Here is a 72,089-nt window from a genome sequence, read left to right as displayed (position 1 = left end):
CTCCATTGCTCAAATCTCTATTCAACTGCTGTAGCTTCTCCATGGCCAATCTGTGACTGGTGAGAAGTTGTGTCCCTATAGCCAGACACATACGTGAGTACCACAGCAGATCTTTCTGGGTGATATCATTGGTCTGCATCTGGCTGTGTCCTACAGGATCATGGGACTCTGCTTATCATATGTATATTACTATGTGCATTATCTTATCTACTTGCTGCATACAGTACATACTAGGAAACAAAAGATGGTGAGGTTTACTTATTAAGCATTATGAATTAAGTACCAATGGCATTTGCTCACACCTTCTCAGTCGGCACACCATACCCTCAGATTTTGCATCCATGGATTGAAGACACACATACACATATAGAACTCCAGAAAGCAAGTGTTGATTTTGTCATTTTATATAATAATTCGCTATACATTGTATGTAATCGAATGTCAACATCCATGGATTTTGGTTTAGCAGTTACGAAGGTCTCCTTATACACAGATAAATGACAGAAAGAGAGAAAAGAGAGAAATTAAGACAGAAATGTTAATTAGAGGGGCTCTTCACAGATAAAGTGAAACAAAAGGTTTTTTTCATTCTTATGTATTTAGGGAGAAAGGATGAGGAATCTAGCATCTAGCTTTTAGTTAAAGCAGTGTGGACTGGACAGGAAGCCCTGGAGTCACAATGATTGGAAGGAAAGGAGGCACTTAGCCAAGGAAATTCATAAATCCCATCCCAAAATACTCTTTGCAAGTTGCAGCAACAAATCATATTGGAAACTGTGGCAAGCGCCAGCTCTACTAACTGAGCTGTAGATTTGCACAGAGCACTAGCCCTTTTTCTTGCCTGAAGAGGGACTACAAGAGAATTAGCAGCCTTGTCTGATCCCAGTGGAGACATAACCTATGAAAGCTGGAGACTAGGGATCAGATATTGAGATCTGGGAATCCCAGTGATAGCTGTTGCTGTAAAGCCATGAATTCTATCAAGCTCCTGTTAAGAATTATACATGTCAGACAGACTTTATTTGGCTGGTTTAGTCACAGGTTATTCTGCAATATTAAAACACTATTCCCTTTGATAAAAAGTACAACTATGGAGAGAATACATGAGTAGTGACTACACAACCGACAGTGGATTTTAAAAATGCATCACCTGTCATCTCAATCTATCAAGGCCAAAATCACAGCCACTTAACATGCAGGAAGCAAAATAATTGCATGTTGCTTAAGCCTTTAAAGTGTTTGTTAGTAACTGACATTTTGCCTCAGCCCAATTCTCCGGGTGAAATATCACATCTAGCAACAAAACTGTTTGAAATTCAAGTATCATCTGAGACTGAATAAAAGCATATTTGCACAAACATAAGCCAGGACTGCATTCCTTTTTGACTGCTGAGGTTGGTCACCACCCCAGAACAATAGCATACGAATTATAAACAAGGTTGAGAAAAATTGGTTTTACAGTTTTATGTGACTTTGGGACAAGTGGAAAACAAACAAATAAAAACACTTTTATCTTGAGAGAACATCTCTCTAGGAATTTCTAGATCTCCAGTGTGACTCCATGGTTGATGTTCACTTGATGTTGACTGTAGAATTAATGTGCTGGATCTACAAATGCCCAAAGCAGTGTTCTCTGTAGGAAGGAATCTCTAGGTTCTCCAGCACAACTCTGTGCTGGAAGTTGACCATGCACTGGAGGATTTAGAGATTCCTAGAGAGAGCAAATTAAGTCTACAATACTACACATTTAAAAAGAAAAGGGAAATGGGCCAGGAAAGTGCAAAGAACAGGTCTGTCTACTTCACACAATTGACAATAGTGAAATTGTTCCTGTGACTTTGCAATTTCAGAGTGTTCATGTGGAATCACCATCTGAGATGGTCTTGTACCACTTCATCTATGGGGCTAGATACAAATGAATACCATGTGCCACAATCAGGGTGATTTAAATTTAAATGAGTTTTGAAATTTCACAGCAACAACATACAGTAGAGTCTCGCTTATCCAACCATTGCTCACCCAACATTCTGTATTGTCCAATGCAGTCTGCCTCCTGCACAGATCCACAGCTGTTTTTCTAGGCAGCAACATACAGCAGGCTTCTCTGCATGCCAGGTGCCTGTCAGGAAGAGCAAGACGCCGACAGTGCAGATTTTCCCCATTGGGCACAGCATCTGGCCTGCACTGACTGCATCTCGTCCCTCCCGGTGGGCACCCGGAAAAACAGACATGGGTCAGAGATTTTTAAAAAATCTTCACAGGACTGAACTTTTTATGAATTTAATTTCCAACAATGTTGTTACTGTAAATTCATTTTATGCAAGTCTATCTTTATTTGTAGTCAATTATTTAGTAATCAATGCTTTTGTAGTCAATATTTTCAATACATTATGATGTTTTGATGCTAAATTTGTGAATACAGGAAATCTCGAGATGTATCTGATCGAACACGGGCTAGAGCCTCTCTTAAGGCATACTCCGTGGCCATACGGGCGGCCAGGAAGTCATTCACGACCGCTCGTATAGCATCTGCAGCAAATAGATCATCGGAGCTGTTTCGGGTCGTGGGAGAACTCCTCCACCCACCTGCGGTGGAGGAGGTCCCTGACGACCCCGCAGCTCGGTGTCGCGATTTCGCACACCATTTTGCAGATAAAGTCGCCCAGATACGCATCGAGCTCGACTCCAATTCCATCGCAGTGCCTGAAGAGGTGACGGAGGCACCTGCTTGTCCAATTTTGTGGGATTCTTTTAGGCTTGTTCTTCCTGAAACCGTAGAGGAGGTTCTTGGGGCTGTGAGGGCGACCACCTCACCTCTAGACCCATGCCCATCTTGGCTCATTAAATCAGCCAGGGAGGGGTTGGTTGACTGGTTTGTATTGATTATCAATGCATCGTTGGAGCAAGGGATTTTTCCATCTGGTTTGAAACAGGCAGTGGTTCGTCCACTCCTCAAAAAAGCTTCCCTTGACTCCACGGTGCTGAATAACTACAGACCAGTCTCCAACCTCCCTTTCTTGGGTAAGGTGCTGGAGCGGGTGGTCGCCTCGCAGCTCCAGGGCTTCCTAGACGATACCAACTACCTAGATCAGGCACAGTCTGGTTTCAGGCCTGGCCATGGCACCGAGACAGCCTTGGTCGCCTTGGTGGATGACCTCCGCAGAGAGCTGGACAGGGGGAGTGTGACCCTGTCGGTTCTCCTGGACATCTCAGCGGCTTTCGATACCATCGATCATGGTATCCTTCTGGGTCGTCTCTCTGGGATGGGCCTTGGGGGCACGGTTCTGTCGCGGCTCCGGTCCTTCCTGGAGGGACGCACCCAGATGGTGAAGCTGGGAGACGCCTGCTCGGACCCCTGGCCTTTGACCTGTGGGGTCCCGCAAGGATCTATCTTGTCGCCCATGCTCTTCAACATCTACATGAAACCGCTGGGAGAGGTCATCCGGAGTTTTGGAGTTGGGTGCCATCTCTATGCGGATGACACACAACTCTACTACTCCTTTCCACCTAATTCCAAGGAGGCTTCTCGGGTGCTGGACGAGTGCCTGGCCGCTGTGTCGATCTGGATGAGGAAGAACAAGCTGAAGATCAATCCCGACAAGACAGAGGTCCTCCTGGTCGATCGTAAACCGGATCGGGGTATAGGGTGGCAACCTGTGTTAGACGGGGTTACACTCCCCCTGAAGCCACAGGTCCGCAGTTTGGGTGTCCTCTTGGATTCTTCGCTTACACTTGAGGCTCAGGTGTCGGCGGTATCCGGGAGGGCCTTTGCACAACTGAGACTTGTGCGCCAGCTGCGACCGTACCTTGTGAAGGCGGATCTGGCCGGGGTGGTCCACGCCTTGGTCACCTCTAGAATGGATTACTGCAATGCGCTCTACGTGGGGCTGCCCTTGAAGACGGCTCGGAAACTACAATTGGTCCAGCGGGCAGCAGCCAGGATACTAACTGGAGCTCATTATCAAGAGAGGTCAACCCTCTTGTTCAAGGAGCTCCACTGGCTGCCATTTATTTTCCGAGCCCAATTCAAGGTGCAGGTGCTCACCTACAAAGCCCTGAACGGTTTGGGACCACCCTACCTGCGTGACCGCATTTCCATCTACGAACCCACACGCTCGCTCCGGTCATCTGGGGAGGCCCTGCTCGTTATCCCACCTACGTCGCAAGCGCGCTTGGTGGGGACGCGGGACAGGGCCTTGTCTGTGGCGGCCCCCCGACTTTGGAATGCCCTTCCAAAAGAGCTTCGTCAGGCCCCTACTCTGGCAGTTTTCAGAAGGAACCTAAAAACTTGGCTGTTCCGATGTGCCTTCGCAGATTAGGAATCCCCATCCTAAGTCCTAGATGCACTTTAGCACAACTAATGTTGCTGCACACCGCACTTTAATCCTACGTTCCTCCTGCCATCTCAGCACTTTTAACCCTGTACCCCATTGCGCTGGCCGAACCAGTTTTAATAGTGTCTTGATGTATTGTCATTGTGGTTATTTTGCTTAATTGTTTGATTTGCTTTGTTTATTGCTGTGTTATGTTTTCTATTGTATTGTGTTTTGTGGCTTCGGCCCGTGTAAGCCGCATCGAGTCCTTCAGGAGATGCTAGCGGGGTACAAATAAAGTTAATAATAATAATAATAAATTTGTGAATACAGGAATTACTACATAATGTTACCGTTCATTAAACTGCTTTTTCTCTCAGTTTGTCGTAAAACATGATTTTGGTGTTTAATTTGTAAAATCATAATGTAATTTGACGTTTAATGGGCATTTGCTCCTTATTATCCAAAATTTTTGCTTATCCAACGTTCTGCCGGCCCATTTATGTTGGATAAGCTATACTCTACTGTACCATAGTCTCCCAAAGTTCCATGTGCCTCACAAAGCAAAAGGGCAGAACCTGCTTGCAGAGATTGTATTCCTCAAAAATTATTATGGACAACCTCAAATCCCTAATCCAAAGTGCCGAGAGCCCAGTTATTATTCCTGCCAAATAGAGCTTTCTGCTGAACTGTGGCATGAAATTGTAGGAAAGAATTTATAGACAGATAGGAGTAAAGAGTACTTTTTAAAAAAAAAATTATATTGTGCATTTTCTAAGATATTACAGAAGAATGACATAGCATTTGTGAGTTATTAAATGTTTATAAGTATTCTTTTCATTTACATGTTAGTTGTATAACATATGTAAATTAATTTAAAATACGTTGGAAGCTGCCTTGAAATTATTTGTCATTGAAAGGGGAGGCAGTATTTCTCTTGATGAATAAATAGAGTGCAGAAGAACTTAACACAATACATTTATCATATTTATACTTTCTGTTGTCTCTCTGTAGCTAGAATTTATGTTCAGGGAAAGCTACATAACAGTTCCTGGAAAAATATTGATGTTTTATGGTGACCGCAACATGTTCTGTAGATTAAAAAGCATCCTGCTTGCAATGGCTGTGTAGCTTTGCCTCAGAGGCCCTTGGCTTTCAAGCCATTAAAACTTCATTTATTCTACAATGCTAAAAGGTTTTTTTCCCTCTTCATTTTCATAAGAGTCTATCATTTTTCCTGATGTCAAAGCAATTGGGTAAAATACTGGAAGACAAATTTCAGAAGCACGGCTAGGAAGCTTACACAGGTGCATGAGTTATGCAAATGGGTCAAATGAGATTGTTTGCCCAGCATTAGAAATAACTTTCAAAGGAACCAAGGCTGTTTGCAGTCATTTATCTAGGATCAGTAATATAAATTGCTCTTTGAGGAGTAGAGATTCAAATTTCTTCTTGGGTAATTTAAGATGACTGATCAGTAGCAAAGCATATACAAGTCTGTCCAAATTTTAAGATATTTCGGGAGAGCTTCTCTCACTATCACAGAGAGGTCTGGTGAGGAGGTGAAAGAAAGCTTTGGTTGCCCTCAAGACACGGATCTCACTTTTGAAGATGGTTCAGTTGGCCTCTTCTCTTTTTTGGCAACAGGCAAAGGCCTTCCAATTTAAACAAACTTTCAGATTTTAATTAGTTGTGGGGTTGTACAACAGGTGCACTGGATCTTAATCTGTAATGGGTCTTAATGTGTTTTTAATTGTACTCAATTAAAGTTTTAACTGCATTTTTGCTTAATGCTTTTTATATTTTTGTATGACAGAATGTTTGAACTATTTTGTTTTAATGTACAGTGTATAAGCTATTTTGTGCCCCATATCAAATATGAGCAGGATATAAAGTCAATAAATAAGAAAACAAATACATTTTTAAATTATTCATCAAAGAAGCCCTTCTACCAGGAGGTAGATTTGGGCTAGGTGGGTGTTGTGTTGTACTCCTCTTCTTCTGAGGAGGAGGTTGAACAGATATACTGCCTTGAGTCACCGATTGGCTGAGAAAGGCGGTATACAAATACAGTAAGTAAATAAATAAACAGGAGGCTGAAGGTGTAGGAGCTGGAGATTTCAGGCCAAGTGTTGAGGAGGAAGACGAGTGCAAGGAAAACATGCTGCTGGTTCCTATGTTTCAGGAATGCCAAAGGGTGAAATAAAAAAGAAGGTCAGCTAGAATTGCTGCAAGGACACTGAGCAATCAGACCTCACCCTAGGAACACATGTGCTGGGAGTTGAGGGCTATAAATGAGCAGTAAAGCAAGTGGGCAATGCTGGCAGCAACCATTCTACTTAATGCTTCAGTGCTCCGATCTCCTTGCTTGCAGCTCCAGTGTCTGCGAAGTCCTCACAAAGACTTTTTGCCAAAGACTCTTCTTTTATGTCTGATGTAAGACTTTTGTTTTGCTTTTGGGATTTACCTACTGTTCCTTTACTGCCGTTTGTTACATTATTGTCATTTTGCTGAAGTAAAGCTTTTTTAGTTGCTTTAACCCTTGTTGCAAGGTTGTTTTGGGGGTAAAGCAAGACAGTGGATAAATAACATGCTAAAAGAAGCTCCTTGAATCATTGGCATTAGTGCTTGAAAGGACTGAGGAGCAATTATTATATAGTGTGTTTCAGCCGAACTGCTGAACTGTTCTGATGTAAGTATTCCAAGTAACAGTGGCTTTTCAGTGTCTTCTTGTTATCTGGTGTTTTTGGACATCCAGTTAAGCTTTCCCATGTTCTTTAAATATCAGGGGTGGGGGAATAATGGCTGGGCACTAGTCAATAAAGTGCAAGAGTGGTTAAAAGGTGTTCTCTTCTTTCTGTGAGTTAAGCAAGGTCCATCTTAGAACCACACCCTCAATAATTCACAGATGAAAGCAAGGACATGTGTAGGTAAGCAGCATCAGTGTGGACAAGGTGAAAGAAAATATTAATGAGGAAGAAGAGGAAATTTGGTTTCTGTCTGAGTTTGAAGCATTGGGTTAGGACGTCGGTGATCAAGATTCTCTTTAACCATGTCCTGATCCATATTAAGTGGCTGTCTAGAAGTAGCCAATGAGTTATGTTTAAATGTTAGAGGAAACATACAATTCTATCTTTTTAAGGTTGCTTTTGTTGTCCAGCGGGATATGAAAATCAATATTTCATTTATTTTTATCTGTAAAACCCTCAACACATCAGCATAAACGAATCCTAGTGTAATTCAGAAGCTGATCCCATGGGTTTTAAACCAACACATCTGCTCTCTGACATTTTGACATGTAATACTGCCTACAAAAAGTGCAAATCTCATTTTATTGATTTTGTCACAGGTTGTTAAAAATAATATATAAGCTATGAAAAGTGGATTTTTACTGTTCTTTCAGCTTTAATAATTCAAAGCCAATAATGATAGTATTAATGTAGCTTCTATTGGGTTAGTCCCCTGGACTTTTGCCCTTTGAGGATTATTGTATTCACAGAATTGTTAGACCCAATCAAGGCTGGCTTAACCATAGTGCAATTGACAAGAATACTCCAGAGAAATTAATGCGTAGGAGCTTGATGTGGCTACTGACACCATACATATACACATGCTACTTTACTACACAGGGCTGATAAAGTGCAATAATGTCAGGGAACATGAGGTTGATTCTCAACACAATTGAGCACTACAATAGACACATACAAAAGGAAGTAGGTCTCCTCTTCCTAGATGCAGAAAAAGCATTCGATAGGGTCAATTGGGGTTTTATAACGGAATTGCTGAAAGAAATGGACGCGGGCTTCCATTTCATAAATGGGATTAAGTCAATCTACTCCCAACAATCAGCATGCATTATTGTGAATGGGCAGACATCAAAGCCTATTAATATAAACAGAGGAACTAGACAGGGCTGCCCCCTGTCCCACCTAATTTACATCTTAACCCTAGAAGTAATGCTTGACAGTATCAGAAATAACAAGGAAATCAAAGGTCTAACAGTGAAATCCCATAATTACAAGGTGGCAGCTTTTGCCGATGATGTGTTGTGTATTATGGAGGAACCTCTGACCCAATGGGACAAATGGTGGGCAGAAATTGCCGACTTTGGAGAAGTAGCAGGATTAAAGATAAACATAGATAAGACCAAATTCTTGATTAAGAACATGTCCAGAGAGAGAAAGGAGGAGTTAAGGGTAAAATCAGGGGTAGAAATCGCGGCGAAGGTAAAATATTTGGGGATACAGCTAACCACCAGCAATGCCCAACTAATAAAAAATAACTACGACAACAAATGGAAGGCCATAAAAGAAAAAATGAGACACTGGTCAAGGTTAGACCTATCTCTCTTAGGCAGGATCGCCGTCGCTAAAATGAACATCTTGGCAGAAGTCCTATACCTTTTCCGCATGATCCCAGTGACGAGATCAACAAAAATAATAACCAGCTGGCAAAAGGATCTTAACAGATTTATATGGCAAAATAAGCGGGCCAGAATTAAATTCAGAAATCTGAGTGATGATCCAAGGAGAGGGGGCCTGGGATTGCCAGATCTTCTACTCTATTACGAAGCTGCGGCACTGTCATGGACCCGAGAGTGGGCAACGTTGAAAAACGAGAGACTACTTACACTCGAAGGGGAAGACCTGCCCAAAGGTTGGCACGCTTACCTTTGGAAAAGGAAAAATACAGCAGAAAGGAATTTCAACAACCACCCGCTCAGAGCATCCCTGCTAAAAACCTGGAAGAAGTACAAGGAGAGATGGTACACAAGAACACCATTGTGGATAGCCCCAAACGAGGCAGACCAGAGGTGGAATGCGCCGAACGAAAAGTGGCTGACATACAAGCAGTTATTAAAGATTGACAACCAAGAAATAAAATTAAAACCATTAGAAGAGATAAGACAAGCATATCCAAACTTCTCATGGTTCCAATACTGGCAGGTCAACGAAAACTATAAAGAAGACAAAAGAACAGGGTTTGAAACGAAAGAGAAAACATGGGACAAGATACTAAGATCTGAGAAAAAGACGATCAAAGGGCTATATCAACAACTACTAGTCTGGACGACGGAGGAAGAACAAGTGAAGGAGGTGATGATCAAATGGGCCAGGATGATCGGGCGAACAGTTACTATGCCAGAGTGGGAGGAAATGTGGAGAATTAAACTAAAATATGCATACGCCACCGAAATTAAAGAGAATTGGTTCAAAATGTTTTACCAATGGTATCAGACACCGGAAAAAATTGCGAAGTATAGCAAAGGAAAATCCGATAAGAACTGTTGGAGATGCCAAATGAAAAAGGGAACATTCAGACACATGTGGTGGGACTGCAAGGAGGTCAAGAAATTCTGGAAAATAATACACCAGAAAATTAAGGACATACTAGAAATCGAAATAGAATTCAGACCGGAACAATTTCTACTAGGAATGAACAATTCCGACCTGAAGAGAAACGACGACAAAATCCTCTTTTACCTAACCACCGCGGCTAGGATCTGTATAGCCAGAGTATGGAAAAGTAGGGAAACAGCATCATTTAATTCATGGATTATCAAGGTCATCGATATTATGAACATGGATTACTTAACTCAAATGCTGAGAAAAGAAGAAACAACAAACAACAAGACAGACTGGAGCAAACTCACAACCTTCTTAAAGAAAAACAACATAAAGTACTGGTAAACTAATAATAGCCCCTGTAGGGCATAAAAAGCTTGACAGCAATAACCTCCAGGAATCAGCAGGTTCAACAAGACAATAACTAGATATCCAGAATGAAAATACGTGTCAGCAGAAGACCCTGGAAGTCAACTTGGAAATGGATGTGGTACATGTTGGTATGTTTATGTATGTCTATGGTGGGATCTCAAGGGAGGGGGGAGGGGGGGGAGATCCAGGGAGGCCGACAATGTAGAAATGTACATATTAGCCTAAAGAATACCGACCGCAAAGTCTGCCAAGCGCGACCTCCCTTAGCTGGGTTTTTTATGTAGGGTTTGTAGTCCTTGTTGTCGTTCAATGCTTTGACTGTGTGTGATATGTTCGCCTTGTTTTAAATCAAATTGGAAAATTAATAAAGACTATTTAAAAAAAAAAAAAAGGCTGGCTTAACCATAGTGCAATTGACAAGAATACTCCAGAGAAATTAATGCGTAGGAGCTTGATGTGGCTACTGACACCATACATATACACATGCTACTTTACTACACAGGGCTGATAAAGTGCAATAATGTCAGGGAAAAGCACATTGGTTGGGACACATCACATGATGATGTGTCCTGACTGTATTTGATTGGAATTTCTCTGTTCAATGATGGGAAAACTCCTTAAATTAATTAAACATCATGGGGATTTTTGCCACAATTTCTTGTTTGATAGTTTCCTTACATTGCAGTCCCAGTTTTTCAAAGCAAGTGAAAATCTCATGTGAACACCAAAACTGAGTGACTACAGAGTTACAGAGAAATATAAATAACACAATATGGATGCTCTGGCTATGATGAACATGGATAGGACATGAGATTGTGTGGAAGGGCAATTGTGGGAATTTGCATCACCAAAGCACCAATATAGAAAAATGTGAGTGGGGTGTGAAAGAGATTATTCCAATAATAATATGTTTCCATTTGCTTAAACTATGTGATTCCTGCAAGACAAGATGAGCCAGGCCAGTGGCAGATGGATGGAGAATGTTTGTGTGAACTAATTGAAAGAAACATGAACAAATTCCTAACCATACTGTGGTGCAAAGAAAGGAGGCAAGAAAAAGAGGAAGAAAAGAAGGAGGGAAAGAAAGAAAGGGGGAAAGAAAATGGGGGGAGGCCAGAAAGCACACCGAGTTGTGACCCTATTGGATCCTGCCAGCACCGAAGTTCTGGGGTCTCAGTTTTGCCACCCAGCTGGGTCACAGGTTCATTCTCTGCTGCTGGAAGGCCATGTTGGTGATTGCATGGCATTGAAGGGGTGGGCGATGAAGGCATAGAGCTGGAGCCAGAGTCGCTTCTCCCTCTCCTCCTTCTGAAGCTGCTTCTGCTTCTCCCGGCCATCGCTCCAGAGGCTGAGAGTGGCCAGCCACACTGCTCCCAATGCTGCCACCTCTGTCACCATTGGACTTTCCTCACTGGGAGATGGGTTTAGCACAGTATCCAGCACCTTAGAGGCCTCATAGCCCCTGCTGCCAGCAGTGCCTTGCAGACCATGGAGCCTCCACAAAGCTCATGCCTGTTCTTTGAGGAACCCTAAGGGCTCCACAGAGCACAGTTTGAGAACCACCGAGTTAGATTAAAACCCACTTTTTCTATTCACATTTCATTCAATTATTTATTACTGCTGCATCTTGACAAGAAAACCATTTCCAGAACAACTGCTATTTTTTTAAAAAAAAACTCTAGCTATAGAGCAAGAAGGAAAATTTAGTCTGTGGGGCATAACAAGATTTTATTAAAAATGCTTCATTTTCAGAGATTTTGTTAACTGGGGTATGCACACAGTAAAAGTGTGTGTGTGTGTGTGTGTGTGTGTGTGGGTGGGTGGGTGGGTGTGTGTAGCCAGAGGTATAGAGGCTCAGGGGCCAGGAGCATGTATTCCAATTGCACCATGAGTAATCTTTCTCTGGAAGGTTGCATAATTCCTATTCTTACTTTAAAGAAATAGCTGGTCTAAACTGTGGAATCAAGGAAGGATATGGTTTGCTTTTCATTTCTACAACTTTTCATCAACACATGCTCATATAGCTTGTTTATACATATCTCCTTTGAGAAACTAAAAAGAAGGAAGCTATTTGTATATGCAATTTAGTGAATGGCTAATAAGCATTCCTATGATATTGAACAAAATGTACCAATTTATGGTGACAAAGTAGAGCTGACCAAAAGATCTAACACCACAAATGGAAACACACATCAGTACAAAATCAATCAACCAGGGGAAAATGAGTAATTATGTTCAGGGTGAATAACTTCAGTCTCAATATCAAGCAGGTGATGCTAGTGAGTGCAATTAGACTTTCAGTTTTCCTAAGCTGGTTGCTTCCCAGGGAACGGGCGCCACCTAATGATCAGATCAGTAGTTGTGGTTGTGCTTTACATTGTAATTTTCAAATTACATGAAAATAAAGAGAAAATCTGATAATTTGAAAAGTGAGAGATAACATATTTCACAGAATTATAAATAAAGCTAATTTCTTTGAGATGGGTAAACATGTGTTTCTAGCCAGGATGAGAAATGACAAGGAAGATTTGCTATTTACTCCCTTTACTATCATGGTGTTTTGGTAAAATATGTTGCTATTTGGCTTGAAAGAGAAACCCACAGCAGTGCCCATGGGAGCAATCCTCTCAAACCAATTAGCAATTGGAAATACATTCTTACTGAGACTAAAGCAGGGGGTGTGGGGGATCATTCTGAAACTCATCTTATTTTCCATTGCGATCCTTCCCTATTGATCTTTCTTTCTATTAGAAGTTAAAGACCCAACAAGGAACCTGAATCATTGGAGAATGATAGGTAGCCAGATAGGTCAAGGTATTTCAAACTTTCAAACCTTTCTAAGAAATTATTTGTGTGTGTGTGTGTACACACATTGTACACACTGTGAATTCCTATGGGAAGAAAGGTGTAGTATAAATAAATATAACAACAACAACAACAATAAATAACAACAATCCTACCCCACAAAAGATTGCTGCAGCAGAAAATTGATTAAAATTTGACAAAGTAGCCTTCGATTGATTCCCATATGTCCGCATCTCTATGGAGGAGACCCCATGTGTGACTGCCTCTCAAAAAAAATTCCTTCCTTCTGAGAGGCAATCACACATGGGGTCTCCTCCATAAAGATTACTGACATATGGGAATCCATATAAGGCTACTTTGTCAAATTTTAATCAATTTTCTGCTGCAGCAATCTTTTGTGGGGTGGGATTGTTGTTGTTGTTGTTGTTGTTGTTGTTGTTGTTGTTGTGTTATATTTATTTATACCACACCTTTCTTCCCATAGGAATTCACAGTGGCTCGCAATTATATGACATAACTGAAGAATTTAAAACACAGCAAATACAAAAATAACAAAAAATAAATATATGGATGGATATAAATTTAATAATGTTTGGATATTTGGCCTACATGAATAGGAGTATAGTGTCTAGATCCAGGGAAGTCATGCTATCTCTCTATTCTGTCTTGGTCAGACCACACCTGGAATACTATGTCCAATTCTGGGCACCGCAATTGAAGGGAGATGTTGACAAGCTGGGATGTGTCCAGAGGAGGGTGACTGAAATGATTAATGGTCTGGAGAAAGCATGATGAGGAAGCATGATGGCCAGGTATAAATATATGAGAGGAAGTCATAGGGAGAAGGGAGCAAGCTTGTTTTCTATTGCTTTGGAAATTAGGACATGGAACAATGGCTTCAGACCACAGGAAAGGAGATTCCACCTGAACATTAGGAAGAACTTCCTAACAGTGAGAGCTGTTCAGCAGTGGAATTCTCTGTGCCAGAGTGTGGTGGAGGGTCCTTCTTTGGAGGCTTTAAACTGAGGCTGGATGGCTCTCTGTTGGGGGTGCATTGAATGTGATTTTTCTGCTTCTCGGCAAGGGGTTGGACTGGATGGCTTACAAGGTCTCTTCCAACTCATTACATGATTCCAAATTATATGATTTAAATTTAATTGCAAGCACAAACTGCCATTACTGTCATTCAGCCAAAAGCTCGTCACTGTCCTATTGTCCTAGTTTAGTATAGTATATTTCTCCTCACATTAAGTCCAGTCGTGTCCAACTCTGGGGTGTGGTGTTCATCTCTATTTCTAAGCTGAAGAGCTGGCATTGTCCGTAGACACCTCCAAGGTCATGTGGCCAGCATGACTGCATGGGTTGCTGTTACCTTCCCGCTGGAGCAGTGCCTATTGATCTACTCAATTTGCATGTTTTTGAACTGCTAGGTGGGCAGAAATTGGGGCTGACAGCGGAAGCTCACGCCGCTACCCGGATTCGAACCTGCAACCTTTTGGTCAACAAGCTCAGCAGCTCAGTGCTTTAACCTACTGTGCCACCAGGGGCTACTAATAGTCAACTAATATTTCCATCTTGCTGTTTGTACTTACAAAAACAATAAAGCAACTTCAAGTGATGTGGTTAGTACCAAATATACAGCTTCCCACATTAGCTGGAGCAGTGGTACTCCCCTCCATGAAAATGAAAAAAACATGAATTAAGAAATTGCTGTCTGGGAATTCCTAGGTTTTCCGGCTTGACTCTATGGTCTGCTTCTATTGGAAGCCAACGAAAGAATAGCATTGGAGGACCTTGAGATTCCTAGAGTAATTTTTTAAATCATATCCATACATAATTAAATCCACAAATATGGAGGGATGACTTGTAGTTTTGCCCTTGAAGTGTTTCCAAAACAACAGACTAGTATGTGGGGTGTCTTGTACATGCCTACAAGGGGCATATACATGGTGGCATAGTGGTTAGAATGGTGGTTGGGATTTGGGAGATCCATGCTCACATCCTCATTCAGATGTTGAAACTCATTGCCCAATTACTCTTCTCTAACCTATCCTATAGCAGTGATGGCTTCTATAACACAGGGAGGGTAAACGTGTTCTGGGCTTCAATCCAAAAATGCTACTTGAGGTCCTGAGCCTATTTGAGAGATAGATTTCAGCACCATGGAGATCTCCTTTCAAGTATTCAACTACAACACAGAACAGATTCACTATTCCACTATGAGTCACTTCTGCTAATCAATGTCATAGCAGTTGTTGTCAGAATAGCGGTGAGCAAGAAAACGTGCATATTGAAGGAGAGATGAAATGTAAATGTAACTCTTTAAAAACGGTAACACTTTTTGATTCATTTTGGCTTTGTTAGAGTGACAATAAAAGATTGTCTCCACAAATTTAGGTTAGGTCAAGGGCACTGAAAATAGATTTGTGAATGAAGAACTGGTTCTACTCTGGAAAACACATTTTTGGCTAAGTAAGTCTAAGGACTTCCTGGCCTTTAATGAGATGTAAGCTCAACAAAACCCATTCATATTGTACTTTAATGAGATGTATACAGGTTTTGTTTAGCACATATTTTCATATCCAGCTCCAGTTCACAGATTTCAAACCACTATACTGCACTGACTACCACAGCATATATTATTTTATATAATTACACATCCATAGGAGTTGTAAAAGAAAACGATTACATAGAGGCTGCAAGTGGTTAAGCTTGAATCTAACTGTGAGTCCTAAATAAAGAGAACCCAGTGTATCAATGGAATTTACAAATTGTATAAAGGCATTTTGTATATATGTTGTAGCTCCTGGTGGTGCAGTGGGTTAACCTGCTGAGCTGCTGAACTTGTTGACCGAAAGGTCACAGGTTCGAATCCGGAGAGTGCTGTGAGCTCTCGCTGTTAGCTCTAGCTTCTGCCAACCTCGTAGTTCAAAAACATGCAAATGTGAGTAGATCAATAGGTACAGCTCCAGCAGGAAAGTAACGGCTTTCCATGGAGTCATGCCGACCACAAGATCTTGGAGATGTCTATGGACAACAGGTTAGAAATGAAGATGAGCACCAACCCCCAGAGCTGGACATGACTGGACTTAATGTTAGGGCAAAACCTTTACCTTTCACAATTCTTTTTTGGGGAAATTATGTAAGAAAAGAGAAAGAAAACTCCCACAAAGTGATAAAACTCCCATGAAAGTGCATAAGAATATGTTTGTTTATTTGTTTAAATAACTCAAGTGCTAAGGAGGGGGGAGATATTCATGAAACATAATGAGACTTTAGCTGTTTGCAGCCTTTTTCATAATGCATTTACTGTCTGCCTATTGTTGGCTCCTCCTTGCATCTGGATATTGTCTTTTGTGGTTTGTTTGTATTGAATGTTCATCTTTGAACCCATGAGTTCCTGGTTGTTCTCAAACAAAAGTGCAAAACAAAACAATTCCCATGAAGCTTTAAATAACAATAAGAAGAACTGGGAGTTGTTCGGTGGTGAAACTACTTGTTCTTCACCCACCCCCACCTCTGCCGTCTTTTTGTTGCCAAGGGAGGAGAAAAAAAGATTTCTATGTTGTTGACATCCATTTCTCCAAGGCTCAATTACTCTGGAGGCATCTATCAACACACTTCCTGTGTTTGAGTGGGAATGCATTGCTTTTCATTACTGGGATAGATTTTAATTTTAAATGTTTACATCCAATGGGATTTGGAATCTTTCATGTATGAAAGCTCGGCTGCTACAAAAACATGGGGGGGGGGGGAGGGGGGAAGAGGTCTGCAACATCTGAGCCAATCTTCCTTGATTTATTACATGGGGGAACTTTTATTACATTGGGGAACTTAAGGCTTCAAGAAACGTCAACTGTTATTCAACATTGCTAATTCAAAAACTTTGCATGGGTAATGCCTATAAACACGGGATTTTCTACTCCAAGGTGATAGAAAACTTTGCATTGTGATTTTAAGAGTCAAATCCATCACTTCCTGAAAATACTTCCTTGGGAATGAGAACTTGGTAACTACTTCCCAACGGTAAATTGTACTTGCCCAGTTTTTTCCTATTTATTTTTTAAGAGACTTGTCTAAGCAGAAGGATCATGTCATTTTAAGAGAGAGTACAAAAGGCAAGATGACTAAAATTATTCATCTGAGGTTTTTTAGTTTAAGGGAATGAAGAATAAATTCAAATCTATACACATCTATGCACATAATAAAAGTGAAAGTGTGTGTGTATGAGGTGTCTTACACACCATACACAGACAAGCTCCTACCTCCACAAACAGCTATATCTTCCACTACTTAGGAGACACCAATGGCCCTCCCTCCAATGACATTGCAGGTTACAGTGAGCACCATGAACATGTACAAGAGCGCTGCCAATGTCCTCCACAAACACCATACTACTTATAGGAGTTGTAGTTCACCTAGATCCAGAGTGCACTATGAACCCAATGATGGATCTGTACCAAACTTGATATGCACACCCAATATGCCCAAATTTGAATACTGTTAGGGTTTGAGGTGAATTGGCCTGGACATTTTGGAATTGTAGGTACTGGGATTTATAGTTCACCTGCAATCACCTGAACTGCATCAAAGATGGAATTGGACCAAACTTTGTACAAGAAGTCTCCATGACCAGCAAAAAATAATGGAGGTCTTTGAGGAAAATTCACCATGATTTGGGGGAGTTGTAGTTCACCTACAGCCAGAGAGCACTGTGAACCCAGCTACCAATGGATCTGGACCAAACTTGGCACACATACCTGATATGCCGAAATTTGATTACTGGAGGGGTTTAGAGAGAACTGACGTTCCCTTCTGGGAGTTGTAGTTCACCCACAACCAGAGAAACGGTGACCACCAATCAAGGACTTCAACCAAACTTGGCAGAACCCCTAGTACTCATCCTACTGGAGGGGTTTGAGAGGACTGACTCACCATAGTGGGAGTTTTAATTTAGCCTCCAGCCAGAGAGCACACTGAACCTCACTAGAGCATCTAGAGCAAACTTGCCCAGCATAACAAACTTTAAATTAAAAATTAAAAATGATTCTTTCAAATAACCTGGGCAACGCCGAGTACCCAAGCTAGTAAGGGATAAATGAAAGCTAAGTTCAACCCATTTTAGCATAAGATGGTACACAACTTGAACATGTTGATACACCATATGTCAACAAGTGACTCAAAAACCTATTCATATGCACACTACTTTAGTTGTATGCGTTTTATCTTATGAAATGCAGGACTTTACTTGTTCAGAACTGACATTTAGCCTGTGGAGGTTAAAGGGAAGCCGGAAGAACCAAATGGAAGGAGGAGACAAGGGACACATCTACACTGTTGAATTAATGCAATTTGACATGACTTTAACTGCTATGGCTCAGTGCTATAAAATTATTGGAGTTGTAGTTTTATAGCTTCTTCAGCCTTTTTTTGCCAAAGAGTGCCAGGGCCTCAGCATATTACAACTCCCATGATTCCACTTAGAGATGCATTCAGAGACTGGAGTGGACAAAGAGAATAGATAGAAGTGTAAATCGGGGGGGGGGGGGAGGGTGAGAGAGGGGGAGACTAGGATCTTATCACATTAGGTATTGGATTCACCAAGCATCGGAGTGAATCCATGGGGTCCTGGCAGGGGATATGGGGAACTCGACACCCCATGACCCACAGTTCCCGACTCACTTCTGGCCCCATCTCATGGGGGGAAGTGTCCACCACTCAGCTTTGTTTTTATGTTGAATGTTTTTATATTGTGTAAATGCTATTTTAGATTGTAAGTCTCTCGGAGCACCTTGGTGGAGAGCGACTAATTAAGAAATGAAGTGAAGTGAAGCTTTTCCCCCACTGTAGCAAAAGGCAATATGGGAAGCCTCCTGTGTCACCGCCGCCATGCCGTGCACCACTTCCTCCTCTCTTTCACCATGGAGTCCAACCAGAAATAGGTGTGCATTGTGTAATGGGCTCCATGGTGAAAGGGGCAAGCAAGCAGTGAACATTGGCCAAATTTATTTATTTATTTAGAACATTTATTTAGATCATTCTCGACCTTCGAAGAGGGACCAGGACAGCTACCAACAGGCAACAATTTGATGCCAACACAATATAAACACATAATAAAACACAACTAAATATCTAAAAACAATATAAATATATCACCAGCTTAAAAACATCATCCAAATCAGTCCAAATTGCTGTCAAATAAATCTCATTTTCACCAGTAAAATCAGTCTAATCTGCAAACACTTGCTCCCATAACCAGTATTTAAGTTTCTTCTGGAAGGTCAGGGGAGAGGAGCAGATTTAACTTCCGTACGGAGAGAGTTCCACAGCCAAGGAGCCACCACGGAGAAGGCCCTGTCTCTCATCCCCACCAAACACGACTGTGATGGCAAATCAGCCCACCTTAAAAGGTTGAGGGATTCTGCACCCCTGTGTGGGAGAGCCAGGGATTAGAACTAATAGTTAAGTATTTTGAATGATTCTGCTGTTCTGGGAACATTGTAGGCTGGAAGTCCCAGAGTACAACATATTCTCTCCTATTGTGTTTGTGTGTGTTTACTAGGCATGGATAGAGCCATATCGGATTACTCGTTACTCGTAATAATTTCATTAAAGTTACCTTTTTGAAGTGATTTCGAAGAATTTTAAAAACCTGGAAGTCCCTTTGCCCTTCCGAAACTTTCTCTGCCATTTTTGTTACAACTCAGGAAGTGAGAAAGAAATGATTCAGCATATTTTCAGCCCTCTAACCTGCTGGGAGGCTCCTTGCCTCCCCTCCCAGCCAATCAGGGGAGAAGTTTTGGGGAGGGGAGGGGTTTCGGCACTGGCCGCCATTTCTGTATATAAAGAGGAGCACAGAGGCTCATTCGGAGCCGAGAAGGGAAGGGGGAAGGGGAAAGGGGAAAGAGAAAAGAGAAAGGAGAAAGACTAAGACTAAGACTAAGACTAAGGGAAGGGAGGTTGGAAGAAGAGCACGGCAGGCAAGCAAGCAAGCAAGCTGCTTGGCTCCCTGCCTGTTTCTTTTTTTCTTTGTTTGTTTGCTGTGAGTTGCCTAAGAAGACACTAGAAATCCCATAGTTTCCTGCCTAGTGCCTATACTTCCCTAACTGCTGAAATCTGCTCCAAAGGACCATAAAGCTCTCAGGGCTGTTTCTTTTTTACTTTGTTTGTTTGCTTGCTGTGAGTTGCCTAAAAAGACACTAGAAATCACATAGTTTCCTGCCTAGTGCCTATACTTCCCTAAATGCTGAAATCTGTTTTTTGCTGCTTTTCGCGTATTGCACAATTGTGTCCGCCATTCACGAAGCGATTCGGAAATTTCAGAAAGTTTGGAAAATTCCAAATTTATTTATTTATTGGGAAAAATTTGGAATTCAATTCTTATTTGAACCACTAGCATCCCCTACATACGAAATGAGTTTTGAAACATTTTTCTTTTTGATCAACCAAGCCTAGTGTTTACTCCAGCATATACTGTGTACATTGTTCCTTCCTGCCATACCCATCATGCTATATCCTTGCCATTTTGGTATTTTAGTTGCAAGTTTGATTTTGAGAATATAATGATAATAGATTTTTTTTCTCTCATTCACTGTATTAAATGTCATATCTGTAACTGGTAAATTGCTCACTTCCTGGAACATAATAACATGGTTATTCCCTTTAGGCATATATTTTAGAAACATCGGCATTTTGTAAGAGATCTTCCAGGATACAGACAATTACCAGATACAGGATAATGCAGAACTTTCAAAATGAAAAAAAAAAATGCATTCAGAAATAATTCACAACAGAATTGCTGTATGCCGTTCTGGTTTAAGGTGGTCCTGATGCGACCCATCATGAGACAAATTTTGTTCAGAGGGTGCCTTTACCTCTGAGGCTGAGAGAGCGTGTTCTTGCTAAGATTCCCCCAATATCCATAGCTGAACAGGGAGTCGAATCCTGGTCTCCTGAGTCATAGTCCAATGCTCAAAGTACTACATCAGGCTACCTCTGAATTAGAACTCCTTATTATAAATTAGGATTTCTTATTGCATATAGAATCATAGAATCAAAGAGTTGGAAGAGACCTCATGGGCCATCCAGTCCAACCCCCTGCCAAGAAGCAGGAATATTGCATTCAAATCACCCCTGACAGATGGCCATCCAGCCTCTGTTTAAAAGCTTCCAAAGAAGGAGCCTCCACCACACTCTGGGGCAGAGAGTTCCACTGCTGAACGGCTCTCACAGTCAGGAAGTTCTTCGTCGTGTTCAGATGGAATCTCCTCTCTTGTAGTTTGAAGCCATTGTTCTGCGTCCTAGTCTCCAGGGAAGCAGAAAACAAGCTTGCTCCCTCCTCCCTGTGGCTTCATCTCACATATTTATACATGGCTATCATATCCCCTCTCAGCCTTCTCTTCTTCAGGCTAAACATGCCCAGCTCCTTAAGCCACTCCTCATAGGGCTTGTTCTCCAGACCTTTTATCATTTTAGTCGCTCTCCTCTGGACACATTCCAGCTTGTCAATATCTCTCTTGAATTGTGGTGCCCAGAATTGGACACAATATTCCAGATGTGGTCTAACCAAAACAGAATAGAGGGGTAGCATTACTTCCCTAAATCTAGACACTATGCTCCTATTGATTCAGGCCAAAATCCCATTGGCTTTTTTTGCCGCCACATCACATTGTTGGCTCATGTTTAACTTGTTGTCCACGAGGACTCCAAGATCTTTTTCACACGTACTGCTCTCGAGCCAGGCGTCCCCCATTCTGTATCTTTGCATTTCGTTTTTCCTGCCAAAGTGGAGTATCTTGCATTTGTCACTGTTGAACTTCATTTTGTTAGTTTTTGGCCCATCTCTCTAATTTGTCAAGATCGTTTTGTATCCTGCTCCTGTCCTCTGGAGTATTGGCTATCCCTCCCAATTTGGTGTCATCTGCAAACTTGATGATCCTGCCTTCTAGCCCTTCATCTAAGTCATTAATAAAGATGTTGAACAGGACCGGGCCCAGGACGGAACCCTGCGGCACTCATCACTATATGGCCTTCTAAAATGTGGAAAGTGTTTTGTTGTGCGTAGCCTCTGCTTCTGAAATAGTTTGTTGTTGTTGCTGCTGCTGTTGTTGTTATTCTGTTTTTTTCCTCTAAAGGAGACTTTTAAAAAGGTTAGTTTGGCCTTTGAAAAGATTTACCAGTCCAACACTCTCATTTGTATGCAATTCATATCTGTTTTCTTTGCTATACATAGGAAGATTATTACCAGTACAAATATAAACAAAGCAAACCTCCATTTAATTATGTAATGATATCCCAAGATGGTGTATAACTTTGAAAAAAACACTGAAACATATGAAAATACAAGCATTTAATGCACAAACATTAAATAATCAAAACATGTACTATCAGAAAGGAGACAATTAAAAAAATGTGAGCTACCATGAAGAACACCTAGTTCCCGTCTACTGCTAGACTGGTAAAATATAATGTAAAATGGTGTTTTCATAAGGCTTGTTTTCCAGCAATTAAGCAAACCCAAGTCTTTGGCCATGATGTTTTTGTGGGCAGCCACATGCATTCTTGGAGGAAATGGATTATTTCAGTCAAAGTGTCAAGTCATGGTTTAGGATGGAGGTATGATAGTCCTTAATGATCCTGCAATTGCCTTTTTATACCATCGGTCATGTCATTAAATTACATTGATCCTTTGGGAGATAGTGTTATCCATGTATCCATTCAGCCATGGATACTCATTGGGTGACCTTAAGTGAGTCACACACTTTCAGTCCCAGGATATTCCATTAGTCGGAAATGATTTGAAGGTGCACAACAACAACAATTGACAACTTTATACCATATGGTAACCACAGCCATTGGACAAATGTTTGAAAAGTATATTTTTAAACCCTGTTAACCTGATGGGTGCCCCTGGTGGCACAGTGGGCTAAACCACTGAAATGCTGAACTCACTGACCAAAAAGCTGGTGGTTCAAATCCAGGGAGCATGGTGAGCTCCTGCTGTTAGCCCCAGCTTCTGCCAACCTGTCACTTTGAAAACATGTCAATGTGAGTAGATCAATAGGTACCACTCCAGTGGGAAGGTAACAGCACTCTGTGCAGTCATGCCGGCCACATGACCTAGGAGGCGTCTACGAAAAACAGTGGCTCTTCGGTTTAGAAATGGAGATGAGCACCACCCCCCAGGGTTGAACACGACTAGACTTAATGTCAAGGGGAAACCTTCACCATTAAAATATTAAACTGATAGGGTAACAGTGTTCGTCTATCAGACTGGTGAGGAAGATTCTATTCATGTAATAGTATCCAAATTTTCAATTGTTCTCAATTTTTTAAAAGAACTAGTTAAATGGATTTCCTTTGTAAATCAAACAGATCCATAATCTCAGATCTGGAAAGTATGGCTAATTAAAAGAACTACAATATTCATTTTCTTTCTTTTCTTTCTTTTTAAATAAGTAAACAGAATTAATAGTGAGATTGTGTTTGGACACTTTAAATTTACCTTGTAAGAAGACCAATTCACCACTAGAGGGAGATCCTGCACTTTGGTAAATACTTTAGGGGCAATGCACAATTGATGGTGGCTCAACTTGAATAGCTTGCTTACAATTATCATCAAGAGATGTAACCATGGTCTTTAGCCAAGGGGTTGTAGGAAGCAGAGGGGGAGTCGTTTCCATTTGTTAAAATGTACTTATACATAACATAAAATATAGAATGTAAAGCGGAAGTGTTTGTAGTAGACATAAGACTATTGGGGCCAATCAGAATTTGCCATCAAGTCAATTTCTACTCTTGACAAACCTATGAATAAGAGTCTTCCAAGGGATGCCAACTGCCCAGCTTGGGTCTGATACATTCAGGGCTATAAATTCCTTGATTGAAACTGGTGCTGTTATGTATTTCCAAATTGTTTCCAATTTATGACAACACTGTGGATCTACAGTAGTAGTAGTAGTAGTAGTAGTAGTAGTAGTTGTTGTTGTTGTTGTTGTTATTCTTTATAACCAGCTCTCTCTCCCCAAGGGGACTCAGGGTGGTTACAGGAATAACAAAATGGCAAACATTCAATGCCAAAACCAATCAGACAATCAAAGCAAAACATTCAGTGAGATAAACTCAATATAACTTGTAACAATCAAACAAGGATTGACTCAATGAACATAAAACATAAAATGCAATTTGACACCACATTAACTGCTATGGCTCGATTCTATATAACCTGGGATTTGTAATTTGGTGGGGCATCAGCATTCTTTGACAAAGAACACTAAAGAACTTACAAAACTACAACTCCCATGTTTTTATAGCATTGAGCCATGGCAGTTAAAGTAGTATCAAGCTGCATTAATTCAATAGTATAGATGCTCCCCGTGTGTGCATCATTTGCTCAAGGTCATCCAGTAGATTTCTATAGCTGAATGATGGGTTCCAGACTCATGGTCCAACTCTCACACCATTACAACATGCTGAATGAATTTATGCACCTGTAACGTCATCTTCTTTTCGCCCTCTCTTTTCCAACTTCTTTTCCCCTTATCAATCATTACTGCGTTGTCTTTTCTAATGAGTCATGTCTTCTTGTGATACATTGAAAGCACAACACTGTCAGTTTAATCATCTTGGCTTCCAGTGAGACTTCAGTCTGATTTGCTGTAGGACCCATTTATTTGTTTTTTCATAGTTCATGATATGCGTAGAAGTCTCCTCCAGCACCACATTTCAAATAGATTGATTTTCTTCCTGTCAGCTTTCTTCACTTTCAACTTCCAAACTCATGCATAGAATAGGAAATGCAATGATGTGGATGATCCTGATTTTCATCTATTGATATGTCGGTACACTTGAGGATCACATCAAATTCCTTCGTCACTTCCCTTCCAAGTGCTTTGACACTGTTGAATTAATGCAGTTTGACACCATTTTAACTGCCCTAGCTAATACAGTTTAACACTACTTTAACTTTTATTGAGCTATGATGAAGTGGTACATTGCTTCTACAGTATGTATGAACCTAAAGATTTGGGAGTTGTAGTTTTACAATGCCTTCTCTGCCAAAGACTGTTGTTACCTCACCAAACTACAAATCTCCGGACTCCATTGTAAAGTGGTGTCAAGCTGCATTCATTCTACAGTGTAGATGCACTCCAAGTCTTCTTCTGATTCCTTGACTGCAGCCTCTAATTCGGTTATAACTGAACCTGGGTATACAAAATGTTGAGTTCTTTCAATGTCTTTTCTGTAAGTAATCACTCATATATTTTATACTAGCTTGGGGACCCGGCGCTGCCCAGGTTATTGGAGAAAGGAATTGTATATCAAGGTTGGTGTTTATCAGTTATTTATATGGCTCGCAGTGGTCTCAGGAAGTTAGTGAAGGTACTGTGAGTCCCATCATCTGTGGTCCATCGTCTTCCAAACTGCACCAGGATGGAGAGAGGGTCATGGGGGCTCTGTGTGCTAAGTTTGGTCTTGATCAGTCATTGGATGAGAGTCACAGCAGTCTCAGAAAGTGAGTTAAGGTACTGCAAGTCCCATCATCCATAGTCTCCCTCAAACATCACCAGAATATTGAGTTGGCCATGGGGGGGCTCTGTGCCAAATTTGGTCTTTATTGGTATTTGGATGAATGTCACTGTGGTTTCAGGAAGTGAGTGAAGGTACTGCAAGTCCCATCATCCATTGTCCATCCTCCTCCAAACAGCACCAGGATGTAGAGTCTCTCATGGGGGCTCTGTGTGCCAAGTTTGGTCTTGATTGGTCATTAGATGAGGGTTGCAGCAGTCTTGGGAAATGTGTGGAGGTACTTGAAATCCCATCATCCATAGTCTGTTCTCCCCCAAACCTCACCAGAATGTTGAGTTGGCCATGGGGGTTCTGTGTGCCAAGTTTGGTCTTCATCAGTCATTGGATGAGGGTCTCAGTAGTTTCACTAAGTGAGTGAAGGAACTGCAAGTCCCATCGTCCATGGTGCATCATCCTCCAAACCGCACCAGGATGTAGAGTGCATCATGGAGACCCGGTGTGCCAAGTTTGGTCCTTACCGGAAATTGGATGGTTGCAGTGGTCTCGGGAATTGAGTGAAGATACTGCAAGTCCCATAATCCATGCTCGATCCACAGTCAAACCACACCATGGTGTAAAGTGGGTCATGAGAGGTCTATGTGCCAAGTTTGGTGTTGTTCAGTCATTGTTGAGGGTCGCAGCAGTCTCGGAAAGCGAGTAGAGGTACTTCAAGTCCCATCATCCATGGTATGCCCTACTTCAAACCGCAGTAGGATGTAGAGTGGGTCATGGGGGCTCTGTGTGCCAAGTTTGGTTTTGTTCGGACATTAGATGAGGGTTGCAGCAGTCTTGGGAAGAGAGTGGAGGTACTTGAAGTCCTATCATCCATGGTCTGTCCTCCTCGAAAGTACACCAGGATGTAGAGTGGGTCATGGGGACTCTGTGTGCCAAGTTTGGTCTTGATCAGTCATTAGCAAGGGTCTCAGTGGTCTCAGGAAGTGAGTGAAGTGACTGCAAGTCCCATTATCCATTGTCAAATTCTTCCAAACCGCACCAGGATGTAGAGTGGGTTATACGGGCTCTCTGTGTAAATTGTGGTCCTGATCCATCATTGTTGGCAGTTATAATGGTTTTAGGAAGGAAGTGCAGGTATTGCAAGTCCCATCATCCATGGTGCATCCTCCTCCAAGCTGCACCAGGATGTAGAGTGGGTCATGGAGACTCAGTGTGCCAAGTTTGGTCTTTATCGGTAATTGGATGAGGGTTGCAGTGGTCTCAAGAATTGAGCAAAGGTACTGCAAGTCCAATAATCCATGGTCCATCCCCCGCCAAACCACACCAGGCGTAAAGTGGGTCATGAGAGGCCTATGTGCCAAGTTTGGTCCTGATCAGACATTGGAAGAGGTTAACAGCGGTCTCAGAATGTGAGTGATGGTACTGCAAGTCCCATCATCCATGGTTGCAGTAGGATGTCGAGTTGGTCTTGCAGGCTCTGTGTGCTAAGTGTAGTCTGTATTGGTAATTGTCTGACTCAGCCCCCTCTGGCCTTTTCCTTTCCTCTCTTAGTCATCTCGGAATCTTGGAATTGAGGCTGGCCAATCAGAGACCATATGCAAATTTCCTTCTCATGTCCCCGTTTCTGCCATGAACTCCTTTCTCCACCAGGGGCTCCTATTGAAGCTGGCCAATCAGAGACCATATGCAAATAGCACCACTGCGGCAGCCAATCCGAATGTTGGAACTTTCAGGCTGGCCAATCATAATGCTGGCACATACACCGCCACACCGCCGCACTTTTGTCCTCCACATACAAACTTTCACCTTTATTATATGTATAGATTGTTGATGTTGCTCCACTAGCTTGCATATCTTTCTTTGAATATATATAGGTATATAATCCTGTTTCCAAACATGTTCTGTATATAAATTTAAAAGCTCAGGTAATAAAAAGCAGACTTGTCTAATCCCTTTGTCAATGGGAAATATCCTGACAGCGGCTTCTGGTCCAAAACATCAAGAAAATCAGATGTGTGTACACCAATTTGTCATGAACTATGAAGTCAAAATCTTTGCTTTGATCTATAAAGTCCCTTTGGATCTTATTCTGAAAATCTTTGGTATCTTTCATTAGCTGGTGTATGTTTGCTATATGATCTCTAACATGTCTTCATTTGTTAATCTCATCTTGCATGCCTGGCATGTTTCACTTCATATACATAAAGGTAAAGGTTTCCCCTGACATTAAGTCTAGTCATGTCTGACTCTGGGGATTGGTGCTCATCTCCATTTATAAGCCAAAGAGCTGACATTGTGCATAGACACCTCCAAGGTTATGTGGCCAGCATGACTGCATGGAGCACTGTTATCTTCCCGCAGAATCAGCACCTATTGATCTACTCACCTTTGCATGTTTTTGAACTGTTAGGTTGGCAGAAGCTGGTTCTAACAGTGGAAACTCAGCCTGCTCCCCAGATTCGAACCACCAACCTTTTGGTCAGCAAGTTCATCAGCTCAGTGGTTTAACCCACTGCACCACCAGGGGGCCCTCACTTCATATATTGTAACATTATTTCTTGGAAAATCTCAAGTATCCCTTTACTTGCATGGGAAATCATTTCAATAGTTGGATGGTTACTATAATCACTGGTGAATCCTTTTCATGGGAATTGAGATACATATTGAGTGCTTCTAGTCTATGGGCATTATTTGTTTTTCATATTTGTTGGCAAATGATTTTTTGGAGCTATACTTACGGTTTAGGCCAGTGCTTCTTAAAATGTGGGTCTCAACCCCAAATGGTCCCCTTAGCACAATGTTGGGAGTCCCGTAGTTTGCCAACAGTAAAAAATAAAAAATGAACATCACCTAGTGGTTGTACACAAATCAGTTGTGCAGTGTTTACAGTGGACTCTGAAGTAGATGCTTCAGTTGTACTTTATTAAAAGAAATATCAGCCTTCTTAGCAACCTTTGCAAATGCTGATTTGTTGTATGTAAAGGTTTGATTTTTATACCTATTTTATATACCTATATACCTAGAGTCACATAAACTCTCTTGGGCCCAAAGGGGTTCCAAGTGGATACGTTCAAGAAGTCCTGGTCTAAGCAACAAAGGCATATCCCTTTTGATCAGCATGGCGTCAACAATGATACGTTCTTTCTTCCCTGTACTCATCTTGCCTTGAGTCCTTTTTCTTCAGTGCTGATCATTTAATGCTGAGAAGCTGGATTGTTCATAACCAGTCCACGGTACCACTGCAACCAAATTAATATCTCGGATTGAATGTACGGTACTTCTGTTTGGAAATGTGAAGACAGATCACTGATGTGTCTTAGTACCAGGTTTCTATAACAACAAAGCAGCCTCTCAAATAAGTTTCAAAAGATGTAGTTTATACTGAGATTTATTCCTTTTTTTTGTTAGATTCCCCAGGGGGTGGGGGAGAGAAATCTAGGCACAAAAGAATTTACAAACTGTTTTGTCTGATTCAAACTTTTGAACCAGTGTTGTTGACTCTGATAGGAATCAAAGTTTCTGTGGTTTGAGGCATTTTTTCCTGGCTTTGCCTGGTAATTTCCAAAGTAATTTCTTAACAAACAGGCTTAACATGGTATGGTGTGATATCTAGACTGTGTTGATTGCATTTGCACACAGTCTCATACTCTTTAATGTTGCTAAGTCCCCCACTCCTTCTAGGTGAGAGGCTCACCTAGATAAAGAAGGTTTCCTTCAATATGTAGTTGTTCTTGTATGCCTTTGAGTTATTTTTTACTTATGGCAACCCCAACACAACCCTAATCACAGGTATTTGCCATTGCTTTCCTTGAGATTAAAAGAATATGACATGCCCAAAATAATCCAGTAGTTTTCATAGCACATCAGGATTGAAACCCTGGACAATTAATAATTTTAGCCCAAATTTCAAAGAATTACAATACACCATTGCTGGATAAAAGGATATTTCTCAATTGCAATGATATTCTATTAAAGGGAAATAAACTTAAATTGTTATTTATCATCCAAATTTCACATATGCAAACTAGGATGCATGTGGTTAAACCACACCAGAATGTGGTTGGGACAGCTAAAGATATGAAGAAGAAAGAACAAACAAACCAGGAAACACTGCAGTAGTTTGCTTTTGCCCAAGCCTCCTGGGAAGGGCCTTTACCATTATCACCATCACCCGGTTAACTTGGTGCAAACTCATTTCCACTATGAACTCAGTTTGCATCAAGTGAAATAAGCTGAGAACAAAGGGGAAAACTGGGAGATGAACCTGGGCCATTTGGAAACCTGGGCCATTTAAAAAAAACAGGTCTCAGGACAGTACTTGCCAGATGGGGACAGTTTGAGAGTTTAAGAATGCGTGCTCAGGTCTATGCCCATTTGTAGCTGTACAATGTAATTTGCCCTTTGACATTCATTTAATTTCCACAGTTCTCTTGCCTTACAACATTAGTATTTGATGAGTGAGGAAAATAGGAAGAGAGATAAGAGAAGCAATCGGGGAGCAGGGGAAAAGACACAGGAAAGTGCTTCCTTCCCCTGATTCCTATAGAAATCATTGAGTACTGACCTAAATACTCTAGTTTGCTGCCAAAATCAATACTCTATTCTCTCCAACTAGAATTCCCTTGTTTCCCAAGATTTTAAGATTAAAAAACACTGTAGGTCAGAGTTTCTATTTTAGAAGCATCCCAGAGCATGACATTTCAAAGCCAAAGCCTAAAAAGTAGGGACATTCACTCTTGATAATACAACAGATGGCACATAGTGATGTCATTCAAATGCTATATTAAACATTAACCACCATTGCTCAAGCCACATAATTAAACTAAAAAGCACCAAGTCTGAGGTGTGAGGAAATTTTTCTCTAGTTGAAAAGTAAACATTTTCATACATTACACTGAGCAGAAGAGAGCCCCACATTTTCCTCAGTTGTTTTAAAAAAGAAACATTGGTGCGATTACACTCAGCACTCCAAATGCACAGGTTTTGCTTTTGCAGTTCTGCACATTTGTGTATTGGCCAGTCCTCCTGGATGGTGATGGTGGTGGTGGTGGGGCTTTGAAATTGATGTATCATCCCCACTCCTGTTATGCTTGTTCACAGCATGTGTAAAAGAAAAAATAACTTGATTCTTCATATCAAAATCACCTCCTTTTACAATGTATTAATCCCAGAAGTTAAGAAAATTGCCTTCTGGAGGTAAGAACCACCGCAGAGGAATTGATTTTTGTTGGGACAACTGTATAGAAGGAAACAATGAACCCCCATTTTAGTTGTTATTAAAAATGAAATGACAGCATTTCAACTTCAATGTCATGTTGTTTGGACTTTTGGTTCAGATGGTCACTGTCAAGCCTTGTCAAGTCTAGTCACAGTCTTATTTAGGTCCAGGCTCCAAGGAATGTCTATGGCATCATCTATCTTTATGCCAAATTATCCTGCAGCATTTGGAATTTGCTTCAGTCATTTGCTCTTTTTAAGTATTAGCTTTTACTGTTCGATGACATTCAGCATGGTCACATCTTAGCCACAGTTGTAAAAAAGATGGTCATGCTTACGCATACACCTTCCCTTTACCTCTCATAAAGATAAGTCATTTCATTTTTAAGGAAGGAAACATGCCACACACCAAAATGCAATTTTGTACAAGAACCAATTTCCTTTGTTTTGAGATAGCTTCTGTTTATACATGAGTCACTAGCTTGGGCTACAAACGTCATCACAGTGTACATCCCTACAGTGAATGCAAGGCACATATTTCACGTAGCAGGTATGCTGGCCTGAGGGAGCGTATGATACCCTTTTGTGTTAAAATATTACACCAAAGGCTGCTCTAGAAAGAAAATCAGTGAAGTTCTAATGAAGACATTATGGCCTCAAGAAGCTGCTTTTATTCCCTGGTACACCTACAATGTAAGAAGTGCTAGGTGATCAAAACATGATATGGAAAAATAAATATCTTGAGTATAAAAAAGCAGGCAAATATATCATTTCAATTCTTTTACAGCAGCCAGCATAGCACTACAGAGCTTCCATCACTGCAAACCTGTATGTGTGGTCAGAAGCCCCACCAGTGATGTCACTAGGGTTGGTGTCACCCAAGTGCATTAACTTATGGTGTCAATCCCTCTAAGCAAGCAGCCACCCTGCAGCCCCAGTGAATAGGAATCTTAGCACTGGAAGAGATCCAGTCTTGGTTGCCCCACATTTGCAGAAAGGTATGAGGGAACCTGGACTGGGATGCCTAAGAACCCCCACAGGCCCAAAAGGGGGGAGGGAGATGGATGGCACTGATGTTAACCCAGGTGTCAGGTGCTCCTCCCACATTTAAGATACAGAGTTCAGGGACAGACTGAGGGTGAAAGGAAAAGTGATAAAAGGTGGGATGAAAGCTAGACCTCTACTTTCCTCTTCTTGCCCGCCTTGCCACTTCACCTGGTTTCACCCCAATTGCCTGCCACATGACTACTTGTGTTACTCCCCTTCCTCTGCCTTGCCCTCTTTTATGCCCATCCTCCAGGCACAATCTTTCTTCCCTGCCCAGCCAGCAGCATGGGCAGCCCCAATGGAAGGAGGTGGCCGGGGGAGGGGGTCTTGAGGCAGATATGAATGACCACCCCACCAGGCTCTTCCCATGGTGTCAGCCGGTGCAGTCCATGCCCACTGCACCCACCCAGTAACACTACTGTGTCTTAATAAGACTTCTTTCTTAGGAAGTGAGCCTGCTTTCTGAAATCTTACATAAACATAGTCTTTAAACCCAAACAGAAGTCCAGTCAAATCCCAACAGCTATAGTGGCTTCACCTGGATCACATTAATTTTTGTCTCAGAATATTTGGTACTGACATCTATTTGCTCTGTGTCATCGCTGGTGATTATGAAAATGATTGAAGAAGAGCTGAAAGTCACTTTCTTCTTTGGCCTGTCCCCAGCCTTCTGGGACATGACAATAGGCCTGATAGGTTTGTCGCTCCCGATGGCCGGTCTCTCTTTCAAGGTCCTCTTGAATCTCAGGAATCGCACACAAAAAAGCTGCACAAGGCATCGGCGAAACTGCAAGGGGACAAAATCAGAAGCCAACAAGTGTTCAGGAAGAGGCAATATTTTCAGACACAGTATATTCAAAAGTGGCACAAGTGACACATAAAATCAGCACAGGCATACCTCATTTAACAAATCATCTGATGACAAAGCTCTCTCTCTCTCTTTTTTACACAGGCTTTCTGTACATGCCCAGTCACCTACTTTTCCTCACTGATAAATAATGGAAACCTCCTCAGGTTGGTTGGTAACTGTTTCCTTCCAGCCACTGCCCTCGGGCCATTTTTGAAACAGAGACTGTTTGTTTTCACAGTAAGATCTCAGCTAATTAGGAACTGCATGCAAATGAGGCTGTTACAGGATCAGATAACTAAAGATTATGCTACAAATGATTGAAGATTAGGGAGGGCCAGTTCATTTTTTATGCTTTTAATCAGAGCAGGAAAAACAGAAAACTTTGAATTGCTATGCAGCTTGTACTGCCAGAACAGCTTAGCAAGATGTTTTTAAGGCGGGTGAAGGGAGAAGGATCAGTTCATTTGTCATTTCCCCTTTACCATCCCCTCCCAGTAATTTTGAATATTTGTGCCAGAACTTTCTCTGCCCCTAGAAAACACCTCCTAAAATATTTTTCTATACATATCTGCATACTAATATTATTTGCTGTTTACTCTTCTCAGAATGTAGACCTTTTTGCAGTTATTCTAGGATTTGTGAGAATCATTCTGCAGCACTTAGCTGCCCAATATATTATAGCTGCGTCCATGATTGTTTTTATAGGTTGAGCATCACTTATCCAAAATGCTCCAAAATCTGAAAATAACCACTGTGTATCTGAGATAGTGGCACCTTTGCTTTCTCATAGTTCAATGTAAACAAACCTTGTTTCAAAATTACTGAAAATATTGTATATGAAATTACCATCAACGTATGTGCATAAGGCATATATATATTAATTAATTTCATGTTTATATATAGATCCATCTCCAAAATATCTCATTATGTACATATAAGCAAGCCCAGGTATTAAAATGGCCATTTAAATGGCCATTTCAGTGCATTTACTGTATTTTAGGGGCTATGGTGGCACAGCAGGTTAAACTACTGAGCTGCTGAACTTGCTGACTGGAAGGTTGACAGTTTGAATCCATGGGATGGGGTGAGCTCCCATTGATAGCCCCAGCATCTGCCAAACTAGCAGTTCAAAAACATGAAAATGTAAATAAATAGGTACTGCTTCAGCACTACAGGCAGTCATGTCGGCCACATGATCTAGGAGGTGTCTATGGACAAAGCCGGCTCCTCGGCTTAGAAATGGAGGTGGGCACCACCCTCCAGAATCGGACTCAACTAGACTTAATGTCAAATGGAAACCTTAACCTTTATATTCTGTATTTTAATTCTGCTTTTACCACACTGTTACTATATAATTGGTTTTTTTAAAACTTTTGTATTTTTTTTAACTGTCCAGTGTGGATAGATGTAAGCCACCTTGAGTCCCCATGAGGAGAAAGATGGAATGTAATAATAATAATAATACAAAAAATACAAAATTTCAAACACCTCTTGACTCAAGTGTTTTGGATAAGGAATGCTCAACCTGAAGCACTCTACCTTATGCTAGAAATGGACACCCTTTGACCTTCTGGATGTTTTGGATTTCAACTCACAGCAGTCTCATCCATCATGGCTAATGGCAATGAGTTATATGAACTAAAAAAGTACCTAAAGGACTAAAGTTTCTATTTAAGCATTTTTTACATGTTCCTAGGATTTATACAGTGTCCTTTAATATTATATACTGTGATGTAATAGAGTGATACGAATAATCTAAAATCTATAGAAGTGATAGTTTACGGATAAAGATTGCCATCAAAATGGGGGGGGGGGGGATTTAAGAAATCCAATGTACCTTAGCAGGTAAAATCCATAATATTGTTATTCTATATAATATTTGGCCCAAATCCAGCACCATTGTTGTTATGTCTGACAATGTTCCTCTTTCCAAACTTACCTTTATAGCTTGGCAGTTCCCAGACCAAACTGTTCCTGAGATGATGAAGAGTCGAGTGCTACAGGGTGACGTCTACAACATCTCCTGACTGTGGAGTGCCTTGAGAACAGGATGCTAGAGAGACCCCTCAAGATCCTGCCAAAACCTCTTGCCTCTGGGCACTCCATGGCCAGAGAATGATGTGGATGTCATTCCTAGCATGATGGTAAGTTTAGTCATTCATTACCGTAAATGTGAATCTTCAACAGTTACAATGTCATAAATCTGGCTTATGTCATTGTAAATGAACAGGAGTGCCAACCTCTAGATTTGTAGAAATGACATTTATATATTTTTTAAAGATGGCTATCTTATGTTAGAGCACCACTTTGTAATCTGTTGTTTAAGGATGATTTCACCATCTAAGTCAGGGGTCCCCAAAATAAGGCCCGCAGGCCAGATGAGGCCCTTCAAGTCCATTTACCCGGCCCCTCCCCTAAACTTTAGACTTAGGGTTGCGCTAAGTCTGAAATGACTTGAAGCCACACAACAACAATCCTAATTAACTTGACTATCTCAACAGCAAAAAGCAGGCCCACACTTCCCGCTGAAACACTGGTAAGTTTATATTGGTTAAAATTGTTCTTAATTTTACATATTATATTGTTCTTTTATGGAGGTTGTTTTTGCACTACAAACAAGATATGTGCAGTGTGCATAGGAATCCATGTATGTTTTTTTAAAACTATCATCCGGCAGCCCTCTCCCAATAGTCTGGGGACTATGAACATTAAAAGTTGTGGACCCATGATTTGTGTTATGCCTATGTAACTCGAAAAACACATACAACTATGTGTTTTATTGTAAAACAGGTGGAGAAGAAATGGAGAGGAAAGACAATTCTGCTAAAAACCTGCCCAGTGTTGAATAATTAAAATGAGATTAATTAACATGCATCCTGTTTGCATGCAAAATCTTATTCATGCTGGTCTCCAACAGACTGGCTCAATTCTGTTTCCAAAGTGAGTGGAAATGACTCTTTTCATGTACCTTATGGGACAGTGGCAGTGTGTATGTGGCTAGAATCTTCTACTGATGTTTCCCACTTTCTGGACTTAAGCTGGAAGAAAGAGGCCCTATAGTTCATTGTGAATTAACTGGGATAATTGTGAAGTTTGCTAGTAGTGTTCATTTATGTGGCTTACCTTTCTGCTCATGAAAATGTAGATAACTGGGTTGTAGGCAGTGCTTGATTTGGCAAAGAAGGATGGGACAATGGCTACTGTTGGAGTTATAAGGTGGCCATACCCATAGGCTATTAGTAGAGAGACCACAGCATAAGGCATCCAACAAATAAGGAAAGTTGTGACCATTAAAAAACACATTTTAGCCACTTTCTTCTCGTATCTTAGGATCTTGATCACTTGGATAGACTGCAAGTCTTCAACACATCGAAGCTGGAAAGTAAAGAAAAATATGGAAAATAATCAAGCAGCATTTCAACTAATCATATAGCTCCTATGTTTCTCTTTTCCAAGCATTAAACCACAATACTTTCCATTACAAGGGACACCACTCCATATGCAGCTATCCTCCTGTGTATACCATAGTACCATGGAAATCATCTGGAACAAGATGCTGGAGCCCTTCTTGTTTTTGAATGAAACTTTCCCTCACCAGCCAGGAATGTACTCAGTTTAACTAAATAATGTAATGGCTTCTGAATTTAAGATGGAATATAGAAATATTTCAAATTCCTGTTCCAGGGGCAGATCAGCATACCATAAAAGAAGGAGGAAGATTGCTTTAAGCTCTATAACAATCTCTCTTCATGTCTAGATGCGCTGTGTTATGAGGGATGGGAAATAGCTGCACATGGCATCCAGGTCAGTGACACTTCGGACTATGGAAATGTGGCTCTTGTATAGTTATGGCTAGACAAAAGGCGAGTGGGTAGAGAATACATTCTCTAAAAACAAACAATCCTTTAGACCAGTGGTTCTCAACCTGTGGGTCCCCAGATGCTTTGGCCTTCAACTCCCAGAAATCCTAATAGCTGGTAAACTGGCTGTGATTCCTGGGAGTTGTAGGCCAAAATACCTGGGGACCCACAGGTTAAGAAATACTGCTTTAGACAGCCCTTCACTTGAATGCTTAGTTTTATTACAGCCAAGTTAACATGTTGGAGTTATAAGCTGACTCTTTCCTTGGGTTATTAGTAGAGGGACCACAGTACGAGGCATCCAACGAATAAGACAAGAATCTGAAATTCATAAATCAAACATTATGTGTAACATACTGTATTGTTTTAAGTGGTCTAATTCTCTGCTCAGTCTTCTCCATCTAGCCATGACTGGTTTGTAACTGAGACAACAGGGTTTGATTCCTTGCTGGACTATTAAAATCTACTGGGTGACCTTGTGCAAGACACACTCTCTCAGCCTCAATAGAAGGCAATAGCTTTTTACAAGTTTGTGTGGAAAGCATATGCAGATAGAAGAGGTTTTTCCTTTCATAAAGTTGCCGCCCACATATTCATGATGAAGGAAATGGTAACAGACGATAGTGGAACTAGCATGCTACCTTACTTCAGAGAGATTTCTAATGCCTAAATAGGATTGATGTTTCAGGAGAAAAGTTCCCAAGTAATAATAGATGGGAAAAAATGGCATATCTCACCTGCCTGATGAACTTGGCGGTGATGTGATGCTTTTTTGAAAATATTTGAAGAAGATGAACTGAGCTATATTTAGCAAGGTGATATATTCAGAGATCATGGCAGAAAGTCTTAACAGATTTATTATAGCACAAAAATTCACAGGCTACTGATAAAGAGAACTCTAGTCCATAAAAAGTTACGCTGCAATAAACACTAATCTTTAAGGCACCCAAACTCACCATTATACAAAAATAACATTGCAAGAAACACTCATGCCACATGTAGGCATAAGTACAATATATCCTGAAAGATTTCTCAAAGAGATGTCCTGCAGTTTCCATTAGCATTTGAAATTTTATGCATTTTATTGTTGTTGTTGGTGGGTACCTTTATGTCATTTCTGACTGACTTCTGGCAACCCTAAAACATGGAGTCTACTGAGGTTAAAAGTGTGTGTCTTTTGGGGATTCAGACTCTGATCTCCAGAGTCATTGTTTTTTGTTTTTTGTTTTATTTATTTTGGTCAAACAAGTAGAGTATAACATAACCACTTTCCCTCATGAGGAAGTTTAGATGATACCATAGGCAACGTATACTATATATATAAACAATTTAACAAAACAAAGATGAAAAAACTTCATATGTAATTGCCCTCATCCCCTTTTGTATAAATCCCTTTCCCACAATTTCCCCCCTCCCTCTCCCGTTTACCCCCCCCCCCCCTTCCCCTCTGAGAACATCATACAAATAGTCTGGTTCAATTTCTTTTATTTTCTGTTACCCTTTGCCTTGCCTATCAGTTCTACTAATTTCCCTTCCCATTTTCCCCTGGGGCATCCACTGCTATATTTATATTTTTTTCCTATCTGATGTAATCTTGAAGCACATAGTCTCCTAAAAATTCATATCATTTTTGTATATCTCATTTTTGTATGTTTTTCTATCCCAGGACAACTGTAGCTTGGGCCACAGCTAGCATATATTTAGGTTTCTAGACCCAATTTTTATTGCTGCTTTTTCCTTCCAATTTCAGGGTAAAAAACTGTTTCTTATTCCATCTTATTTATTTTATTTTATTTGCTCTAATGATGCGTTCATTTCCCCCTTTATTTTTCTATAGAATTCTTGTACCTTGGCACAGTCCTACCACACATGGATGAGTGTTCTGGTTTCCCCACATTCATGCCAATAGCTTTTAGATGCTCTTTTTGTAATATAGGCTATTTTCTGAGGGAATCCTATACCATTTGTCAGCATTTTCTGTTGCATTTCTTTGATCTCTCAATGATTAAGTTTTTTATTAAATTTATCCCCAGTTCTAAGTCCTTCTGATTACAGTTTATTTCCTCTTTGCATATTTCTAACAGGGTGGGTTTCAAATTATATTGGTTATCTATTAGTTTGTTATATAAAAGGTAAAGTTTTCAAATTGGCATTAAGTCTAGTTGTGTCCGACTCTGAAGAATTGTGCTCATCTCCATTTCTAAGCCAAAGAGCTGGCCGTAAATGGCAATGTCCGTAAATGCCTCCAAGGTCATGTGATTGGCATGATTACATGGAGCGCCGTTACCTTTCCACCAAAACGGTACCTGTCAGTCTACTCATATTTGCATGTTTTTGAACTGCTAGGTTAGCAGAAGCTGGGGCTACTGCGGGAGCTCACCCTGCTCCCTGGATTCGAACCACCAACCTTTTGCTCAGCAAGTTCAGCAGCTCAATGCTTTAACCCACTGTGCCATGGGGGCTCCTTAGTTTGTTATATTTAATTCCTTTCCCTTTCTCAGTTTTCCATTGTAATATTTGATCTAAATCTGTTTCTGGGCTTTCCTTCTTTTTCCACTCTATAAACTTTTGCGACATTCTGTGCCATGACAACCAATTGCTTGACTCACGTTTGTCTCTTAACTCCCCCCAGTCTTGTGTTGTTCCATAAAAATTTAAAAGATCCCCTATTTTTGTTATGTCATTTTAATTTTAATTTATTATAACTTTTCCATATATCTGATATTTTTATTATCCAGTATTCATAATGGGAGTCTGTTTATTTTGTTCAATGGAAGTTTATTTTGCCATTTTCCCAGCATTCTAATGTTGAATAGAATCGGCTTCCTTTTATTTTCTCTCTGTCTTGACTGTTCATCCATTCCTTTAGGCATGAACAGTGGTTCCACTCATTTATTAACTTTTCAATTCTTACCCATCTATTTGTATTGTCAAACTCTTATTCTAATAGTTTCACTAGTTGGCATGCTTCAAAATAACTTTGTAGGTTGGGAGCTCTCTATCCTCCATTTTCTTGCAGGGAGTAAAATGACAAATTGGATATTTTACTTTTATTGACTCCTACCACCCAGATTTTTATTGATGTGTTCTATTTTTTAAATTATTTAATTGGTATATTGAAAGGTAACACCTCGAAGAGGAATAAAATTTTTGGAAGAATCGTCGATCCTAGAGTCATGGTTCAATGCACAAACTATTTCACCATGCTGGCTCCATAAAAATATAATACAACTTTATGTATTAATTAAAGTGTGATATTACTGTTACCACATAGCAACCTCGTTTACTACATTAAAATTCTTCAAAAAATATCATACTCATGTAATAGGCTGATGAAAATATTGTGGACATTATAGAATTATTCACTGATTCCTTTCATTTGTCTTTAGTAATCACATCTTATTTAAACACACAATTACAAGCAAGTGTACTCAAGAGTAAATACCACGATGCGATTATCTCCTTTGTAAATGTATTCAGTGTCACCATCCTCACTTCAACTGCATTTTTACTGATCTGTATCCTTGTGATGAACTTCAGGTCTGTTCTGGAATCATTATTTATTCCTCCCTCTAAAAGACTGAATGCAGCCATTTGATGTAGTGAATCTACTTATTAAAGATGGTCAAATCATTATCTGAAGCCACCTCACTCCAATTCCCCAGCCCTATTCTCAATTCTGTGATTCATTCTCTTTCCCTTTAGGGCAGTGAAACTGGATACTGCAGCAATACATTTTTTAAAAGGTTCAGAATCGTTCTGTACTAGGAAATGTCTTCAAACCAAGCAGAGCAAATTCAGCTACTACCTTCTGCTCTTACGCAAAACATCAGGACATGATGTATTAAGGAGAATGTGATGTGAAAAAAAAGTAAGGCAACATTTTGAAAAGTCTGGCATACTATACATTGTCCACAGAAATAAATACCAATATTCACATTTTTCATGTTTTAGTCATCCAAGTTTTATTTATTGATTTAAAATTGGGAAAGAAACAATTGATCTAGTCAACTCACCATTCGTATCGCATGAAGAATATGCCCATAGCAGTAAGCCATGATTCCAACTGGGGCTGCTAGACAACCAAGAAAGAAAAATAGAACAAAGGAGGAATCGCTGGGCTCTTTCGACCTCCAGTCCACTGAACAACCTAATCCATGTATTTCTAGTGTGTAATGGTTCCAGCCAAGGAGTGGTGCCCCTGTCCAGGCTAAGGAATAGAGCCAGATGTATGTGATTGCCCGCCAAGACCACGAGAAATCAATCACTCTTGCATGCACAACTCTGATGTAACGTTCATAGGCCAGAACGGTGAGGGTCATGATAGAAACAATTCCTGCAGAAAGACAAAGAAGATAGCACATTATCAGATATTTTATACTGTCCGCTGTATTCGTTTTACCGTCAGGTATGCCACTGTGTTTGGCTTACTTAATTCATCCTGGTCAAGGCAAAGATTTGACAGAATGAAAAGGAAAATAATCTGTTCCTCTTTGTAAAACTATACAGTCACCTCTCCAAACCCATTGATGAATTCTGTATCCATGGATTCAGTCATCCACAGCTTGAAAAAAATCACATCCACTCAAAATGAAAAGTAAACCTTGATTTTGCCCTTTTATACAAGGGGCATCATTTTACTATTCTACTGTAGCACCCAAAGATGATGGTATCCATTGGAATAATAAAACCCCAGCAAATACAAACAGCCCACTGTGGCTCAATTCATGATATGTTACCAAAATACACCTCATCATATACATTTAGTCATGAGTTTGAGGAAAAGATATCTGCATTAAAACTACTTCTTCACGCCTCCAAAAACTGAAAAAGCATGACATGGGATTCTGAGTACAGGCAGTCCCCGAGTTACAAACATCCTACTTACAAATGACTCATAGTTAAGAACAGGGATGAGACAACAGGAAGTGAGAGAAATCTACCCTTAGGAAGGGAAATTCACTCCTGAGAGAGTTCTCATGGGGGAAAAGGTGTCTCCACTGAAGCTTTCTCTCCAATTCCTGTTTCTACAAAAAGCCATTTTTTTTTCAAAATCCAATAATTATAGAAACAGAAAATGAGGTGAAATCTTCTGAACAGACAGCAAAACAAACACCACAGGGGTGTTACACCTTCCCTATACTATCCAAAGCTGTGTGTGTGTGTGTGTGTGGCTGGAGTTACACTTTAAAAATGTATCTGTTCTGACTTGCAAGCAAATTCAACTTAAGAACAACTTGGGGACTGCCTGTAATTTTAGAAAGGTATTATTACAACTGAAACATCATGATGGTTAGGAGAACCGACGACTAACATGCTTGCTGTCACTGATTTGTGGAAGACTACTGTGCATGTATTCATGTGGACACACTCACATTTCAAAAACTCTATTTAAGTGAACCTTAAAGAAGAATAGAATTGTAGAGTTGGAGAATCACAAAGGTCAGTTCAACCCCCTGCTATGCAGGAACACACAATCAAAATTCCCAACAGATGGCCATCAAGCCTCTGCTTAAAAACCTCTAGAGAAGGAGCCTTCACCACACTTAAAGGCAGTATATTCCACTGTCAAACAGCTCTTACCATAAAGTCAGAAGATCAGACATTCACCAGAAGTTCCAAACCTCTCTACTGAGTTTTAGATAATGAATAACTTCTGCATAACCATTAGCTTAAGTTCTTGTTCCCAGATCCATACTGTAAATCAGGTCATCACAGCTAAAATTGAGTAATGGGTTGCAGTATTCTGCAACCAGTCTTTAAACAGTTTGTATAACCACGAATTCTCCCATTCTGCAAGTTTCTCAATTACACACCCACCACTAAACTTTAAACTTATAGAACCTCCTAGACCAAGGCTGCACAACATGCAACCCTCCAGATGTTTTGGCCTTCAACTCCCAGCAGCCCTAGCCAGCTTGTCCAATAGCCAGGAATTCTGAGAGTTGGAAGCCAAAACAGCTGGAGGGCTGCAGGTTGTGCAGGTCTGTCTCAACTACATGGACAAAAGCTTGTCACACATATCTTGTGCAACTCTTAACAGTATATCACCCTTTTACAGCTTCCAAGAAAATGAAATTCCTGGTGTAACAGCATTAACACCAGTGTAAAACCACATCAGCATTTATTTATTTATTTATTTATTACTTGCACTTATTTACCGCCACTCTCAGCCCAGGGGGCGACTCGTGGCGGTGAACAACAACATAGAAAAGACAATTTACAGTAATCAGAACAATACATAACATGCTACTACTACTTGACATATACTTATACTAAAAATCCGCTTCGTCATATCATGGGTCATAGTCAGTCTCATAGTCGTGGTCCATTCCGGTCATCATTGCCAAGATATAGCACTCAGTTAAAGGCCAACTCGAAGAGCCATGTTTTCAGGCTCTTACGAAAGGCCATAAGGGAGGGCGCCTGTCTAACTTCAGCAGGGAGGGCGTTCCACAGCCGGGGGGCCACCACCGAGAAGGCCCGCTCTCTCGTCCTCGCCAGGCGTGCCTGTGAGGCAGACGGGATCGAGAGAAGGGCCTCCCCGGATGATCTCAAGGTCCTCGTGGGCTCGTAGGCCAAGATGCGGTCTGCAAGGTATTTTGGGCCGGAACCGTTTAGGGCTTTGTAGGATAGTACCAGCACCTTAAATTGGGCCCGGTAGCAAATCGGCAGCCAGTGGAGCTGGGACAGCAGGGGCGTTGTGTGCTCCCTATGCCCTGCTCCTGTTAACAACATGGCTGCCGCGCGCTGGACTAGCTGGAGCTTCCGGGCCGTTTTCAAGGGCAGCCCCACGTAGAGAGCGTTGCAGTAGTCGAGGCGGGATGTGACCAAAGCGTGTACCACCGTGGCCAAGTCAGACTTCCCAAGATACGGGCGCAGCTGGCGCACGAGCCTGAGCTGTGCAAATGCTCCCCTGGTCACCGCTGAAACCTGGGGATCCAGGCTCAGCGACGAGTCCAGGGTCACACCCAAGCTGCGAACCTGAGCCTTCAAGGGGAGTGCGACCCCGTCCAGCACAGGCTGTAACCCTATACCCTGTTCGGCCTTGCGACTGACCAGGAGTACCTCTGTCTTGTCTGGATTTAATTTCAGTTTGTTCGCCCTCATCCAGACCATTACAGCGGCCAGGCACCGGTTCAGGACTTCGACGGCCTCCTTAGTAGCAGGTGGGAAGGAGTGACAGAGTTGGACATCATCTGCGTACAGATGACACCGCACCCCGAAACTCCGGATGATCTCACCCAGCGGCTTCATGTAGATGTTAAACAGCATGGGGGACAGGATGGAGCCCTGAGGAACCCCACAGGTCAAAGGCTGTGGTGTTGAACAGGAGTCCCCCAATAACACCTTCTGGGTACGGCCCTCCAGAAATGACCGGAGCCACTGCAAAGCAGTGCCCCCGAGACCCATCTCTGCAAGGCGCCCCAGAAGAATACCGTGGTCGACGGTATCGAAGGCCGCTGAGAGGTCCAGGAGCACCAACAGGGACGCACTCCCCCTGTCTAGCTCCCGGCGCAGATCATCGACTAAGGCGACCAAGACCGTCTCGGTACCATGTCCCGGTCTGAAACCAGACTGTGCCAGATCCAGATAATCCGTGTCTCTCAAGAATACCTGGAGTTGTGAGGCCACCACGCTTTCCATGACTTTGCCCAAGTAGGGAAGATTGGAAACAGGCCGAAAGTTTTCGAATTTGGTGGGGTCCAGTGATGGCTTCTTCAACAGCGGCTTTATAATAGCCTGTTTTAGGCTCGCTGGAATCTTGCCTTCCCGAAGGGAGGCATTCACCACCACCGTTACCCACTCGGCCAATCCCCCTCTGGCCTCCTTCAGAAGCCAGGATGGGCAGGGGTCTAGGATGGACGTGGTGGGCCTCATTCCTCCAAGTATCTTGTCCACATCCTCGGGCTTCACAAACTGAAAAGAATCCAACAAAATAGGACAAGCAGGTGCTTGTGTCACATCCACAGAGACTGCACTTAATGTGGCGTCCAGCTCAGAGCGGATCAAAGCGACTTTGTCTGCAAAGAACCGAGCAAATGCTTCACAGCGCGTGACCGAATTGTCAGGGCTCCCACCTGAGGTAGGGGGAGTTAAAAGACCTCTGACAATCCGAAACAGCTCCGCCGGACGGTTCTTTGCAGACGCAATAGTAGCCGCAAAGAAAGTTTTCTTTGCAGCTTTTATTGCCGCGGCATATGCCCTTAGAAAGGACACAAACCGTGTTCGATTTGGCTCGCTTGGGTCCGAGCGCCACACGCTCTCTAGTACCCTCTTCCTTCGCTTCATCGCTGCCAGCTCCTCAGTGAACCAAGGGGCTGGTTTAGCTCGGTTACTCGAGAGGGGACGTTCCGGAGCGATCCTGTCAATTGCCCTGGTCATCTCCCCATTCCAGAGAGCGACCAAGGCCTCGACATGGTCACCTACCGAGGTGGCGGGAAAATCCCCAAGAGCCGTCAGGAATCCATTCGGATCCATAAGCCTCCTGGGGCGGACCTTCTTAATGGGTCCTCCACCTCTGCAGAGGTTAGGGGGCGCAGTGAGCCTAAATCTGATCAAGAAGTGGTCGGTCCATGGCAACGGAGAGATAGACAGCTCCTCCACACCGCCACCCTGCTCCCATCCCTGGCAGAAGACCAAGTCCAATGTGTGTCCAGCACAGTGGGTGGGGCCAGTTATCCGTTGGGACAGCCCCATGGTTGCCATGGCGGACATGAAGTCCTGAGCCGCTCCTGTGAGGGTTGCCTCGGCATGGATGTTGAAGTCCCCCAGCACAAGGAGCTGTTGGGACTCCGCCGCCAGGCTCGAGACCACCCCCGCTAGCTCAGGTAGGGAGACTGTAGTGCAGCGAGGTGGACGGTACACTAGCAGAATCCCTATTCTGTCCCGGTCACCCACCCTCAGGTGGACGCATTCAAAATTTGTGGTCTGCGGGATGGGGCTCCTGGTCAGATGGATGGAATCTCTATAGACCACTGCGACCCCGCCTCCCCGTCCTCCGGCTCTTGGTTGGTGTTGCACGGAGAAACCTGGAGGGCAAAGCTGGGAGAGATTTACGCCCCCAGCTTCATCCAACCAGGTCTCCGTGATGCACGCCAGATCTGCCCGCTCCTCCAGGATTAAATCCTGGATCCAGGTCGTTTTTCCGTTGACAGATCTGGCGTTCAACAACACCACCTTCAAGCCGGAGGGTCCGCTCACCTGGTTACACCAATTTACCTTAGGAGACCGATTGGGGGTTGTTAATATGGATAAGCGTTCCGAATTAGGCCGAATTTGAGGTCTCCTTTTTCCGCATCTCCTCCTTCCCACCACGACCTCTATGGGGGCCCCTCGGCTAGTGGAAGACCTCCCCTCCTCCATGCCGCCATCCATAGTCAAGAAATTGCTTTCTACTTTGCTCGTTGTTAGATTTTTTGGTTCTTGCCAACATCCTCTCTCCCCCTCCCCCTCCCTCCCTATCCCATTTTCGTTCGCAGGCTCCAACCCACCTCCTTTTTTGCCCCCTCCGCTACACAGAAGTAACAGGGACAGTACATAAATGGGGATGGGGAACCACATGGATAGCAGCAATACAGGTGGTGGTGGTGTTCCAGCCACACCAATGGGCTAGATCTTAAAGTGCAAGTTTTTAAATGCAGCCCTGTCTATAGTAGTATTTAATCAACAGCAGACACTACGTGCTATCGGGCACAATCATAAAGTGCTAGGTCTAAAGTGCTCTATTCGACAATAATTAAAGTGCGGCACGGAGGGATGGGGAAGGGGCGAAAGTGCTGGTGCAATCTAGCAGCAGGCGGCAGGCGCCTAAAGTGCTCTATTATGTTCTCACCATATTGGTACAAATGACAACCAGGAATATACTAAGTTGGTAGTATATATTACCCTCCAATGGGGATGAAAGTGATGGCAAATTAGTTAACTATTGATATGATCCCCGGTGGAATCTTTAGACGGTTGGTATACAAGCGGATGGGGCTTCCGGAGGTGACAACTCAGCGGTGGGCAGCACAGATGGTCAATCAAACTCTCATTCAGTATGTATCAATATAGGGGCTGGCTTAAAGGTCTATTAAGGCTAGCACCAAAGGTCTACACACTACTGAGGCCAGCACAAGAGGTCTACACAATATTAAGGCACATACAAAGGTTCTACACAATATTAGTCAACGCTGAAAAGATGAAACTCTAGAAGATCCAGCAGTGGTGGCAAAGGTGAAATCTAGCAGCGATGACAAGGCGGCGGGCCAAATGGTGGTGGCCGCGATGGAAGGCGGCAGCGATGGCCCAGCGGCGGCCCAGCAGCTGCAGCGGTAGCGATGGAAAGGCGGCGATGGTGAGGCGAGGCGCCAAGATGGCAGCCGCAACAGCCGCGGCGTTCTCCGTGCCCTGGCTTGGCCCAACGGCCCCAGCGGTGGACCGGTCGCAGCAGCGGCAGCGATGGTGAAGGCGGGGCGCCAAGATGGCGGCCTCAGCGGCCGCGACGCTCTCCGTGGCCCAGCAGTGGTCCGGTCGTACCGGCGGCGGTGAGGGGACGGCGGCGGCGATGGAGAAGCGGGACGCCCTGGCTCGGCCCTGGCCCCAGCGGTGGTCCGGTCGCAGCGGCAGCGGTGAAGGGACGGCGGCGGCAATGGAAAAGCGAGACGCAAGATGGCGGCCGCAGATGTAGAGCTTAGAATACAGTTGTTTAGATCTTAGAATACAGTTGTTCCTGTATTCTCCAAATGCAGGCCTCCAATATGAAGCATAATCATTAACAAATATAGTGGTCAATATTCTGAACACCCTTCTCTAACCTTTTCTATCTTCAAATGTATAATTCTGACTACAACTACCATCATCCTCATCCAACACAATCTGGTTGAATGTAATAATGGGAATTAGTGATCAAAAAATATATGGGGGTAGCCAAGTTGGGGAAGACTGATTTAAAACAGGCTGAATTATGTTGCTACACTATGTGCTACAGAATCAACACAGTTAGTTTTTGTTATCATAAATTCATGAGAAATAATCTGCAATTGGATGTAATAATGATACATGACAACATAAATTGTTATCATAAACTTATTTTTTTAATCCCATTTATGAAAACATTTAAAAGTTCTGTTTTCAAGCTGTGTAGGAAATTTGCTGCATGAGGAAATCGTGCATGAAAAAAGATGTCATATGTTGCTGTCACGATGCTTATCAAGGGCAGATTAGTTTGAGAACATATAGTTGATTAAGCAGTCATTTACAACAAGGTCTCATTCAAACAGTCACTACATTCACACAGTTCCTTACATGTCAATGACAAGATGAATCATCTTTCTCCATCCATTTGCATGAGCCGAACTGATCAGGGTCCAGGGCTGGATTTAGGGACAGATGACCCAGGTGACCGCCCCTGGCAATATGCCCAGAAGCATCTGTCACAAGCCATCTACTCAACCTCCTTCCTTCAGCTGAAACACATTGTGAAAAGAGCTCATGCAGGCATGAAAATGTACCTACTTTCAGAGCCTGACATACACATTTACCATCTCACATTGGAGAGATAAACTGGGGCAGGGATCCGTGTGATTGTGGCTGTAAGAAGGATAAGGTTAAATAATCCTTTGCAATTAACTCCAACAAATGGCTTTCATTAACCAGGAGATATATGCGTATTTGGAGAGACAAAGCTGTGTTTTATGATCAGAGACATGCAGCAATACTACAAAATAAGTGGCCACTTGTTCCGAAGGGCAGGTTGCCTTCTCAGCAGAGAGATGCTTGTCCAGTATAAGCATTTGCCTCTCAAATGACCTGCTGCAAGTATCTACCTCTTAATGCTCCAAAGCCTCCCAAGGCTTATGGTTATGGGAGCTAAAGATAGCCCAGTCTTAAGCAAGAACTGTTCTTTAAGCTTCAATAAAAGCTATGTTCAATTAAATTATGTACGTCAAAAGCAGCTGGCCCATTACCTTCAGCTTCTGAACTTATCCGGTCTTATTTTTCTGCTACTAATCTCTCCCTTTCATGCTATGAATTGTGTCCGTTCTGCATACTCATGCAATAGTCATAGAAATCGGTTCCTGGGTGGTTGCTGTATAAAAGCCTGACAATACCACCCAGCATAGAATGAACAAGCGGAACGGGCACCTTATCTCTTGTAAACTTTCTTTCTGCAAACTAAGATCTTTACAGTCTATTAGTTATCTGCAGCACATTTTGCCCCAAAGAGCAATCCATGAGCTATATTTATACTGCACAATGACTTGGTAGTAGAAATCACTGTCACAGATCTAATTCCTGCAGATAGCTCATTTTTTTTCAAAAGTTCTTATTCACAGGGGGATAAAAAGGATTTTACAAGCCAGCTGTATTGACTATTGTGTGTGTTTTTCTCTCTGAAAGCAGAGTAGGTACAGGTTATACACAGAAGATACACCAAATTTGTACCTCTAGCACTAGATCTATTTTTTTAAAAGAGAGCTCCGTCATAATACAGTAGGAATGCGTGTATCTGTTGCGGATAGGTTCCTGGTTGAACTATAGTTACCTGAAACTATGAATATGATAGAACACTATTAAATAATATGACATCTGATCCTGGCATACCATAGAATTGCAATGGAGGACCTAAAGATTGCTAGGGAAAAATTCTCTCTGGGAATATGCTAGGTTCTCCAGCACAACTCTACGGTAACTTCCAGTGGACATATGCTATAGCAGGCATGGGCAAACTTTGGTCCTCCAGGTGTTTTGGACTTCAACTCCCACCATTCCTAACAGCCTCAGGCCCTTTCCTTCCCCCTTTTAAGCTTAAGCGGCTGAGGGGGAAGAGGAAGGGGCCTGAGACTATTATGAATTGTGGGAGTTGAAATCCAAAACACCTGGAGAAACAAAGTTTGCCCATGCCTGTGCTATAGCATCAACTGAAGGACCTAGAAAACTCCATGAGAGACCATATTTTTCCTACGCATAGATAAGTATAACTGCAAATACAGACTGTGTGGCTACAGAAGTCTTACTATAATTCTTCCATTAATTTCCTCCTACATGTCAATTTTAAATACCCATTTCTCCTATACTGAAATGCCAGTCCCCATCTATGGCACACTGTTGTTAATAACAAGCAACCCAACAATCATTCTTGCCTCTTTGCTGTAAATATTGGAAAGCCATTTCTCTAAGCTTCTCCTGTGCCAATGGCAGTACACACCCAGTATGCTTCCTCTGTTTATGGCACTGGAATGGTTATTTATCCTCATCCTTCCAAAGGAGCAGCATTTTTTAAAAAACAGTAAGCACAATTTTGCCTATTGATAATCTATACATGTCTTATAAATCACAAGTGGCAGCCAGCCAATTATGATGGTGGTGGTGGGTGAAAACAAAAGAAAATTGTATCCCTATGTTCGGATTTTTTGCTATAACTTTTAGGCCTCATTTTCACTTACCTAATCAGACAGCACTTGGGAAGCATCCTAGGGCACCTCCCCACCAGTCTAGTGATGGATGGGCATGTTGCCCATCCCACGAGGCATCTAGCGGAGGCCATGCCAACAACTGGAGTGGAAGCGTCATACAATACTTCCCTCCCAACACAGGAGCCTCCCCATGTTGTACTGGCTCTATTGGATCCAGTACAGATCCTTGCTGCTCAGGCAATGCTTCCCGCATGTGATGGGGGAAGCAACACCATGAGGGAGTGGCACACAAAGCAACGAATTTGCCTCACTGCCCTTCAGTTTCTTTGGCAAAGTCAGGAGAAGTGTGACGCTTCAACTGGTTCATGTGATAACGTCATAGGTTATATAGTGGCTCCCTTGGAACCAGGCCCGTAGCCAGGATTTTGATTCGGGGGGGGGGGGGTGAGTCTGAGTGAAAGAGGGTCTACCCTAGCAAACCTTTTGTATCGTTACCCCAATACCCCCATGCGTATGGGATATATTGAGCATGGTGATCAGATCATGATATGAATAAACATAACAGTTTAAATAATGTACCAGTAAGGCCTTTTTGCAGACCACCATGAGAATTTGGGGGGGGGGGGGAGGCTGAAGCCCCCAAAGCCCCCCCCCCCCGGTTACATGCCTGCTTGGAACAATCCAGGAGCTACATCTCTCAAATCTGCTACCACTGAATCCACTTCTGCAGAACAAAACCAATGCCTTTTGCAATTTAATGGAAAGCAGTGGAATGTGCTCCCCCAAATCTTCAGGAAACATGCACCAGCTGAAAAACTAGGCGTTTACTTGATTTGCTGTCACAACAAATTTAATCACTGGCAGAATTTCTGTGGGAGCTGTAAAAGTGGCAGGAACCAGCATGCAGGTCATATGTTCCTCACCTCTGGTTTAAAGTAGGTTAAAAGATAACTGCAGATCATCCTCATTGCATTAAACAAATTAAAGGAGTCCTGGAGCAGTAAAAACCTGAATTCTCACTAGAGGCATGGTGACTTAACAAAGATTGACATTCTTCAGACATATCATGAGAAGACATGATAGAAAACACAATAAATAGTAATAATAATAATAATAATAATAATAATAACTTTATTTATATTCCATTGTATCTCCCCAAAGGGATTCAGGGTGGATTCCAAACATAAAAGGCAAACATTCAATGCCCGAATACAACAATACATCAATGTTAACAAAATTTATACAATCCAACACATAAATGCAAAGATACAGAATGAGGGACGTGTGGCTCGAGAACAGTACCTGTGAAAAAGATCTTGGGGTCCTCGTGGACAACAAGTTAAACATGAGCCAACAATGTGATACGGTGGCAAAAAAGCCAATGGGATTTTGGCCTGCATCAAAAGGAGTATAGTGTCTAGATCCAGGGAAGTCATGCTACCCCTCTATTCTGCCTTGGTTAGACCACACCTGGAATATTGTGTCCAATTCTGGGCACCACAATTGAAGAGAGATATTGACAAGTTGGAATGTTCCAAAGAAGGGCGACTAAAATGATCAAGGGTCTGGAGAACTAGTCCTATGAGGAGTGGCTTCAAGAGCTGGGCATGTTTAGTCTGAAGAAGAGAAGGCTGAGAGGAGACATGATAGCCATGTATAAATATATGAGAGGAAGTCATAGGGAGGAGGGAGCAAGCTTGTTTTCTGCTGCCCTGGAGATTAGGACGCGGAACAATGGCTTCAAACTACAAGAAAGTCCATCTGAACATTAGGAAGAACTTCCTGATTGTGAGAGCCATTCAGCAGTGGAACTCTCTGTCCCGGAGCGGGGTGAAGGCTCCTTCTAAACAGAGGCTGGATGGCCATCTGTCAGGGGTGCTTCGAATGCAATATTCCTGCTTCTTGGCAGGGGGTTGGACTGGATGGCCCATGAGGTGTCTTCCAACTCTATGATTTTATGAAATACGAATTATAACTTAACAAACTAAAATGAGATAAAAAGCATAGCCTGTTATAACAGACATAGGACAAAACATCAAACATCAATAATGCTTGGTAAGGTAAAAGACAGCGGACAAAGATGAATATCACATTCCAAATGAATAGTTTCAATCAAAGAAGCCACCCCACCCCACCCATAGTCTGCAAGACCTGAGCAGGGCAATTGAAGATAGGGTGATTTGGAAAGTTCTCATCCATGAGATTGCCATAAGTCAAAGCCGACCTGGCAGTTAACACCAAACAATGGTTCAGAGCAGACATCCTCCAACCGCTACCCTTTTGGACTACAACTGCCATCAGTTGTGGTCCCAAAGCAATTAGCAAAACATTTGGGGGGTCACCATGTCTGAGGAAGCTGGGTTGGACTTACATCCAAAAAAAGGTCATCCAGCATAAAGCTGAACACTGTTATTCTGTTTTTAATCCTCAAAAAACTTTACTGGGAGAATGGCTAAGGTTTATTTGAAAAAAAGGTTGTCTGCATGTCTAAAATGTATGTGTAACTAGTGCCTAGCTGCAAAAAAAGATAAAATTGATGACTCTCTAAAGTTCACACGATTCAGTCCTCAACACAAGCAGGGGTGCTTCTGATATGATTGCAAGTGTTCAGCCCTTAAATTTCATATGTAGGTCATGTCCATGAATTTGATATGCAAGTCGTGAAGAAAAGCTAGTGAATGAAGGAAATAATGCATGAACACTACAGTACCATGGCTGTGTCGTTTCTGCAGGAAAGAACACACGTCATATCTATATTAGAAATACATTTGTTTATCCTTCAAATGTTGCAGCACAGCTAAATGGGACCAAGTCTTTTTCACAGGGATTATTCCAACAGCCCTTTACAGTTCATTACAATGTGGATTACAGTGTTGATTACAAGTGAAAATTGAAGGAAAATGTTTATGGTTTCCTTTCAAGTCACATTGTAGATATGTACGATATATGGCAAAGCAACCAAATATCACAGATTATGTGCAGTGCTCAATATGAACACTGTAATCTGAATTCTGAAAAGAGACAGAAAGAATACTTGCAATTTTTCTCATTCTTGAAGGAAACAAAGGTCAACAGTCATTTTGTTTTTCACATTTCAACACTTTTGTGAAAATGTCAATAATGTTTCAGGGCAGAAAACAATGCATTTCATGCAAAAATGCTGTATATCCTCAGTATCTTTTATGCTAACAACATTCCTGATATGCATGAACCCCACCCCCAGAAAATGTGCAAAGCTCTTGCAATCATGTCCAGATCATGTTTGCAAGACCAAAATAAGCACAGTAATGTCTGATTGTTCATTTGTACCAATTTACCCCACTTTTCCCCTGCTAAGGTACCCAGGTAAATGTAAAGGTTTCCCCTTGACATTAAGTCTAGTCATGTCAAATTCTGGAGGGTAGTGCTCATCTCAATTTCTAACCTGAAGAGCCTGCATTGTCTGACTGCATGGAGTGCCATTACCTTTTCACAGAAGTGGTACTTATTGATCTACTCACATTTGCATGTTTCCAACCTGCTAGGTTGGCAGAAGCTGGGGGTAATAGCAGGAGCTCACCCCGCTTCCCGGATTCAAACCACTGACCCTTCGGTCAGGAAGTTCAGCAGCTCAGCAGTTTAACCCACTGTGCCACCGGGGGCTCCAAGGTACCCAAGACAGCTTTAAAAAATAAAATAAAAGCTTATCTTAAAATTTACCATTACAAAAGTTAAAAAATAAACATCTCTTTTGTTAAAAACATCTTTCATCCTGACATGTTAAAAACTATGTGAGGCATACTGATCATATCAGTAGTAGTTCTATGAGAAAAGAAATTACATATACAAGTAATGCAAAGGTCTCAAAAATAACTGCTTTCATATCTACAATTAGGTTTCTGTTATCCTGATTCCAGAGGTAGGCTTGAAGATTGCTAGGGTGAAAAAATGAAAACTAGATTTTATGTTGGATTAAGCTAAACGGTTTGTTCACTTTTTCATTTCCATTTAGCAATATGGTCGGTAGTGGGCACCTAGGCAGTTGAAGTACGCTCGCCGCAAGGCTGTGGGGCCATGGAGGCGCCCTGCCCAGGGGTTGTAAGGCAGCAAGGCCAAAGAGGCATTGCATTGATCTTGCAGACAATGGAAGGCCATGCACATGTCACTTGTCTGTAAGACGGTAGTCTTAAGTGTTTAATTGAATACTGGACTTACCCGTTTTATCCAGATTATCCCAACCAGCAAGTGTCAGGATGAGACTCAAGCATATTCATACTCCTCCGTCATGCATGCATCCTTTAGTAAGAACTTGGATTTAGTCCTGTTGGTGTTTACACAATGGGCTGTATTTGCTTGATCTGTCCATTTTAGAACTATAATTGTTATGATTCAATGCTCTGGAATCGTGGGAGCTGTAGTTCTGCAAGGTCTTTTGTCTCCTCTGATAAAATCTGTTGGTGCCCCACTAAACTACAACTCCTAGGATTCCATATCATTGTGTCTTTTAAAGTAGTGTTAAACTACATTAATTCTACAATGTAGATGCACACAAGCATTTGTCTATTAAAGGTTCCAGGTTTGCCCCAGCAGGTTTTTTTTTTTATTGTGTCAGAAGCGAATTGAGAATATACTATAAGTCAAACTTGGAGCCGTGGTGGCACAATGGGTTAAACCCTTGTGCTGGCTGAACTGCTGACCTGAAGGCCTGAAGGTCAGTGGTTCAAATCCACGAGATGGGGTGAGCTCCCATCTGTCAGCCCCAGCTTCCCTTGCAGGGACATGAGAGAAGCTTCCCACAGGATGCTAACAGATCCAGGCATCCCCTGGGCAATGTCCAAGTTTCTCACACTAGAAGTGACTTGTTCCAGCAAGTGAATTTAATGAAATGGTAGCCAAATTTACAAGCTTGTATTACTAAACAGAGTCAGTCCGTACACACAGAATCAGTGATGTATGAAATTACTATCCCATGGAATTTTCCATTTCTGTAAAGGTGATTTTTACAGGGGGGGAAACAGGTTGACAGTTCGAAGACTGGGTCAGAGTGAGCTCCTGATCTTTAGCCCAGTTTCTGCCTACCTAGCAGTTTCAAAAACAGGAATGTGAGTAGATAAATAGGTATCAATTAAGTGGGGAGGTTTTTAAGGCACCCATAAATAAATGCCTTAAAATGCGATTCAATCAAGGAGGAAATTTATGAACAAAGCTCTTTGGCAGGAAGAGTGGAGAGGCAGCACCCCCCGTGACCGGAACCAAACACAGTTTCCAAGATGTCGAAGACAGGAAAGTCTATATATACCTTTGTCTATGTACAGTTGTCTGTCTTGTCAGTGTATAACAGCATTGAATGTTTGCTGTATATGTGTTCTGCGATCTGCTCTGAGTCCCCTTTGGGTGAGAAGGGCAGAATATAAATACTGTAAATAAATACATATTGTTTTCTTTAAAAGTAAACTGAGGACGTATCACTTTGCAATGCATATCTATTTAAGAGTGCTTTTATGATATTTGTGCCTGCAAATAAGAATGAAGATGAAGTCAAAAGCATGCTTTTTTTTAAAAAAATGCCAATTTTTCAAACTGTTTGTGATAAGTTTTACCTAGTCAATTAGTTATGTTGTTGGCAAACTGAAAGCTCTGTGGAAAATATCATCCTATTTAGTAATAAACAAAACAGTGTAAGTTTGATTTGCTTAAGGTTTTTCACATCTGGTAGATCAGTAATCACTGTGATTTATTGTGAAAAATCCATTTGGGATGAGAGACCCTACTCAGTCATTGTGTACAAAATTTTGGAATGACTGGCTTGTGGTATAGGAAAGGAAACAGATGGAGAAATAGGAGATACATCCAAAAGAAGGTGGAAGGTTATCCAATAACCTTAAGGGAATGTGAAAGCAATGAGACAACAGATGGAATTATGCTTAAAATAGAATACAGTATGACCTCTGTATCTGCAAAGTAAATGTTTTTACATTTCAAGTGGGCAGATGAAACTGCAGATAGCAGTAAAACGTATTAAAATGATGGACCTTTGGTTCAATAATACCATAGAGTTGTGCCGGAGGACCTAGAAAATGCCAAAAGATAATATATTTGGCAAACGTGGGTAAATAAAACTATTAATACTGGTCCAGTGAATACTGGGGTTGCATTGTACTGTGAGTGAGATATTAGTAGTAGGAGCACCACAATGTGCAAGAAACTGTTGCAATGAGGAAGACTTATAGAAGCACAGAGTTGGAAGAGACCTCGTGGGCCATCCAGTCCAACCCCTGCCAAGAAGCAGGAAAATTGCATTCAAAGCACCCCTGATAGATGGCCATCCAGCCTCTGTTTAAAAGCCTCCAAAGAAGGAACCTCCGCCATCCTCTTCTTTTTCATCTTTCAGCCAGTCAGATGTATCTTCTCTCAGATACAAAATCTCATCCAGTTTTCTAGTTTTTTCTCCTTGCTTGCCCCAGTCTGTTCACTAAGCACCGAGTTGCCTTTAGTTCTCCATCCCTTTATTTTTCCCTCCTAAGATTTTGGTACATTTGCAAACTTGAGGTTTTCTCTGAGCCTCTGGATACATCCCTCTTTTAAGCAAGTGGTGAGGCTTTTTACATGGACAACAGTAATTATAGCCTGCACATCACAAAAGGAGAAGATAGTTCACAAAGCAGGATTAATTAATGTACAAGGCACCTTTCAGAGTTTAACAAATCCCTGCTCCCAGGAAACTTCCAATCTAAAATAGTCCACAGACAAAGGGAGGGAGGGGTAAACACAAGGGTTGGAAGAAATGAATGGAAGTAAATGCCATTTCTGCTGTTGTGTGCCTTCAAGTTGTTTCCAACTTATGGCAACCTTACGATGGCAAACCCATCACAGGGGTTTCTTGGCAAGATTTGCTTAGAGGAGGTGCTACATTCCCTTCCTCTGAGGTTCAGAGAGTGTGTCCTGCCCAAGGTCACCCAGTAAGTTTCTTGGCTGAGCAGGAATTTGAACTCTGGTCTCCAGAACTGGAAGTCCAGTGCTGAAACCATTATGCCATGCTTAAACCTGCTGAAAATTGGGAATAATAACACCAGAGGTCTTGGATGTGGAAAGTATGGGTATAAGGGTAAGAAAGGTTAATTACAAAGGAGCTGGAGGTGATATATACATAGTGTGTGTGTAGTGTGATATATAATAAGAGCTGTGGGTAAAGACAGAGGTGATCAGGAAAAGAATGGAATGAGACAAGATTCAATAGATGCTAGTAAGTGACACCATAAATGAGGTATGTATGTGCGCATACATACATATACATATACATATACTGTGTGTATATATATTCATGTGTTTGTGTATGTGTGTATATATATGTGTGTGTGTGTGTGTATACACACACACACACATACATATAGCCACCCCATAACAACATTGTGCCTTGTAGAAGTGCTGAATCACAGTTCCCACAGTGAATCCCTTATATTATTTAAAGATGATAAAAACTGTAGTCCTTGGATGGTGTCTGATTGATAAAAGTTGCTTGTTATGAGATAAATGAATGGGTAATGCAATCCTAGCAAAATAAATTTTTTGTGCGATAATTAGGATATTGTGTTGTCAAAGGTTTTCATGGTCAGAATCACTGGGTAGCTGTGAGTTTTCCGGGATGTATGGCCATGTTCCAGAAGCATTCTCTCCTGACGTTTCTCCCATGTCTGTGGCAGGCATCCTCAGAGGTTGTGCGGTCTGTTGGAATCTAGGCAAGTGGGGTTTATATATCAGTGGAATGTCCAGGGTGGGAGAAAGAACTCTTGACTGTTTGAGGCAAGTGTGAATGTTGCAATTGACCAGCTTGACTAGCATTGAATAGCCTGGCAGACAAACAGACAAGAGTTCTTTCTCCCACCCAGGACATTCCACAGATATATAAACCCCACTTACCTAGTTTCCAACAGACCTCACAACCTCAGAAGATGTCTGCCACAGATGTGGGAGAAACGTCAGGAAGGAATGCTTCTGGAACATACAGCCTAGAAAACTCACAGCAACCCAATTAGGATCCTCTTGTAATGGAAAGGCTTGCTACATTGAGAGTGGCAATTAGAGCACCAGGGATGCCAAGGAAGTGGAAAACAGATGTGAAGCACTGCTATAAAAGGTAAGAATGTTTTGGCAAAAGCATCAATATGGAGATGAGTTCTGCTAATCTTTGCTACCCATAGAACACTGTCAGTTCTGCCTCTTTTAAAGAACAAATGAAGACAGCAGGATTAACAATGGAGCAAAACACAATAATTTGCCCGGCTGGTTCTGCTCAAACCTCTCCTGCTGATGATACTGTAATTGCTTTGTGGTATTAATACAGTTTCCCTGCCACCTTCTGCAGCGAAGTGATAAGTCTGAGGCCAGCGCAAGAGGATGCAAAAAGGAGCACACCTGCCTAGCAGAAGATGGGAGACAGAATGACAGGAAGCCCATGGTGTAGATACACTGAACATCAAGATAAATACAGTCAGGAGTATAAATACAAGATCACAAAGAGAAAAGCAGAAAACCAGTTGGAACTCTAAAGGATGAAGTGTGCAAAAACAAACAGTAGGTTTCCCGGTGGGACCCGAAATGCACTCCATCCATGTTTAGAGACATGGCCCATTATATCCCATCATATTTTTTATCATGTCAGAAGTGACTTGAGAAACTGCAAGTTGCTTCTGGTGTGAGAGAATTGGCAGTCTGCAGCGACGTTGTCCAGGAGATGCCCGGATGTTTGATATTTTACCATCCTGTGGGAAGTCTCATGTTCCCTCATGGAAAGCTGCAGCTGACAGACAAGAGCTCACCCCATCTTGCGGATTTAAACCATTGACCTGCAAGTCAGCAGTTCAGCCAACACAAGGGTTTGGGAATTGTAGTTGCTGGGATTTATAGTTAACCTACAATCAAAGAGCATCCTGAACTCTACCAATGATGGAATGAAAGCAACCCTGGCACACAGAACTCCCATGACCAACAGAAAATATGGGAAAGGTTTTGGTGGGCGTTGACCTTGAGTTTTGGAGTTGTGGTTCACCTACATCTAGAAAGAACTGGGGACTCAAACAATGATGGATCTAGACCAAACTTGGCATGAATACTCAGTATGCCCAAATGTGAAAACTGGTGGAATTTGGGGAAACTAGACCTTGACATTTGGGAACTGTAGTTGCTGGGATTTATCATTCACCTACCATCAAAGAGTATTTGGAACCTCACCAGTGATAGAATTAGACCAAATCTTCCACACAGAACCCCCATGATGAACAGAAAATACTATGTTTTCTGATGGTCTTTGGTGACCCCTATGACATCCCCTCATGACCCCCTCTCCTGGGGTCCCGACTCACAGGTTGAGAAACGCAGGTTTGACCCATTGCGCCACCGTGGCTCCTATCTCATCAAATATAATGATACAAGACATTCCAGTTCAAGGAGTGGGTGAAGGCAACACAGAAGGTAATCTTGGAGTCCGAGAGGGACCAAGTCCACTAGAAGGGCAGCTGCCTCTCCCAACAGGGGAAGTGAGAGAAGCAGTGTGCCAGAGCAGAGTTCATTTTCCCAATGCCTAGTGATCCAAGAGACCCTTCATTTTCACTGGAGTTGGGTCCAGAGCCCCTATGGATACCAACATCCAGTGGTGCTCAAATCATATTACATACAATGCTACAAGAAAATGGTGCCCCTTCTTTACCCTTATTTAAAATGGTGGGACAGAGGTTTGATATTTCAGGACTAATTTTGATCCGGACTTGGATGGATGAATCCACAGATATGGAATGTGTGGCTATGGAGGGCCACCTGGATTCAGGAGCCCAGTGTTGCCCTGAAACCAGAGCAACTCTCCCTAAGGATTACAGTGAAGACTGACCCTCAAGCGAAGTGACAGGAGTGCCTAGACCAGGCATGGGTAAGCTTGGGTCCTCCTGGTGTTTTGGACTTCAACTCCCACCATTCCTAACAGCCTCAGGCCCTTTCCTTTTTCCCCTCAGTGCCTGAGGGGGGAAAGTAAAGAGCCTGAGGCTGTTAGGAATGGTGGGAGTTGAAGTCCAAGATGCTTAAGAGGCTGAGGGGGAAAAGGAAGGGGCCCGAGGCTCTTAGGAATGGTGTGAGTTGAAGCCCAAGAGGCTTAAGAGGCTGAAGGAGAAAAGAAAGGAACCCGAGGCTGTTAGGAATGGTGGGACTTGAAGTCCAAAACACCTGGAGGGCCCAAGCTTGCCCATCCGATAATTCAACAGTGCAGAATAGCTCCGGAAAGGAATGCCTGGCACAGAGCATCTCTCCACCCAAGACAAGCATACATTCCTCCGGGACGCAGACGCCTGCCCTCTGCACATGCACAGAGGCACCCTGCCCCTCGCGTAGCCCCCCTCCCCACCCTTTTTGGCGGGATGTCTTTCCTTTCGGGTGTTCCCTACCGAAAAGGCTGTTGCTGAAGCCGTCCCAGACGCACCCGGCGGCGTCCCAGACCCAGCGGTGCCGGAGGCAGGAGCCGAAGGTGAAGCTGACCCCGAAGAGGGAGACCAGGAGGTCGCTGAGGCTGATGTTGACCAGGAAGAGGTGGGTGGGCGTCCGGAGCCGCTTGAACTTGGCGTAGAGCACCAGGACCAGCAGGTTGTTGCACAAGCCCAGCAGGCCGATGGTGGCCACCAGCAGGGCCAGCAGCTCGTAGGTCCCGGCGCTGAAGGGCGAGACCCCCGCCGCCGCCGCCGCCGCCGCCGCTTCTCTCTCCTCCTCCTCCCGCTGCTGCTGCTCCGGGTCCGGCTCCAGGTCGCTCCGGGTCCCGTTGGCGGAGTACATCCCGTTGCCCGCCGAGGCGCTTCACATGCCGAGGCGCTTGGGCTGCGCGACGCGTACCCTGCCCGCCTGGCCGGGAGTCGGACTGACTGCGCTTCGGGAGGCAAAGGCGAGCAGGGGAGGGGCCAAGCCGAAGGGGACGCCTCTCCTCGCCACAGCCTTCCCGTCCGGAACGCTTTGGGCGGAGAGGCCAGGAATGGCGGGAGTTGGGCTCAGGCACAAGCAAGGCACCTGGAACCACGCTGGCTCCAGCTCCGGGCACCAGGATCCAAGAAGGACGGCGACGCGCTGCTGTTTTGGACTTCAGCTCTCATAATTCCTAACAGCCGGTAGACTGGCTTGCTGTGTGCTTTTCGGGCTGTTTGGCCATGTTCCAGAAGCATTCTCTCCTGACGTTTCGCCCGCATCTGTGGCAGGCATCCTCAGACGTGAGGTCTGTTGGAAACTAGGCAAGTGGGGTTTATAGATCTGTGGAATGCCCAGGGTGGGAGAAAAAAAAAAAGCTCTTGTCTGTTGGAGCCAAGTGTGAAAGTTGCAATTGGCCACCTTGATTAGCACTGAATAGCCTGGCAGACAAACAGACAAGAGTTCTTTCTCCCAACCTGGACATTCCACAGATATTGTCCAAGGCTTTCATGGTCAGAATCACTGAGTTGTTGTAGGTTTTTCAGGCTGTGTGGCCATGTTCTAGAAGCATTCTCTCCTGATGATGCCTGCCATAGATGCAGGCGAAACGTCAGGAGAGAATGCTTCAGGAACATGGCCATTCAGCCCGAGAAACCTACAACAACCCATTCCACAGATGCCTGCCATAAATGCAGGCAAAACGTTACAGGCCATTAAATGCTAATCAAGGTGGCCAAATGCAACATTCACATTTGCCTCAAGCAGACAAGAGGTTTTTCTCCCACTCTGGACATTCCACAGGTATATAAACGTCACTTACCTAGTTTGTCTTCAACCTCTGAGGATGCCTGCCACAGATGAGGGCAAAACTTTAGGAGAGAATGCTTCAGGAACATGGCCATACAGGCTATTAGGTGCTAATCAAGGTGGCCAATTGAAACCTTCACACCTACTTCCAACAGACAAAAGTTCTTTCTCCCACCTTGGACACTCCCCAGATCTATAAACTCCACTTGCCTAGTTTCCAACAGACCTCACAACCTCAGAGGATGCCTGCCATAGATGTGGGTGAAATGCTTCTAGAACATGGCCATACAGCCCGAAAAACCTACAGCAACCCATTCTCTAAGTTAGTGAGGTTTATATATCTGTGGAATGTCCAGGGTGGGAGAAAGAACTCTTGTCTGTTGGAGGTAGGTGTGAATGTTTCAATTGGTCACCTTGATTAGCATTGAGTAGCCTGGCAGACAAACAGACAAGAGTTCTTTCTCCCACCCTGGACATTCTACAGATACATAAACTCCACTTGTCTAGTATCCAACAGATCTCACAACCACTGACAATTTTTTTTCATGTCAGAAGCAACTTTAAAAATCCATTTTTCCATGAAGCATAAGGTTAAAAGGTAAAGGTTTCCTCTCGATATTGAGTGTAGCCGTGTCCGACTCTGGGGGGGGGGGGGGGGTGTGCTCATCTCCATTTCTAAGCCAAAGAGCCGGTGTTATCCATTGATGCCGTCATGACTGCATGGAGCACCATTACGTTCCTGCCGAAGCAGTACCTATTGATCTACTCATGCTTGCATGTTTTTGAACAGCTAGGTTGGCAAAAGCTAGGGTTAACAACAGGAACTCACCCCATCCCACAGATTCAAACCACTGACCTTCCGGTCAGCAAGTTCTACAGCTTAGCGGTTTAACCCGTTGCTCCACCATGGCCCTTGAAGCATAAAATCAATGAAATATAATTTAAAAAATAATTAAAAACTGTACTTATACCCCCCCCCCCACACACACACACACACTCCACAAACAACAAGCACAGCAGCCTACCACTCAATTTCACCAAATGCCTGATAACGAGATACAGGAAAGGGAAAGGCAGTCAGGGACTGGGCCATCCTGGTATCTCTTGGGAGGGAGTTCCAGAGACTGGGAGGAGCCACCAAAAAGCCATTTCCCTTGATCCCACCTCATGAGTTTGAGAGGGTGATGGGACAGAGAGTTCCCTCGCCAGAAGGGCCCTGAATTCTCACAGGTTTTTACAAAGAGGAGACAGGAACTTCATGCAGATCCCTTTGCCCTTCTGATGAAAATAGTAGAGTCTGTGCAGCTCTGTGCTGCAGCAGTCTTAGGGTTGTCCCCACCCTGTCATGTCATTGAGGAATGGTGACTCTTTTGCCTCTTTGGTCAACTTCCTTTTTATTTGGTGAAGGAAGAGTTGACTTTCTTGGAAGGTGGACCTGTATTATAAACTTTATGTGGTTTGATGTTGCTTTAATCAAATCATTGCATTGGTAGTTTTAGCCTTTAGCCTTCTTCCCAAGAGTACTGGTGTCTCACCAAACTACAGCTCCCAGGATCCCATAGTATTGAGCCATGGCAGTTCAAGTGGTGTCAAACTGCATTCACTCCACAGATGCACCCTTGAACAAGTTTCAAGGACCTCTTAAAGCATATGTTTGCAATGCTTTAGCCTACATGCAGAGTCAGTATGGTGTTGTGGTTTGTCTGGAGTCCAGGTTTGAATCCTTGCTCATCCATAGAAACCTTTCGATAAATCATACTCCCTGAGAGGGAGGCAAAAACAGACTCTCACTGAACAAATCTTGCCCTTGGTAGATTCATAGGTCACCATAAGTAAAAAATGAATTGAAGGTAAACAGTAGTAAAGGTAAAGGTTTCCTCCGACATTAAGTCTAGTCATGTCCAAATCTGGAGGGTGGTGCTCATCTCCATCTCTAAGCTGAAGAGCCAGCATTGTCCATAGATGCCTCCAAGGTCATGTGGGCAGAATGACTGCATGGAGCACTGTTACCTTCCTGCAGAAGTGGTACTTATTGATATACTCACACTTGCATGTTTTCGAACTGCTAGGTTGGCAGAAGCTGGGCCTAACAGTGTGAGCTCACCCTGCTCCCTGGATTTGAACTGCCAATCTTTCAGTCAGGAAGTTCAGCAGTTCGGTGGTTTCACCCACTGCGCCACTAGGGGATGCAGGTAAACAGTAATCAGTCTAAATATCACAAAGTCACCAGATCTCATTTGTCATGGAATATAAGCAGGATCAGTTCTGGTTGGTACTTGAATGGGAGAATGCCAAAAAGGAACAACAACAAATGGTACTCTAGGCTATCTTTCAGAGGGAGGAATGATCCAAACCACCTCTGAGCTTTCTTTACTTGAAGAAAAGTATAAGGTTGCCATAGGAAGGATGACTTGAAGGACTGTGTGTGCATGAATGCAAATAGGGGCTGCAGGGAATAAAATGCATATTGTCTTCTGCAACATGTGAACCATACTAAAATATGGAACCATCCATAACCAGTTGATCTTCATGTGTACATTGGACCATCCACATTATGCTTTTGACTTTTGCAGATTTCATTAAATGGGTGGAAATTCCACCTTCTGAGTTAGTTTAGACATCTTTTTAAACAAAAAAAACCAGCAATTCAAAGTGCAAAACTTGTTTTGGGCTATAGTTTAGTATCTTTGACAGTCCCTTTGGAGCTTACATTAAACCCTGATCTGACACAAAGTGAACTTGAGGATGGGATTCAGCACCTTGGATAGCTCTTTCAGAGCTCACATTAAACTCTGGAATTCCCAGCTGTAGAGCAACAGATGGGAGCAATGAAAATGCTCTGCAGCATGGCCCAAAACTTTAAAGGTTTCCTATTCCTCCACCAGAAACAGTCTGCAAGGACATTGCCCCAGGGATGCCCAGATGTTTTACCATCCTGTGGGAGGCTTTTCTCATGTCCCTACACGAAAAGCTAGAGCTGAGAGATGGGAGCTCACTCCACTCCTCCAATTCAAATCCTTGCAAACAGCCAATTCTGTCACACCAGACTCGACTTGCAGTTTCTCAAGTTGCTCCTGATACACACACACAAAACCCAGAGCCAGTGTGATATAGTGGTTTTTGCTTTGGACTCTGACCCTGGAGAACAGTGTTTGAATGCCACCTGACTAGAAAAACACGCTGGGTGACCCTGGGTACTCTCTCTGCTTTAGAACTTTTCTGGTATTGACATCAAGCACAGGAGTCAATAGCTATTCAGGTTTTCTGTACCCCACATTTGGAAAATGGGGTAGGCATTTGCTTCCCCTCAGTCTTCTGGATTTAATCTGTTCCCCAGGAAGACTAAACGGTGATAAATATAGCAGCCCTGATCAGGGCTCTTGCAGATCTCATTCCCAGGGCTACTACAAATGAAAGTTGTACTCAGGACAAAAGTCCTTCATCAGAACTAAATAAGGAAAAACAACAGTTCCCAGTTTGCAAGGTGATATGACAAGGGTGCACTTTATCACTCTGTCTATTTCACTTGTACACGGAACAAAATATACGTATAGCTAGATTAGATTTAGAAGAAGGAGGCATAAAATTGGTGGAACATCAATAATTTAAATTGTGCAGATGACACCATATTACTAGCAGAAAATAGCAAAGACTTGGAATGATAATTGAAAAAATTCAGGGAAGAAAATGTGCAAAGGCAGGTTTACAGGCAAATATTAAACAAAAAGCATTACTACAGATGATTTACATAAATATAAAGTTGACTGTGAGGACTTTTAAATCACCATACTTTGACTCTGTCATTAATCAGATTGGGAATTGCAGAAAAAATTTGAGATGACAATAAATGGAAGTGCAGCTGTGAAGGAACTAGGCAAAATTTTCAAAGATTTATCATTGGACACCAAAGCCAGAATTTTCTATGCCAATTTTTATGTATAGTTGTGAAAACTGGGCAGTAAAGAAAACTGATAGGAAGAGAATCAACTCATTTCAAATGCGCTGCTGGTGGAGAGTTCTGTGGATACTCTAAATTGCCGAAAGACAAATAAACAGATCTGAAAACAGTACAAGTCTAAACTCCCCCTAGAACAGTGGTTTCCCACCTGTTGTCTGTGGACCACCAGTGGTCCACAAGAATGAAAATATGATCCACAGCCTCACCATTACTACACCATTGCCTTGAAACCATGCAGCAACAAGAGCGACTGGTTTCACACAACCCTCTTATAGTGCCAAGGCAAAGGGGATGTTAGGAAGGAAGAGGGTGACTACCCATGAAAGATTACTACTACCACATCAGCTCTAGATTAAATAGAGCTGTGGGTGAGCAGATGGATGGATTCCATATGTTCTGTATCAGAAACTAGAGCTGATGTGGTCTCTCCAAGGCAATTTTCTGAATCAGCACCCCAAATAACCAAACTGAATCTAAACTTGACCAAAAAGCAATCTGTAACCCTTTTGGTACTCATGTTGGAGAGTGGTCCCTGGTCAAGTGGTCCCTGCTCAAAGTGGTCCCTAGTCAAAGTGGTGCCTGGTCAAAAAAAAGGTTGGGAACCACTGCCCTAGAAGCAAGATGACTAAGCTTAGACTGTCATATTTTGGTTAGATCATCAGGAGACATGATTCATTAGAAAAGGCAATAATACTTAGTTAGGTGGAAGGCAGAAGATTTCCTCAAATTAGAAAACCATGGTCCTGAGTATGAAAGACCTGGGACTGTGGGTGACAGGAAGAGTTGGTGATCTCTAAATCATGGGGTTACCATAAATTGGATGGCAGATACAACAACAACACAAGTAAAGAATATCTTTATCTTTACTTTAAAAATGTTCTAAGATTCATTTCACAGGATTTTTAAAAAGTATTCAATTAGCATAACAAAAACCAGAAGTGCAATGCCACGCCATGACAAGTCCTACTAAATCAAGTTATACAGAGACAAGAGTGAATAGCAAGTTGGCAACTGTGGTGGGCCTGAGAAACAGTTTTCTGTGTATGGGACTCTGCAGGCTACATAGACATGCAAAGGGAGAAAAAAGCATACTGTAGCTGAAAATCTGGTTTCATTACAGGGTTACAGGGTTAAACAGTGCACAAAGACCTGTAATCTGTTTAATAAGAGAATGGCCATTCCTGGAGTCTTGTAAGAAATGGAATTTGTCCTTTCTTTTTTTTTCAGAGAAAGGAATGGTTTGGGGAGGGCAAGTCAAGTCCTGCCAAAAGAACCTTCGGGTCCCCATGCAGTGCCAGTGCTGTATTGCTCATATCATTATACAGCATTACACTGATAAAATATGTGTGTCCTGAGAAGCTATTCTACTCCCCAATTAGCAAAATAAGCTAATGCTCTTCATTCTCAGCAGGCAGCTGGATTAGTTCACAAGACTGTTATTTTAATGAGCTCTGAGTTCATCTGTCAGAGCCTTCCTGAACAGAGGATTCTAGGCCTTGACAATTTCAATGAGGTGGGCAAAAAACACACAGAGCAGAACCTCTGATTCAGAAAGTAGTCTCCAAACATTTGTTAGGATGGATCGGCTGCGCTGCATGTAAAATATTCTGAACTTCACGCTTGTTCAATGACTAATTCAAATAAGAGGTGCATGCTGTTTAATTTCTCATGGGGCAGAACTGATGATTTAGAATACCAATGCTAGTTTTTAATCAAGTTTTCCCTTAGTACATTAGCCACAATCTTTTTTTTAAAGATGAATTGTACTGCTGAGATCTAGCTTCTAAAACATGCTCACAATTACTCAGAAGATTTTATTTCATGTTTCCTCCACCAGATTCTTCAAGACCAGAACATATGAACAACTTCCGGACTGTAAGAGCTGTTCAGCAATGGAATTCTCTGCCTAAGAGTGTGATAGAGGCTCCTTTTTTGGAGGCTTTTAGACAGAGGCTGGATGGCCATCTGTCAGGAATACTTTGAATATGCTTTTCCTGGCAGGGGTTGGACTAGATAGCCTATGTAGTCTCTTCCAACTCTATGATGCTATATAAGCAAAGTTTGCCTTTGGTATCTGTTCTGTCCCCAAACTATCTGAACTACTTGGAAAGTGAACTAGCTGTGCAGGAAACAGATCAGAGACTATATAGTTGAATCAAACAATTATTTATTAACTGACAATAATTTTAGACTTTCTCTCCTCTTGAGTCTCACTACAAAGTATTTATGAGGAGAGGTAAAGTCTTTCTGAGACAGACGCAGTTCTGGCAGAGCTGAGGCTCTTGAATATTTTTTCTTATTATCTCTTTCTTGTATGTTGTTCAACTGTCCCTAAGATAGTCTTAATGTTTAACTCTGATTGGATGAGCTATTTTGTAAACCACCCAGCCTTCCTTTCTGTTCACCTTCCAGTCTTGAAAATGCTGATTCCTGGTTCTTGGAAGAGTCAGCATTTTCAAGACTGGAAGGTGAACAGAGAGAAAGGCCGGACGGTCTACAAAATAGCTCATCAAGTCGGAGCCGTATTCAAGTCTCATCAGAGTTAAATATTGAGATTATCCTAGAGACAGAAGAACACCATACAATAAGAAGAAATATTCAAGAGCCTCAGTTCTTCCAGAACTGCATCTAGTTGTAGCTTCACACCTGAGGGGATTCTTAAGAGGCAGGGTGACGGGGGCTTCAAATGCAAAGAGGCCGTATAGACTGATTCCACAGAAATTGTACATAAAATATTAATCTCTCTAACTAAAAGGGGCTTAATTAGGGGTAAACATTGAGGGTCTTCATGGAACACGACAGTGGGAAAACTTGATGAAAAACTACACCCAAGAGTACTGAAGGATCTAGTGGAAGTCATTTCAGAACCATTGGCAATTATCTTTGAGAGTTCTTGGAGAACGGGAGAAGTTCCAGCAGACTGGAGGAGGGCCAATGTGGTCCCAATCTTCAAGAAGGAAAAAAAGGATGACCCAAACAATTACCTCACGTCGATACCAGGCAAGATTCTGGAAAAGATTGTTAAGGAAGTGGTCTGCAAACACTTAGAAACAAATGCGGTCATCGCTAATAGTCAACATGGATTTATCAAAAACAAGTCATGCCAGACTAATCTGGTCTCTTTTTTCGATAGAGTTACAAGCTGGGTAGATGCTGAGAATGCCATGGATGTGGCGTACCTGGATTTCAGTAAGGCCTTCGACAAGGTGCCCCATGACCTTCTGGCAAGGAAACTAGTCCAATGTGGGCTAGGCAAAACTACAGTGAGGTGGATCTGTAATTGGTTAAGTGGACAAACCCAGAGGGTGCTCACCAATGCTTCCTTTTCATCTTGGAAAGAAGTGACAAGTGGAGTGCCGCAGGGTTCCGTCCTGGGCCCGGTCCTGTTCAACAGCTTTATTAATGACTTGGATGAAGGGCTAGAAGGCAGGATCATCAAGTTTGCAGCCAATACCAAATTGGGAGGGATAGCCAATACTCCAGAGAACAGGAGCAGGATTCAAAACGATCTTGACAGATTAGAGAGATGGGCCAAAACTAACAAAATGAAGTTCAACAGTGACAAATGCAAGATACTCCACTTTGGCAGGAAAAAAGAAATGCAAAGATACAGAATGGGGGACAATGCCTGGCTCGAGAGCAGTACGTGTGAAGAAGATCTTGGAGTCCTCGTGGACAACAAGTTAAACATGAGCCAACAATGTGATGTGGCAGCAAAAAAAGCCAATGGGATTTTGGCCTGCATCAGTAGGAGCATAGTATCTAGATCTAGGGAAGTAATGCTACCCCTCTATTCCGCTTTGGTTAGACCACATCTGGAATATTGTGTCCAATTCTGGGCACCACAATTCAAGAGAGATATTGACAAGCTGGAATGTGTCCAGAGGAGGGCGACTAAAATGATCAAGGGTCTGGAGAACAAGCCCTATGAGGAGTGGCTTAAGGAGCTGGGCATGTTTAGCCTGAAGAAGAGAAGGCTGAGAGGGGATATGATAGCCATGTATAAATATGTGAGATGAAGCCACAGGGAGGAGGGAGCAAGCTTGTTTTCTGCTTCCTTGGAGACTAGGACGCGGAACAATGGCTTCAAACTACAAGAGAGGAGATTCCATCTGAACACGACGAAGAACTTCCTGACTGTGAGAGCCGTTCAGCAGTGGAACTCACTGCCCCAGAGTGTGGTGGAGGCTCCTTCTTTGGAAGCTTTTAAACAGAGGCTGGATGGCCATCTGTCAGGGGTGATTTGAATGCAATATTCCTGCTTCTTGGCAGGGGGTTGGACTGGATGGCCCATGAGGTCTCTTCCAACTCTTTGATTCTATGATTCTATGAATAAAATCATATCCTTTATGAAAATGGCACAATCAAGGTTTGGTATTTTTTAAATTATTTTCAAGCCATGGATGGCTGAATATGGGAATACAGAGGAAATTAGGTATGTGATTTACCCAACAATTATTTGTAATTAACCACTACTAATAGTGTTATTAAGTACAGTTGAGCTTTCTGCATTTTGCTTCTTTCAAATCTGTATGGATATGCATATACCCAAACTTTGAAAAGTTACTTTTTAAATAGAATTCATTATTTTATTTGTTACACAGCAATATCAGGGTATTTGCTCCCTTATTCCCACTCAATACATTAGCTTAGAAATGTAAATGTCTCACATTTTGGTTAAACACACACACACACACAATAACTCTGAATTAAGTGTTTACTTTACTTTAAACTAATTATTCCCATGATCCATTTATCGGAGCATCTACACTACAAAATTAATGCAGAATGATATCAGTTTAACTGCCATAGAATGAAGGAGTTATAGTTGGGAGAGATACTTGAATTCTTTGTTACAAAGGCTAAAGACAGGTGTTTTAGACTTCAATTCCCACAATTCCTAACAACCGGTAGGAATTGTGGTGCCTGTTTGCTTATGCCTGGTGTACATCCACCTTAAAACTAAGTGTAATATTTTATGTATAAGATTAAATAAACTGTATCTTCAAAATAAAAACACTTGTATCAAAATAGATTTATTCAATTTCATTTCTTTATGTTGTTGTTTTGCATACTGACACAGCTACACCTTTAGCTTCAATTAGTATCCATACTATAGTAACATCCATAGGGCACAAAAAGGTGCTAATAATGACCTATTCCAATATTCAAGGATGAATATATTTCCTTTCCACTTCTACAAAAGACTTCAAGCACAGTACAGTGATATATTTCATTTTCACTTTTGGTTGAACCTGCCTTTTAAAACTGTTAGAATGAGTTTCTCGGATTACATTTGAAATCATGCATGCAGAACAGAAGAGTGAGTTTGGATACTAATGTTGTGGAAGCAATCTGTAATTTTATCATACTCTATTTATGAAGTTCTCTGGCATCCGACTGTGAGGGCAGTGTAGCTTGACTTCTGCTATCCCCATCATGAGGCTATCTTCCTAGCAGAACATCAAATAGGGAGTTAAGTGTGTTCAGGTGCTAGTTTCAGAGGGCTCACGAATACTGAATACTCTTCCTTGAATACTCTTCCTTGAAATGTGGCCAGCATTTATTTGTTCACAGAATCTAATCTTACAAGCAAGGACTTTTATGCAATTAGTTTTACTTCTATGAACCTTTCATATTCATTGTCTTTATGACTGATTTTAGAGCAGAATCAGTGAGAAAGAAAACATCTTTGTGTCTGATAGAACTAAATTGAGTGGATCCTTCTTTCCTTGTTTTAGAGCATGATATGAAGTGCACTCCTTGTTTCATAATTCATGTGAAATAACTATGGCTGAATACTCAGAGCAGAATACCAAGAATTTGCTGAAAGGAGATTACAGTTATGAATTTTTGAGAAAATATGATTTCTTAAGGGAGTAAACTCATAAATATAAATTTGTATAAACTCAGTGTCACAGTGAAGCTTGCTTTATGGCTTGTGCATTCAACCAATATTCAGAGGTCATTATCTCAAGGTTATCATCCCAGGCCAAATCTTGAAGTATTGTAAGCTTGCTTATTACTCCAGCTCATTGAAAGTCAGTTCGTTTAAAGGTTAAGAGCTTTTAATACCATAGAATTGCTCTAAAATACCTAGAAAGACAATTCTGTGCTCAACACTGGCAGAAGCTAACCATAAAATCACACAACTCAGCATGTATAACAAAAAAATGTTGTCATGATTCCTCCAATATGGGAGCCCTTTAAACTTTTGCTTAAATTCTACTAAACTTTTGCTTAATTTTTTGCTGTCATGATTCCTTCAATATGGGAGCCCTTTAAACTTTTGCTTAAATTCTACTAAAATACAGAAGCATTTTTTCCTGACGTTGCTAAGTAACTTGTTTGTTGTTATGTGTTTTCAAGTAATTGCCAATTGATGGGGACCTTATGGCAAACCTATTGTGGAGTTTTCTTGGCAAGATTTATTCATTGGGGTTTATCTTTGTTGTCCTCTGAAGCTAAGTGAAAGTGACTTGCCCAGAGATAACCAGTGGGTTTCCATGGACAAGTGAAGACTTGAACTATGGTCTCCCCAAGTCCTAGAGCAGGGGTCCTCCTAAGGCCTGGGGGCCGAATACGGCCCTCCAAGGTAATTTACCCAGCCCTCGCTCAGGGTCAGCCTAAGTCTGAAACAAGTTGAAAGCACAGAACAACAACAATCCTATCTCATTAGTCA

The 72,089-nt window shown here is 42.2% G+C and overlaps 1 protein-coding gene across 1 annotated transcript; it reads right to left on the bottom strand.

Annotated features, from left to right (window-relative positions):
- Positions 1–28,729: 28,729 nt before the first annotated feature.
- On the bottom strand, positions 28,730–60,968 carry OPN3 (opsin 3). Its single transcript, XM_060753884.2, has 4 exons — positions 60,138–60,968; positions 40,348–40,667; positions 35,595–35,846; positions 28,730–32,408 (listed from the first exon to the last, which is right to left on the bottom strand). The coding sequence occupies exons 1-4, from the start codon at positions 60,517–60,519 to the stop codon at positions 32,145–32,147; spliced, it is 1,218 nt and encodes a 405-aa protein (XP_060609867.2). The 5' UTR covers positions 60,520–60,968; the 3' UTR covers positions 28,730–32,144.
- Positions 60,969–72,089: the final 11,121 nt, after the last annotated feature.

The sequence above is a fragment of the Anolis sagrei genome, chromosome 1 (assembly GCF_037176765.1).
Source record: "Anolis sagrei isolate rAnoSag1 chromosome 1, rAnoSag1.mat, whole genome shotgun sequence".
Lineage (NCBI taxonomy): Eukaryota > Metazoa > Chordata > Lepidosauria > Squamata > Dactyloidae > Anolis > Anolis sagrei.
The sequence above is the reverse complement of the archived record's forward strand: the minus strand, read 5'-3'. Positions and strand labels throughout refer to the sequence as shown.

Bases quoted from the DNA above. Each gene is read 5' to 3' on its own strand.
- OPN3 (XM_060753884.2), bottom strand. From the start codon at position 60,519: ATGTACTCCGCCAACGGGACCCGGAGCGACCTGGAGCCGGACCCGGAG. The intron at 40,668-60,137 runs GTAGGGAACACC...GTCTTTCTGCAG, and splicing joins CTTCAGCAACAGCCTTTTCG to GAATTGTTTCTATCATGACC. The intron at 35,847-40,347 runs GTGAGTTGACTA...TTTACTTTCCAG, and splicing joins TTCTTCATGCGATACGAATG to CTTCGATGTGTTGAAGACTT.